The 60807-nt window shown below is 41.2% G+C and overlaps 3 protein-coding genes across 4 annotated transcripts; all 3 read left to right on the top strand.

Moving 5' to 3' along the window:
* Positions 1-1351: 1351 nt before the first annotated feature.
* Positions 1352-52512, top strand: iqgap2 (IQ motif containing GTPase activating protein 2). 2 transcript variants are annotated; one of them, XM_023797025.2, is made up of 38 exons: positions 1352-1678; positions 8739-8838; positions 25427-25583; positions 26542-26619; positions 28039-28115; positions 29910-29977; positions 31043-31156; positions 31370-31548; positions 31728-31815; positions 32332-32495; positions 32624-32711; positions 33402-33565; positions 34046-34206; positions 34638-34762; positions 35718-35881; positions 36509-36599; positions 36838-37005; positions 37255-37397; positions 37633-37803; positions 38479-38562; positions 38655-38726; positions 38850-38919; positions 39282-39490; positions 40043-40195; positions 40454-40617; positions 40961-41185; positions 41530-41670; positions 42172-42256; positions 43149-43381; positions 44951-45083; positions 45852-45954; positions 46539-46680; positions 48825-48912; positions 49286-49498; positions 49850-50010; positions 50372-50515; positions 51142-51250; positions 51690-52512. In XM_023797025.2, exons 1-38 carry the CDS (start codon positions 1633-1635, stop codon positions 51801-51803), a joined length of 4989 nt encoding a protein of 1662 aa, XP_023652793.2. In that variant the 5' UTR covers positions 1352-1632; the 3' UTR covers positions 51804-52512. The 2 variants fall into 2 exon arrangements, with proteins under 2 accessions (XP_023652793.2, XP_023652792.2); XM_023797024.2 differs by having other exon boundaries at positions 32621-32711.
* Positions 52513-52837: 325 nt separating this feature from the next.
* Positions 52838-55641, top strand: f2r (coagulation factor II (thrombin) receptor). The gene is made up of 2 exons (XM_023797026.2): positions 52838-53150; positions 53748-55641. The coding sequence occupies exons 1-2, from the start codon at positions 53075-53077 to the stop codon at positions 54902-54904; spliced, it is 1233 nt and encodes a 410-aa protein (XP_023652794.1). The 5' UTR covers positions 52838-53074; the 3' UTR covers positions 54905-55641.
* Positions 55642-56074: 433 nt separating this feature from the next.
* LOC111836077 (proteinase-activated receptor 2-like) lies at positions 56075-59343 on the top strand. Its single transcript, XM_023797027.2, has 2 exons — positions 56075-56456; positions 56792-59343. Exons 1-2 carry the CDS (start codon positions 56387-56389, stop codon positions 57886-57888), a joined length of 1167 nt encoding a protein of 388 aa, XP_023652795.1. The 5' UTR covers positions 56075-56386; the 3' UTR covers positions 57889-59343.
* The last annotated feature ends 1464 nt before the right edge of the window (positions 59344-60807 follow it).

The following is a 60807-nucleotide window of genomic DNA, read 5'->3' as shown; positions in this document are numbered from 1 at the left end:
GTGAACCGCTGATAAGCTCATGGGTGCCCAAGGCTCAGTGATGCACTTGGGGAGCGAAGGCTAGCACATCTGGTCTGATCCCACAGGAGAGTTACTGCAGAACAGTAGTGTTATTACAAACAAATTTATCATTCACCATATTTTAAAATGGCAGCAAAAGCTGCATTTATAAGTTTCACAAAGAGGGGTGCCATTATAGATTTTGGGCCCCATGAAGAGCATATCATATTGGGCCCCCAACTCAGACCAACTCAATTATGTTGAAAATTTTCATCCCAACTTCCAGCCCTTTTTGGGGCCCTGTTCACAAATGAACCAAAATCGGCATTTTGTATGCTTTCCACTTAACATGACCTACGTAGTTTTAAGACATATGTATTATAATGATATACCTTTAATTTCCATATTGCTTATCTTATAATACACATATATACTGTATGAATGTGTGTGTGTGTGTGTTTGTGGCATTAACGTCATTCATTCCCGGCAACTGAAATGTCACACCTTGCACACAACTACATAACCGCACCCTAGTGGAAAATCCAGTAAAAAAAATTCCACTGGGAGAGTGGAACAATTTTCAGTTTATTCCAAATCACATAAATAATCCAGAATCAGGTATGCTGCTTACCTGCTAACTTTTTATAATGAAACCTGCTCTGTCTAGAGTTCAGTTTCATCTCTCGCCATTCTTCACCCAGCCCACCTCCACCAGCTGGACGTCTGCATCCCCTCTGCTCTCCACCCTCCTCAAACAACTCTGACCTCCCTTAGCGGGAAATTTCCCCGGACAACCCGCCCAATGTGTCCATAACACAGTGAATGGATAGCAGATGCCATTTGCTGTCAGCCATACAGGGGTTCTGCTAATTATTTGAATCATAGCTGCTTTGCTCTATTTCTAACCCATCACCCTGAAAAGAAAAAGAAAAATTCCAACGCATTTTGCACTGATTAGATAGATAGATAGATAGATAGATAGATAGATAGATAGATAGACAGATAGATAGATAGATAGATAGATAGATAGATAGATAGATAGATAGATAGATAGATAGACAATCACAACCAAGAACTGCCCTGAGTGCTATAAAACAATGTTACATTAATTCAATCAAATAAACATTGAGAAATAGAAGTAGGCCTCCCACTCCCATTGCTAGAGTGAAACTGTCAAAGATCATTGTAAAACAATAGACCTGTGGGTGAGTGAGAGGTCCTTTTAAATGCACGTTCGAGGGTCCATTAATTATGGCGTCCGACCGCCAGGTGGAGCTGGGGCTGCTCACCTAAGCGCAGAAAGTAGTGAGTTTGTTAGAGAGAGAGAGAGAGAGAGAGAGAGAGAGAGAGAGAGAAGGGGGGGCGTGGGGGTAATGCAGCCTATTGACTTTGTCATGAGTGAGGCAAAGGTGAATAGTGGCGCAGGGGCTAGAAGGTAACCGTAGCGGCACTGTAGATTAGTTACGTGCTGAAACAGGATCTGAACATCCGTATTATAGGAGGCACGTTTCGGGAGGCTTCGCTTTGAAACGTGTTACCTGAGCATCAGCAGATCGCTGAAAGTTCGGCAGTTAAGCTCGCTAGCCGATCTCATACATTTCAAGCTTACAAAACTGGAGGATCTGAAGCAGGATGTACCATGAAGAAAGCACGAACATGCAGAGACCACGTTATGGATGTGAGTCATTTATTCCTATTTTCTTATAGCTATAAGTTTTCATTTTACCCCGTTCAGGTGAACTGCGACACTTGTGCACATGTGTATAAGTTTTTTTTTATAAAGTTCACTTTTTGTTTAAGACGTGTTTGCAGCATTTAAAATAGCTCAGACGAGTAATGTTTTATTCAGCAGGCCGGGTGCTGTATGAGGTTAATACGAGCACAGAGAGGCGGGACATTAGGGCTGAAATGCGTGTTTCATTAATGAAACGGGCCGCATTAGGAGCGCTGATCCCATCGGTTAATTTTATACCTTCAGGCGTGTCCGCACTAGTTCGTTTAAGGCGGTATTTTCTAGTCAGATTAGTTCACTTTGAAAGGGGTCCACTTGGTATAACTGTCCTTACAGGAAGCGACTTATTTGCCTTCAGGTAATTAGTTTACTAACGACATTTCATGTTCAGTCTTGCGAAGTCGTTACCGGGTTAAAGGAATAACGGACCAACGGGGGCAGTTAGGTGTTTAAACCGGGTCCGTTAGGGCGGACGGTGGTCTGTGGTTTTCGGCCGAATGTCACCGAGTCGCTGTAACGGCAGAAGCGGCTTCCGACGTCGGAGCTGATCGAGTCACGGCGCTTTCATTTGAAACACGAGAAGCGAAGCGCCTACATTCATAAAATTCATTATAAAGCTTTATTTATTAACAAGCAGTATTGACTCCGTAGAGCCCCAACATTGCATTTGCCTGATCGCAATCACCAGAACTATTGAACAACAGGTTGCAGTAAAGTATACTATCAAAGTATAAGTGTAGTAACACTTCTGACATCCTGTGTCAGTGTGGGCAGTGCTGATGCTGGCTTCATACAGTATAACAGCAGCGTCTTTAATATTATGGCTGTACCTGTTGTTAGGTACAGTAGCTACTTCCACATTGGAAGTCATGTTTGTGGGGCCTTTGGTTTTGCATGAGTTTTTTGGACAGCAGAATGAATCTGCGTTACTCAAGAACTGAGGAACTAAAACAATACCTCCATTATTTCTGACCCAAACCAATAGATCTTCTGGTGAGTAAAGCTGTCCAAAATCTCAGTTAAAATGAGCTGATAAGGTCCAGTAGAGCTTTACTGGAATGTTCTGCAGGAATTTCTACGTATTTCACTTCTGCTGCGGTGAACAGCTCAGTACACACCTGACAAGATCCTTTTTTTCCGATAAATGAATACAATCTAGAGTCCACCAGCCACCCATAGATGGGATTCATCCATTCATTTTTTTGTAACTGCTTGAGCCTATGGGCACAAGGCAGGGAACAACCCAGGATGGGGCATCAACCAATCCCAGGGCACGCTCACACACCATTCACTCACACCTATGGGCAATTTGGTAACTCCAATCAACCTCAGCATGTTTTTGGATGGTGGGGGGGGAAAAACAGGAGCACTCAGAGGAAACCCCACGACGACACGGGGAGAACATGCAAACTCCACACGCATGGAGCCACAGCGGAGACTTGAACCCTGGTCCCAAAGGTGCGAGGTGATAGTGCTAACCACTGTGCCGCTCTGATATGAATATTATGAATCAAATATTAACATCACAGTCAGGGGCGTCAGAAGCATTTTTAATGTGGGGGGGGGGACACACTGGCATAAAACTAATATTTTATGTTAAATGCGGGGGGGGGAGGGGTCCAATAATTATGTGATAATTAATCATATTAATTATAATAATTATAATTAATATGAATAATTATGAAATGTGAGGGGGTCACGACCCCCTCAGATTTAATGACAGCGACGCCCATGATCACAGTTATTATGAAGATTTTAGAAATTGCCAGGTAGCAAATGAGTGAAACTTTAGTGAAACTGTCTTTGTTTTCAGTTTCCAGTATTTGGGAGGAAGTCAGGTTTCAATTTTGCTGTAATATCAAATGCATAAAGATTCCATGACATTGTACATTTTAAGAAAAGTAGTTACTACTTATACCACTGAAACGTTTTAATAGCTAGTATGCTCTTATTTCAATGCAACTCTATAATGATTTTAAGTGTAGCTATATTATGCAATGATTAAGTCACAAGTACAAACTTCTCTTCCTTGCATTCAGTATTTCAGTTTTGGCTTTCCCCAGGAGTGTTCCTAAAGGACAAAGTCATTAATAAAAGCGAAGACTCACTGTTGTCAGGTTAATGATGATAACAGGGACTTTGGGGTACTGCTATCAAGCCTGTACTGACAAGCTGCAGTGCACACACTGAGTGCTGAGAAGGCAAGTTAAACTGCCTCTAATAACACAATTACTCAATTGTTTGGTTGAGTGTGCAGCCTGCCAGAATCAAGGATGAACCAAATGACATTATTTTTAGGGGGCGGGTTAGTGGAACTGATGTGCCTGCCAATGATTGGCGTATGAGTTCCTATAAGGGGGGGGGGGGGGGGTTCATCATCAAAGGATACCATGCTTTCTGTTTGACTCAAGGCAAATGAATATGGCCACAATTAACATATCTGCTGCTAGAGGTGGGGACATCATCAAAGAAGACATGTTAATCAATCTAGATTCTATTGGATGAGCTTAAAAGTGCTTCAGCATTCAGATATTAATACCATGGGGTCATTATAAGATAAGTAATAAACTGTTACTTTATCATGGTAGACCGTCCCATGGAATGCCATTACTTTGCTGGTAAAAGGCTTAGGATGCACATTACCATCCATGGTCATCCTCTTAATTAAGCCATACTCTCCATTAGAGAGTCCCCTAGTCATGTGATCACTCTTTCATTCATTTCACTTTCTATTTCATTCTTGCTAGTCAATCAACTAAAGTTTCTTTCAATTATATTCATTATGTCTTAAAGTAATTATGACAATGCTATTTTTTCTTTTTTTATCAGACATCTAATTTTTTTAGGTTTTATTCACCTGACATGTTTCGACGTTCAGTGGACAAAAAAGTTTCTTGTTGACCAATTTTCTTCAGAAAATTACAAAATGGGTAAGCTAACAGGTTGTATCATTATATTTGTCGTTTAAAAGGGGCATCGCTGTAATCAATATGGGTGATGTGTGGCTTAGTAAGTTAAGGGTCTGTGTCAGTATTCAGGAGGTTGTGGGTTTGAATCAAATGACCTGCAGAGTCAAATCATATTACCACTGGGTCCTTGAGCAAGGCTTACTTCAGCTGCTCCAGTGATGCGGGTTGACCCTGCTCTCTGTCTGAATGCTTGCTCCACTTTTATGTTGCTTTGCACAGAAACGAGTGTCAAATGTCAAGTGTACAGTGGAGTGAAATGGTACGGTAACAGAACTATTACGTTAGTATGGCTTTAATGAAGTGTTCCTTACGGAATAGTGAGGCAGACTGTTGACTTAGACAGCTGTGGTAGCTATGTGCTTATTCTTTTCAGTAAGGTACTATAAAGGCACAGTGTTAATGTAAAACAGTCAGTCTTTGGAGGTGTGTGAAGCTTCTTCTGTATGGGCAGGTTATGGAAGTACTGCTGATACTGTTGATGGCATTGATAAGGTTGATTGACTGTACAGTATGAGTTTCCATTAGTAAGTTTAAGCTTGTTTATCATGATCGGCACTAGATGTCAGGCTTAATTGTTACTGAGTACTTTAAGGTAGAGGACTTCTCATGCCTGTTGTTGACAGGTAGCTTTTTCAGTTTTCTGTCAGTCTGAGGCTCTCTAGCTGGAACTCATTTACTTAGATAAATTTTATCAGTATTACGTCCTCTCAGTTAAAAAAAAAAAAAAAGCAGTGACTGTGATCCACATTTTGAAAATGCCGGGCTTATGAATAAGCAGGCAAGTCATCCATCAGACCCCCGTGAAGTTTATCTTGTGACTTAAAATATGTTTGACAACAGTGGACAAAACTGAAAGGGCAAAAGTACTGTAAAATAAAGTGCAAAGGGTCCGGTCTTATACTGCTTGGTGTTTTCTTTTGAGAAGGAAAGTTTTTAAAGACTTTAAATGACTGTCAGTCCCTGGAAGCCTAGATAGGTTCAGCTCACAGAGCCAGCCACATATGTCATCACCTCCTTCCCCCCTGAAGAAGACAGTGTCTGCCAGGAAAAAGAATTGTATCACGGTATCATAGACACCTACTAGTCTCGTGCGGTCACATTCTGAGGTGAGCCTGTTGTAAAATACTCAGAAGTTCCTGCTGTGAATCAGTGATATAGGCTCCAGCCTTTGTTGTATACATTCCTCCCAGCTCCTGCACTGTGCAGTTCTTGTGTTCTTATGAACTACTATGTTGTGTATACAGTCTGTTGTAGTGTGTTTTGTCCATGCATTGCTTTAATTTGCTTTTCTCGATGTTCAGTAGTAACGCATGTATAATAAATGACTTTAAATGAATTTTTTTTATGTCAAGACATCCTTAAATGTGTCAGATCATGTAGTTTCATATATTTCTTTTGAGCTTCGATGTATATTGCAGAATTTATTACATTTACTCCAGTATACATTTAAAATCCATTTGCTTGCAAACTGAGAAAATGCAGAAGCTACGCTGCAGTCAATTGCGGTATCTCCTGCTGGCTCATTTATTTGAAATGCCAGATAGTTGTAGTTGCTCTTGGAGCTTTTGTGTTTGCTGTGTGCCATTGGTTGCTTTGAAGCATGGTTATTTACTGCACATTTTAAACAAGGAGAAACTATTCTAAAATGCAGTTGGAGCAAACTTAGAGATAAAGTCTATGAATAAACTGAAAACCACTGATGTCTTTGGTGATTGGTACTAGCAAACCAATCAAAGTACCGTACTCTACTACTGATACAGTATAAAGCTAGGTCTACTGATGCAATAAGTAGGGATGGCAGTAACTATAAAATTTATTCACATAAAATAGCCTTTTCCCGCAGGAGTTTAAACAGTATAAATGATCCGGCATATTTTATTTAACCATTTCAAAAATTGTCCAGTCGTGTTAATCATCACTGAATCAATACCATGCGTTTGCTTTTCTTTCTGGATCTCAGCCCCTCCACTGTTGGTCATACATTGAGTTTCCTGGTTTCTCTCGCAGTTGTTTTTGGAAGACCTGAGTCTGTTTGGACAGTTTAAACAAATTTCAGTAACACATCATAGCAGTATTCCTGCTGTGTCTAACAGAGATTGTCTGTTAGCCCTAATAATGTGACCTAGACTGTTGAAAGAATGATTGAAAAATCAGCAGCTGTACTTTTAAGCATATTACCTGTTTTATGTAAATACTAAAAAAGTCTCTACGTAAAAGCTTTTACTTACCTAGCTCGACATGTTTTGAAGTGAAGTTTTATTATTAAGTTTTGCTTACCATGTTTCAAAGAGAACATTGAGTCATGTAATAGTTTAATTAATAACATTAAACTATCTATTCAGTCAGATCATTAAATACCATTTTAAGCATTCTATGAAAGCTTTAACTGTATAATCTTTATTTTTCACATAGATATTAAAAAATTCCTTTTCAAGGTAGAACACCAAATTAATGGTTGGTTAACCAGTTTGTTCCCATACAATATGTATACAATTTATAAAAGTGTCATACATTGTTGCACCTGTTCAGAAAATCTCTATTTGTGTAGTGTGACTCACTACTCGTGTAAAATTTCATTTAATTGAAGTTGTCTTTAGGGAGGCGTTTTCTTCTAGGTGACATCAGTGCTGGGTTGATTCTGTATTCATAGTACAGTAAATGTGGTTTTCACTCTTAAGGGTTTGAGATGCCAAAGAGCTCAAAAGGAAGTGCAGGTGAAGCCCCGAAATCTGTTATGCTTGTCTGGCAGAAAGAAGCGGTTCTGTAGCTCCTGTGGTTTGTGAAGTTGATCTGGATAGGTTGCATCTTAATGTGTAATTACATGTCTCCTTGTTCTTGTGATTGTATTTAAATAAACACTTCATTTGTAATTGTGGACATGTGCATTTAGTCTTCGTTCAGGACCCGAACAGTTTTAAAAACTGCTTGTCTTTTATTCCCCAGGTTTGTTCTGCCAAGAAAATGCTCGTCACTCTAGGGTGTGTAACTCGTGGATTAAAAATTAACGTAATCTCTCTTCATGTGTACAAAGCACCTTGAAGGTCATTTTCTGTTTCTTCCAGGGCCTCCGGCCATGACAAAGCCGATCACCACCATGTCCAGCTAACAGGGAAATTGTTTTGTAAACTTTTGTCAGTGTAGGGAAGACAGCAATGCCAACTTTAGCTGCCCCCCCCCCCCCAAATAAATAAATAGATAGATAAATAATTGTACCTACCCTGCCATGATTTTGGGTGACACTTTATTCACTCTAATAATCTAATTCACTAATGTGAAACGACATTCTTGAAGCCATCCAAGACTGCCCATCCAAAATTAAAAGGAAATTGCTGATTTATGATGATTTATGTGACTCTTGGCAATTCTGGGAAGGAAGTTTAACTATGACTAACATATATACTTAACCATTTTAGTAGTCACATTGTCCCTTTTTGGTCTCAAACATAGGCAGATCTGAGCTGCTTGTATCAACTTTATACAGTATATAATCCTTTTGCCTTTTTGTATATAATAAAAATCAAAATAGTCTAATTATACAATCTGATTCGTATTTCATGGGAAAAATGTAATTTTATTTTTTATTATTCCATGCTGCATATGTGGCTCTCTCGTCCTCCAAAGAAAATGCAGATAACAGTCATTTACATCCTTTTTTTGGCACACAGACAAGGTCAAGGCAAATACTCTGGGGACGACAGCAACAGATCCAGTTCCCATTCATTATATCAGGACAAAGATGTACAAAATGCTTTACTGACCTGTTTGAATAGGGTGGATTCCATTGGTTTACTTATAGGTTATGTGATACTGTTATACGTTCTGTGAAATATAGTATATAGAGCCAGGTATAAGTAAAAGCTGCCTGATTAAATGTTACGCTTCGGAAACTGTTCAAGGAAAACGTCAGAAACATGTTTTTCTAAACCCCTTCTTGTGTTAACTCATTATGACCAGTATTCCGGCCAGAAAACCAACACAAATGGAAGTAAATATAAGTGATCTGAGAAGCATATTTCTTATTTTGCTCTGTCTTTCAGCCATTGTGGATGATGAGAGGCTCTCAGCAGAGGAGATGGACGAGAGGCGACGACAGAACATTGCATACGAGTACTTGTGTCACCTAGAGGAGGCCAAACAGTGAGTACATTGGATGATAAGGGTTACTGGGCCCTATGTTTCATGAGACAGGAGAGACATCGTTCCTGGTTTCTAGGAACGATCACATTGGATAACAGGGGTATTTAATGAAAGTATATATGAACTATAGTTGTTGGAAAAAAAGTTTTTCAAAATAATTAAGTTCAATTTCAGTTGTAAATAAATCTTCTACCCTCATGCCAGTGTCCAGACTCTGTCAGCCTAAATGAAATATAAGGGAAGATTTGTCTTATAAATTTGTTCAGTGATCTGATATTATATAAATGCTGCACAAGCAGCAGCATTTGCCAAGGTCCAATAACCTTTACAAGCAACCGCAGGAGCTTTTCACAAGGAAACATAGATTTATGAAAGGTACAGCCTGTTTTGGGCTATGAAGAAGCACCCAACGTCTCAGGCAGCTGTCGCTTAACTGTAGAATAGATGTGAGTCCTGTGACATGGAGTAAGAGCCTTTCCAGTCCTATCTGAGTTCATCCCTGCCTTCAATATGCAAATACTGTTTCAACACTCTTCATTAGCGATTAGTGTTATACATTTGGACTGCTATTCTATAATCAATAGCTTTATACAGTCGTCTCATTACCAGCCCCCAATACTCACTTCCGTCTGCGCCAGAAAGTATCAGGAAGTCACACCCTTTGATGTGTAAAAGTCGAATTCTTTAAAATGATAAGTCAAAACTGATTTCCGGTGCGTACTGCGCTCACACCTCTCTCAGTTGTTGTTTCATTGAAGTCTGTTGTGGTTTTAATGGTCAAATTTAAGCCTGATTTATACTTCTGTGTAGAATGTATGCCATTGGTACAGCGTAGCCACGTGCCAGTCACAGTCATTGTGGTCTGCGCCGGTACGACATGTCGCTCCCTTTCTGGGGAGGTGCGTGTCAGGCTACGGCATTTTGCGCAGAAATGTAAATCAGGCTTTAGTTTAGTTTAGTTTAGTTTAGTTAGAGGGGGCTGGGAGGAGTGTAATTATTCACACCAGTGTAAGATGGTGGAGGGAGGAATCTGTGATTGGCTGCTGTTAGTCTTGCCCCGTAATATTCTTCCTCCTCAGTGCTTTGCGGAGACTTTGTACTTGCAGAACAGAACAAACACAAGAGCGCGAGAGCACACACCTGCCTTGCTAGATATGCCAGCATTTTTCCTACCTTTCCCTGGCGCTGTGTCTTGTGACAAGAGTAAATTTCAAGTGTTTATAATACATGGTCCATTTCCTGTTTTTGTATAGTGAGTTACAGGAAAACCATTCATTGGTAAATGAAAACTGTGCGTTCTTCTGTGGTGTCACCTGTTTCTTTCCATCTTTTGAAAGAAAGCACTTGAGATTCAGTTTTGTAAATTATAGTTTGCCCTGCACAGCACAAGGGGAATTCACTAACCCTGGACTTAAATGATGAGAAATCTTAGATTGTTAAGGCTTTGGAAATTAATTGTGCTAAGGACTGATGTGACCGAGTGCTGGTCTGTACTTAGGAAAGAGTTTTACCCAGAACAACATGAAATCCAGAGGAACCTTAAGATTAATTATTTAAAGAGACTCTTATAATGTTCCTGGAACAATTTCAGGCACTGTTAAGAAACACTGTTAATGGGGTCTGATGAGAATCCTACTTCTTTTGGAACCTATTATAGAGAAGTAAGTCTTGTGTTGTGTTTGGAACAGATCAAAACCACTACAAGATTTCCTCCAGAAATCCTGGTGGTTGTTGACACAATGCTGTTAACAGACAGAGGAAGCCCCATGTTGGTGTAAACAATAGTACCCACACTAAAGGAAGTGACTTCTTCTGACCATTCTACAAAGCAGTAATTCCATTTCAGTGGTAGAGGAACATCTTGCCATCTGTATATACCAGCTGTCCATGTAGGCCTTAGTTTGGACATTCAGTTTCATGTAGTATCATTTTACACATGCTGTTAGGAGCTTCTGTGATTTTCGGGGTTGAACAATGGCAGGAAGGAGAGGTGCTGGGCTCCGAATGCTTACTGTCGCTGTGGTCTCTCTGGATTTTACTGCAGCATTGTCGAAACGGCAGGAAGCGGCACTTTTTTTGCAGATGTGCCCCCAGGATGCACCTCTCCCACTCCTCTTCAGTTGCAATATTCAGCTTGTTTCAAAGTTAAAAGATTTTAAATGTTACATTTTTTGTTTTTCATAATACACACATTTTGTAATAGAACAGATTCATGTGTAGCCAACAGGATTTATGTTCCCTAACAAGGGAAGTATAGAATGGCAATGTTTTTAGTGATTTTTGCCACCGTAAATTCTGGTAGACAAATGCAAATGTTCAATGCAATAAAGTAAATGGGATAAGGAACAGCCTTTAAATAGGTTTATTCCAGTCATAATTCTGCAATGACAGCCCGAACTGAAAATTTTATTTATGGATATCTGAAGGAAGAAAAATAATACAAAAACTGCTAGAACGTATAAGATGGTAATTGAAGATGATTTGCAATGTTTTTAATGTTAAACCACTTGCATTCTGGCATTTTAACAAACTTTATAATTGTAAAATTTCAGTTCTGCAGACTAGTCATGTTTCAATTAGTTTCAGTCTGGATTACTTATGTGTTTTTTATGTTTGTTTTTAAATTTTCTTCAATATGTGGGTGTCCTGGGCATTGTATGGTAACTTGTATATATGATTAATAATATACACAGTAATTATGATCTGGGTTTTTGCCTGTTGACCTGTAATAGGATAGTTTGGTGTGTTAACTTGCTTTGTGTTTTCCAGTATGCAAAATAAGTGATGCATTTCAATATTCATTCAAGATTCTTTAATTGTCATATACATAGTTATACAAAGTACAGCACAGTGAAATGCATCCTGAACCACTCTTTTGTAGACTGTGCAAATTAAAAACTCCAATTATGCTAAAGTTAAAGTGCAAAAAAAAAAGCTAAAATGAAAGCAGAGAAAGTATATGCAAAATGAACGGTAACATGGACGTAAAAAAAAGTGACCAGTGTAACAGTGTGGGTATGGTGAGGGGTACAATGCAGCACAGCTAGTTAGTACTGGGTAGCCTCCTCAAGTGTGGATGATGTGTGGCTCTGTTGGTTGGGTCAGCGTGCTTGTGATCAGAACGTAGCCAGTTCAAATCCCTGGGCTGGCAGAATCATTTCTTTGAGCAAGGCCCTTAACCCCTGGTTGTTCTATGAGCTGACTGACCCTGCTTTCCGAAGAATGCATGTTTTTTAGATAAAATCATCTACTAGACAAATGCATATGAAATGCTTCAAGGATATTACCTTCAGAGAAGCCCTCGTGCACACCACTGTCATACTGATCTGTTATTTTTGTGCTTTTGGCCTTTCCTGTTATCTTTAACAGGTCTGACCATTGTCCTCTGACCTCTCTCATGAACAGGGTGTTTTTGTTTGTTGCACCATTCTCTGTAAACTCTAGTATGTGCAAATTCCAGAGAAGTGCTTGATTCTGAGATGCTTGATCCATCACATCCTACACCAACAATGACACCCCATTCAAGATCATTGAGATCATGCATCCTAGTCATACCCATCCATCCATTTGTTGTAGCCGCTTGTGTTGTTCAGGGTCACAGGGGGGGTCCGGAGGCTACGGGCACAAAGCAGGGAGCAACGCAGAATGGGGCACCAACCCATTGCAGACGCACACCACCTGCAATACCATTATGAAGTATTTGTCCGACACAATTGAATCAAAAGGGATACTAACTGACAATTACCTGTGTTTTCCAGCTGAAGCCATTAAGAGCTTCATGGTAAAGCTTGAGCATGGCCGTAGTAGTGTCACAATGTAGGGCTGCTTTGCTGCACCAGGTCCTGGGTGACTTGCCATTATAGAAGAGACTTTGCATTCATCATGAATTCTACCAGAGGGCGTTGTGCTAAAAACTAAGGCTAAAGTACAGCAGAGTCTGGCTCACGGGACAATATTCACGCAATAACACAAAGGCAGGTTTATGCCAAAACAGTTGGAGAACATTTGGACTGGCATAATCAAAGTTGAAACCTAAACACCACTGGGATGTTTTGGAAGAACCTAAAACAGTCAAACAGTAAATGTTTGAATGTTATTCATTAAGGAGAGCCAACATTTCTCCACAGTGTAGTGCTAAAGGTGCTATAGGCATTTACTAGGCTTAACTCAGCATTACTTTCCACATGAGTGCAGTGTTTGTCATGTGAATAAATTACATCCCTCAATCTTTCTTCTTGTCCTGATCAGAATCGCAGGAGTGAATTACATAATAATGTTTTTTTCTCCTACATTTGCTCATTCTAGTGTTATCTAGTGATAAGCTCAGGCTGTTAGTCTGGAAAAAATCAGCGTGGAAAAAATACAAATATTTAGAATATCGGTAATGGGCCACTGGGTTTTGCAATACACAGATATGGGAACGGCTTGAATGAAGTGACACACTGAGATCATCTTTTATTTCTGTATCATAAACATTCAGAAAGTTGTATGAGTGCATTATCATTCTGAATCATTCTGTTTGTGTTTCTGTATTTTCAGTTAAAAGACCATATATTGAGAGCACAAAAGGAAAAAAAAATCTGTCCATCCGTCTTCAAACCACTTATCTAGTATGAGGTCAGAGGGGCGTAGAGCAGGGGGATACCCTGGATGGATGCCAGTTCATCGCAAGGCAGCCACACACACAGTCACACACTGCGGGCAGTTCACCCAGCTGCATGGTTTTAGGTTGGAAAGGATGGTTGCATTCTGTAACTAAAGTAACAAAATCAAAGGGCTTCCTAAAGCAGGGCTCTAGGTCCTTGATAGTTCAGCCAATGAACTAGATGATATTTTGCGTTATGGGTGGCCCAGTGATTCACTGGGTATCTCTGTTACCTGACACCCCCTGGGCTTGGGGTTCACACCTTCTGCTTCGCATGTCCTTCACATGTTGCATGTGTTTCATCTGAGTACTCCAGTTTTCTCCAACAGTACAAAGACATGCAATCAGGCAAACTCACATCACTAAATTGAGTATATGTGTAAGTGTGACCTGTGATGGACTGGCATCCCATCTAGGGTGTACCTGGACGTATGCCCTAAAGTTGCTTGACATATGGTTTCACCAACCCACACCCTCGTTCAGGCAGTTGGAAGATGGACAGAGGAAAGCTTTTAAGGTGAATATGTGTATTTGCAGTATTAGTCAATCTTACCAAAATGATACAGCTGACAAACACTGCATGCCTGTCTTATTTACTGAGCAAGGACACTGATTTCATCAGTGTAAGCTGTTTAGCCATGGAACCTGGCTATGCAAAGTAATATTAGCCCTAAGTTACTTTTTGATAACTTTGTAGCTTTGAAAATAAATCTTAATTCCCCATTTAGAGTTGATGTACATATCTTTTCAGCTTTTTGTGAAAAACGTAAAATATTTTAAATTGCATGTGCAACGTAATAAAGTCGAAAAGCTAAACAAGTTGTTTCTCTAAATTGATGTCACAGTAAAAGCCAGAAATCGTCACCTGGAGGAGATGTACTGTATCCTTTTATTTGAAAATGACATCATGCACACATGCAATGAGATGATTAAAATGAAATGGACTGTTTCAAATATGGAAGCATGGAAGCTACGGATGTACTGTATAAAAACACCCAGAACTCTTTGAATTCTAAAATTACCTTGATCAAAGTTAGAGATATAATCTTCAGTGCATGATTAGCCCTGTCAAAAATGAAGTAATTGGCTGTACTTGTACTCTTTTTTTTTTATTTTTATTTTTTTGCTTTTGGAGACGTTGCCATAACGACTACCGCTACTGAGAACTGTGACGCATTTTGAAAGTACACTAGCGCCACAAACGTGCGTGTTTATTTCTGTAACGGTCCAATGCGGTACCATTCGTTTAAAAATATATGCATGTAAAAGTCTTGCAATTCATATTGGGATTATTTTTTCTTAAAATTGGAATGAAGTGTATTTTGATTTGCTTTCATAAACTGCCATTGTGTACTGCATGACATTTGGCTTTACTGCAAGCTGTAGGTGTTTGAAATACTCCACAGAGCAAAATATCTTAAGATTAAATATACGCATTGTGATCATTTACAGACAATACTTAACATTTACTGAGCTAGACTATATCACAATGAAATGAGCCATTTAACAGTTAATTTACTGAAATTAAATGAAATGTCACATTGTGTTCTGAAACTTTTGCTGCCTTTACTAACCCTGGGGATGTTAGTTTCCTACAATCCTCTGCTCTCTTTCCAAAGAAAGGTGGAAAGCTAGCTAGCTAGCATTGTTTATGTATAAATGTAAAAGAAAGATGAGCTGATCGTAATTGCACATACATTAGCACATCAGAGAGCATGTTTATTCTTGTTATTGATTTAACCTGGGATCAATAAAGTTAATTTTAATCTTAATCTCAGCTGTGTGCTGAATCACCTTTACAAGGACTTTAGCATCGGTTGTGACTTCACATCAAGCTGATTCAATACATTTTAAGTTGGGTAAAATATGCAAATGTGTGAATATTACACTCCTTATCAACCTAGTTTACTTTTTTATGAAAAAATAGGTCAACTAGCATAATCCACAGCCTGAATGATTTCCCCGCCATTTTCTCTCTGTGGTACATGCCATGCCTGCTGTTAGCAGCCCCACCCCCACTGTTTGCGTCCTCCCCCATAGGGTGGGGGGGTGATGTTGGTGGTTGAAGAGGAAGGGTGGTAGTCATGTTTGTGGTTGCCGCCCCTGGATTTACTCCTTCCCCATGTGTAGCTGATGAGTCTCGCTGTACTACGCGTAATAATGACACTAACGCCAGGGTGTGTAGAGCAACATGTGCTTCTTGTTGCGTGCTACCCTGCCGGAAATGTTACCCTGAACTCAGCGATCATCTCCGTGATATAGCATAAACTCTTGCAGAAGTGCACAGAACCCTTCTTCAGCTTTAAATGATTTTCAAGATATAAAAGCTTTCATGTTACTTGTTTTTATGTGTTGATATATTGAGAAATTAAGAGCATTAACTATGAGGAAAAGGCATTTTAGCTGTAGTATGCTAGTTCAGGAATACATGGAGGTAACTGTAAATACCAATACAATATCTATTGTCAGTGTTTACAAACATTAATGAGTGTAATGCAGCGTTCCAGTCCAGCCCCCTTGTTTCGCTCTGTCCTGTGTTTTTGCACTTTTGAACTACAGTGAAACTCTTCCCTTGTCGCTTGCTGTTTGTAAGTCGCGGTGTGTTTCTGGCGGAGCTTTATCTCGTGCCACTGTATACTTGTATGCGGATGGTATGACGATAAAGCCCACTTAGCTTAACGAATCGAAACAGAGATTTTTCCTGTTAAGAAACTTCTAACTGAATTCTCAACCACCCATGAAACCTATCAGTGCTACATGGCTGGGGTTATGCCACTCAGGATGAGGAACAACAAAAAAAGTTTGAACTGAAGGTCAGCGTTGTGAAGAAATGATTAGTAAATTATTTTAAGCACGAGGGGAATTCCAAGTTTTGAAGGTAGTCAGTATTTCAGTTTGCAGTTTCAGTACCTGTATGTCCACTTCCATGTGGTGAACGTAATTGATAGGAAATGGAAATTGTACAGCTTAAATACCACAGTGGACAGGCATGGTTAGTTCAGGCTCTGGGGTACATGGGTCTTTAGGATAAACAATCGCAAAGTAAACAGAGACAACATGAGCTTAGGAAAATGTCCATATCTCTAGGGGAGAAAATGGTGGCCTGTAACAAAGTCCTGTTGTCCACTCGATAAGCAGCATGAATTGATTTGCATTCCTACCATTCCTTAAACAATTGCTGATATCAAGATACTTTAATACAAGGGATTTGACAATCCATTTATTGCCACACAAACGGGCTGGTGGAATTTGGATTCATTCCAGTGCAGTTCGTTCAATAGTAGGAGAGGCAAGAGGGTGCAAGGCACAAGATATTCACAGAACAACATATCAGCACAGAAGCCCAGTGACATTCACCAAAGTAACTCAAAGTAATAATATAGTTATGTATGTAATATATAGTCATGCTTATATTTCTGTGATATCTACTTTTCAGGTCATTACAGTTTGTCTATACTGTGTACATTCCCAGTCTTTAAACTCAGAACTACCTCTGTAACATTTGCTCTGTAGTAATGTGTGTTTCTGGACATTTTTCATAATTTAATCAAAACAGCGTTGCAGTGATAATGAATATGTTGTATTTTTGCTTATATATTTTTTTCAGTTATCTGATCTTTGCTTATACCGGAGCAGACCACTTAGAGTTACATGCTTTGGTAGTATTGGAACAGTGTGATAGTTTGCAAGTGTTAAGTATAATCTAATTTGACTGTAATAGCTCTGGAATGCTAATCGTTGACTCAGAGCCATTTGATAATTAGTTTTGTCGTGACACCTATAGGTAACACAGAAAATGTTTTGTCATCGTCAGTTGTCTGTCACCTTGTAAGTGTGTGTTTGTTAAACAGAAGGGGTTACTCAGAATTCATTACAGCCACAGCAGAGGTCTTAAGAAGCAGTGCTGTCTGTGGTTTAATTAGTGTATGCTAACCAATAAAGCAAATTAGCTGGAAGAACTGGAAGAAGGGACTGACCAAGGAGTTTGCTCAAATTACCGCATGCGTCAGTCTGCTGATGCGTGTTTAGTCTGCCATGAGTTTCTGCTGTGGGGTGTTTTTCCACTGCAGATTTTAATTAGATCATTGTTTTGGCTCTATCACTGACATATAGTTTGATGGAGCATCCCCAGCTGCTAAAGATACAATGCTTATGAGGACTCCTGTCCCACTGAGTCTCTGTGCTTCTGATGGTTCTAGCTTCTCGGTTTTAAACCATTTGAAATAACCTGAACAGTGAATTTGCAGCCCTTCTTTTTCTGTTTCCCTTTAAAATATCAGTCATCGCCACACGATGTTGCTCTCTCATTTTATTTATGACCACTGTGACTGCGGGAGACCTCATTGGTGGACTTCTCTTTTTTTCCACTCTTGTGGAAGCCAGGTATGTCTGCACATTCCCGGAGTGTCCTCTAAACCCTGCATTCCCCGTCAGTGAGCGCGTGTCCTGGGAAGTCCGACTACAGTCTGGGACTCTTTGGATTACTGGCCAAGTGATAAATCATTAACAAGTGATAAATCATTAACCTTTAAAATGCTTGTTAAAAGGCATAGCAGAAATACATAAATGGCACCTTCCATGTTTAGATTTTCCAGTCCTCCTCATCTATTGGCTGCTCAGAGATGGACGACCCCAGGTCCCTCTGAGGTTCTGTGACTCTGAGCTGCATAGCTTTGCAACGAAAGTCTTTTGTGGAAGGTTGTCCCACATACAGTGCTGTTTGATTTGAGAAAAGTTGTCTAGTTTTTGAAAGCATTTACTTTTGATTTAAATTTTTTTTTCCACTTTTTAATTCCATTTATTTTTGTTTTGCCAAACTTGATTAGAAAATGCTAAGGATAGTTATTGGAAGGAAAATAACATGTATCCATGCAACCATATATTTTTTTATGCTACTTCTCCTGCATGAGGTCTCTGTGAGTGTGGATCTCAGGATATTCCAGCCAACTGTAGAATACGAAGCCATACAAAGGGCCGTTTAGAAACATTAGTGTTTGCGGACTATGGGAAGAACCTGCATGCAAGTCGCACACACACACACACACACACACACACACACACACACACACACACACACACACACACGTAGGGTAAACATATCCTTATGGGGACTGCTCATTCATTTCAATGGGAAAAATGCTAACTCTAACTATGACAACCTTAACCCCTACCCTGCCCTAACCATAACCATAAGTAACCAAACAAAATACAAGAGTTTTTGCATTTTTAGTTTTTTCATAGCAGTCACCGATTTTTATAAAATAGAGTTTTCCCTTATGGGGACCAGGAAACCGGTCCCCATAAGGGGAAAAAAACAGATATTTATCAATGTTATGGGGACATTATGTCCCCATAAGGATAGGTAAACCCGCTCACGTACATACACATGCACACACACACACACACACACACACACAGCTGGATTCCATCCCAAAGGTGGAACCCACACCTCCTGTATGAGACCACAATGTTATCAAGTCATAAGATGCTTTTTTAACCATTTGTATAAGCGAAGTCACATAGGAATTTAACAGTTCTATCTATCCGGTCTTGCTCTACATGAAACGCGCACATGAACGAGTGTTTATTATAAACCACAAACAAATAAAGTGCAGGGGGACAGAACAGTGGGCAGGAGTTACCCCCACTCCTGTTCAGATAACAGACTTATATTAGCTGCTGTTTTCCAAGCATCATGTGACAAAGATCTGCTCCATCTCCACAGACCTTTGACATTCCAGAGACCGTTATTTCATTTGTACCGACAATGTGGGATGTCAGCTAATTGTAAGTGAATGCATTGCTTTTGTATATCCTTAAGGAGTTCATTAGGTAAAAACCTGTGCACTGAGTGAACAGGGGTTTTAGCAATACGGTGACCCGGAAGTGCAGAACAACAGACACAAAAACATTAAGAATGCACAAAAAAACAATTGAGTCATTCTCTCTGGCATCATGGGATTTTGATCTGTTGTCTGTCACTGGCCTTGTTGGTATAGACCCTGAATGTGCATGAAACTCACCCACCTAATTGCAAAATCCTTAATTAGTCTGAGCAGCAGCTCTTGATGTGTTGGTGAAATAGACTTAATATAAGTAAGATTGGTGGTAGCAACAAATAAATAAAATTGATAGCTGAAAAAACAGCTAAATTCCTTAACTTGATGTACAGCTCTGGAAAGACCACTTCATATTTTTCATGAATCTGCATTTTAAAATCCTGGTTTAATCGTGGTTCCGCTGGCAGAATGATACACTAAGCAGTAACCTGCTTTCAGGATCAACATTTCTAAGACTGCAGTACACAAGAACAATGTGAAGCAGGAGACACTGGGAATGACGAAAAACTAGCCAAGTAGAGGGCAGAAGCATCTTTCTGATGTCAGAGATAACTGTCATCTTATCTGGCAGTGCCTCATGAATCGTGGGATGACATCAAGTGAACTTCAAAAAGAACAAGAAACATTAAGTGCAGGTGTGAAGTGCACTGCTAGGACAGTTCATACTAGGCTCCTAGAAGCAGGACTGAAATCCCATAAAGCAAGAAGAAGCCCTTCATCACTGAGAAACAGAGAAGAGCCAGGTTGGAGTATATATTTTATGTATATTTTACACAGAAGCATACCCAAAAATTAAGAAATGAGTGAAATTAAAAATGTTGCTGCGGTCTTGTATTTTTTCCAGAGCTGTATACTGCCTCTGTGGCCTGGAGCAGTTACGGCTTGAAAAACACAAGAAAACCCAGAGAAAGAGAAAATGCACAAACACTGAGATATATTCTTTTATACTTGTATTCTTCATCCAGCCTTCTCCTATAGGCACTTATACTTTTCATGGTTGGGGGGGGGGGGGGTCTGGAGCTTATCCCAGAGGCTATGGGCGCAAGGCAGAGAACAACCCAGGATGGGGCATCAACCCATCGCAGGGCACACTCACACACCATTCACACCTATGGACAGTTTGATAATTCCAGTTAATCTCATCATATTTCTGGATTGTGGTACCCAGAAGAAACCCGTGTCGACACAGAGAGAACGTGCAAGCTCCACACACAGAGCCATGGTGGAGACTCACACGCTGCTCCAAGTGGTACTAGCGACAATGCTAACCACCGCGCCACCATGTTGCCCTCTGTATTTTTAATGTTTTTGCATTAATATTTTTTACATTTTATTGATTCGTTTTGGATTTTCAGAGCCACTGCCACTGTATGGCTGCCCCATCTGTTGGGATTTAAAGGGGAAAACCGTTAAGGATTGGATGGTCATTCAAGTCTTGAACATGCAGCATAGTTGATTTGTCCTTTGGACAAAATCATTGTCAAGTCTTTTATTTAAAACCAAAACATTGAGGTCAAGTGGCACTGGGGTTTATTATGTAAAGATAAAATTCACACAGGGTACTGCTACTCCCTAGAAACACCGGTGCAAATGGATTTCTACGGGCAGTAACTGCGGCTAGACCTTCTCTGCATGTTCTCTGCACGATCAGAGTCTTAGACTTCTTAGCTGTGCAGGTGCACTGGTCAGGGCAGGGAGTGCAAGTTTGCCCTCCAGAATTTCAAGTCTGCTTTTAGTTAATTGTTTGGCACATTTCAGCAGCATTTGATTTTGGTTGGTTATTAAATCAGATTGTCTTTTGGCTCTTCTCCACATGAAAAACCTATGTCTGAGTCACACTAAAGCTTCAGTGCTTATCCTCAAGTTATGATAAATGATGTATCATGCTCAATTTTGGACTTCCTGTAATGTGTGACATATTTCTGAACCACTCACACACTTTGCTCTCATCTCCTCGGTTTCAGGACGATTTTGGGCCTCTTCCTTCTGGATTAGGGGGCTGTCTCTATCATTTGATTGTTATACATATTTTTTTTCCACCACCAACATTTATGATTGCTGGATGCCTTTCTGCCGATGGCATTTACAATGACATCAAAGACAACATTCCAGAAATTGAGCTTGCCTGAGTATTTGATAGTCTGATCATCTTCAGATGGTGTTACTTTTTCCCCAGTTGTTGATGCATCACCTACATCACAGGTCACTAACAGGCAGACCGCGGTCCTGGTCCGGACCCAGAAGCTGTCCCATACAGACCCAGACCGATAGCCAAAACAGAAAGTTATAATGTAAAACCTGACGGGGAGCTTCTATTTCAACCGGCGCAGCTTTTGCAGGTAGCGGATTAGCAGTAGAACCGCCGTTTCCCACGCCGATGAACATCAAACGCCTTTAACCGCCAAGCAAGACGTAGTTTGGCTTATGCAGCCCTTTGTCTGCACTAATGTGCCATTACTGTTAATAGCAGCAGCGAAGCTGTATAAAGTGATGTTATTTGTTATATAAATCAACTCAGGTGAAACAAAAAATGTATGTTTTCAGGGTTGTCATGCAGGAAATCTTACAGCAAATTATAAACATAAAAATAGCTATGTAAAAAGTGTATTTACACAGTTAAATACAAAAGCAGACTGGCCGAAAATCCATCCCGTGACAATAAATATTGTCAAAAAGTTTTTGAATTGTACTGAATTAATTTGATTTGACAGTCAGGTATTGATTACATGCAATGTTGATAAAACTAATAGGCTACTTAAATATATATCACACTAAATAGTTAGACATTATGATCTTCCGGACCTTTGCTCCAAGAAATTTTCTCGAACTGGACCTCTTTAAATTTTTGTTGAATACCCCTGACCTACATGATTACCTCTTTTTTTTAAATTAACCTTCATACCTTGTTTTTTGGTGATTGTTTGCTTGACAAACATCTCTATGCAAATAAGTTTTATACAGCTTACAATTGAAAGTAATTTACTCAACCGGCAATGTAATGAAGCATGTCTGGCTAAATGCCTTACTCTTTATAGCCGTTAATTATTCTTATTTCTTTAACAGCTGCACCACCAGCTGCCTCATGGCGTTAGGAAAAAATAATGTTGTTTGTTAGCATAACTGCTCAAATTAGCCAAGCGCAGTAAGGCAGCCCTGCAAACCGCCCGCCCAGACACTGGCATTTGAAGAGCTGAACCAGTGTAGGTGCCACAACAATGCCCTGTTGTCCCAGCATGGTGAGGCTCACCACAGTGGCCTCTGAATCTGTCTGACCCCCACCCCCAATGAAAGGAGTGAATCTTTCTCAGGCTGGAACCCGAGCTGTTGTCCAGACGCAGAGGGCTGTCCTTTTTACGAGCCCAGGTATCTGACAGTATGCTCAGGTGCTGTGGTGTTTTTTCGCTTTCTTTATATGTATTATCATATTTTCAAATAATATATTTAATCAGCTTGCCATGTAATTTGTTGTCAAACTCCCAAATAGTACCTAAATACGACAGTTGCCCCCTGTTGTATGGTTGGCTTCCAAAAGTCATTGCCAATTTCAGAATATAATGAGTGGAAGATCTTATTTCTGCATGTTCTTCAGTCCAAACCAGTCCACAAAGCTCCCTCCAACCAAGCAGCCATGTTTACTGGAAGTCACACTACCAACCAAGCTTTCATTTCCTCAGTACGTCATGCATGAATCTCAGGTGGCTGTAGATCCGCAGCCCTCCGCCTTAGAATAGACAACATAAAAGAAACGTGGCAGTGAAATTTGCCACTTCTGTGGTCAAGTTACCAATTTATTAGTGTCTTCCATGCTTATGCAATTTCTTATGCTTTGCACAATCCATCAAATCACATATTGACAGATGCCTATCAAAATATTTCTTGCTTATGTTTTTTACTGCACTGCAATAGACAGTCAGAATAAAGGGAACCTAGAAATGGCTACATGAACATGGACGACTTTCATTTGCTATGTTTAATAATAGGTCTTCATGAGAAATATTCTGCTGTGTCAGTGAGTCTGAATTGTTTTCTGTGACACCTTGTAAGATAGTCAAGTGGCCATTTCCCTCTTTCCACACAGCACTTTCTGTAAAAACCTTTGATGAACTCTGATAAATTGGCTGAGTCACCAAATGGTGAATGTTTAGGTAGTAGCTGACACTTTGATGCCGTGCGTCACTGGTGGGATGTAGCGACACGTAGAAGCATGGCTGATATCTGTTAAAGGGAAATAAACTAGTGCAGTCGTGACTGCTTATGCTAGGCCTGTTGGTTAATACGTTACTCCACTGAAATTGACGTGCTTTGTTAATGTTTAGTGGACTGGACATATTTGTGCCAAGTTGTTGTGCAGTAGTTCACGTGGAAAGTCAGTATTAGCTATTGCTAAGACTGACTGAGAAGTGGTTGGATTGTGAATTCAGTTTTATTTTTATTGATTCGGCACCTGCTTTACATCACTTTTTTATTTGTTTATTTTTTTTCACCTAGCTGAATTGCTGAGCTGGGGGCTGGCTGGAGGGTAGGGGTATGATTGGTGTTGTTAGCTTATGGCATGGGGAAGCATTTCACTGTAATCAAATGGCTCTTAGACTGTCACTGTGTTGGTCAGCTTTCTCACCACTAGTGGTCAGCGTTCTCACCAGTAGTGGGCAGGATCGATGACCTCAATTAGCGATTAACCCAAGTGATTTGACAGCATGGAGTAATGATCCATGAGCTTCACATGACCTTCTTTGGCCCCCTAGTGCAGGGCTATTCAACTCAGGCCCTCAATTCCAATTTAATAATTACTGATTCTGATTGGTCAGAGGCTTCACACCTGGCTCACAGGTGAAGGAAGGCTGGAAAACCAGCAGGGCTCGGCCCTTGAGGACCGTGAGTTGAATAGCCCTACCCTAGTGGCTACATCTCATTAGTAGGATGAGGGAATTTCAAGCCGCTATGGCTTTCACTAGAAGTCAGCAGGGCAGGCTAACATCAAGGTTAGCCTGTCGTGTCGTTGCCTCTGGAGATCTCTGCAGAGGCACTGCGTTCTCACAGCGCTGTGTGTACGACCATTCCCATGGCAAAGGTTTTGCAAAGGCTGCTACAGTATGGCTGCGTTTGATGCTGGGAATGATGTCACAACCGAGTTAACCGTGTTCCAGTACAAGACGTCAGAAAGCCATTTAGCAATGCCAGTTCTAGCCAGGTTCACTGTTAGCCATTGTTAGCAATATGTGTTGTTGATAACGCATTACCATAGCAACAAGTCCATAGATAGTGGTTGGACAGTAGTATATTATTTCTGTTCTGCTGCCCCTCGACTATGGAACACCCTCCCGGACCATTTAAGGGCACCACAGACTATCGAAAATTTCAAAAAAGGACTTAAGACATTTCTTTTTAACAGAACTTATGGATGTTAATTAATATTACAGACTACATGTGTCTTATTTATTGATCTACAATACTTGCTTTTAATTGTTGTTTAAATAGGTGTCTATTTGCTTTTTTTAGGATGACTTATTTTGTGGCACTTTGAGATTTATTTTAAATGTAAAGTGCATTACAAATAAAATCTATTATTATTATTATTATTTACGACCAATTCAATTTGACACAAATAACACATAAATGCTAATAAACAGTATATAATTATATCTGTAGCTTTTGCTTTTGTTGATGAAGGGCGCAGCCGTCTTGAATTCTGAGGTCAGGGTTGCAGAGGTTCCTCTGACTTGCCAGTTCAAATGGAACACACTATGTCACCAGAGGTTGTTTAAGACTGAGAATAAGGAGAAGCGCACATAGATATCTTCATCACCTTCTGTTGCCTTTGGTGCAAGTCTGACTTGTTTTGAAATTTGAAACCACTTTGGGCATCTGTTATTTCATTGCAAATAAATCAGACATGAAACAGATCAGATATAGCGTTAATGAAGCTATTTCATCCAGATGGATGTTCCTTCCATCCCATGCAGTGGTCTCAGGACAACACGTGTCTGACTTCTCTGTAATGATAAACAGTATGAAGTCACTGTTTTGGTGCTCAGATCTGTTCTCAGTGAAAGGGGGGGGGGATTGGCAGCAGAATGTCCCCATTGTCTGTTTGTTACCTCAGGTGGATGGAGGCCTGCCTGGAAGAGGAGCTGCCTCCCACCACGGAGCTGGAGGAAGGGTTGCGCAATGGCGTCTATCTCAGCAAGCTGGCCAAGTTCTTTGCCCCCAAGAATGTATCCGAAAAGAAGATCTATGACAGGGACCAGTCACGTTACAAGGTACGAAGCCTGGATAGGGGGAAAAAAAACACATTATGACCTCATTCCTGACTTAAGTCATATTATTTCGTCAGTATGATTCTGTAATACCATGAGCTCACAAAAACATGATCCAGACAAAGTCCAAACAGCAGAAAGAGACCATGAAGAAAAAAGAAACAGAAATCAGTCTGGTTATCACACTGCAAATACAATTACGTTATTAACAGACTATAATATGCATCCTGGACATCCGAGTGCCCCAGCTGTAATAAAAGCTGCAATCAGTGTGTCTGAAGATAGTTTGGCATTAACTACATGTTTTGAAGGCCCCCTGTTCGGCTCAGATGCAGGGTTAATGGGAAGTGAAGTGCTACACATGGTTTCCTTGTAGCACGTCGCTGGGTTTGCCCTGACAGGGGCACACCGGCCAGCAGGAGTCTGGTGTGGGCTCCGTGGGCCAGTTCTAGTCAGGAAGCCGGGGCAATAATCTTCCTCTTCTCCTTCACTGATATCCCGCTTCCTGCAGACGGCTCCCTCTTCATGTTTTCCAGCTGCTGGAGCTGGGCTGACACAGCAGTCGCTAAATGAAGTCGTCGTCCGTCCCCCCCCCCCGCAAGCATTGACTTACGCACCCACACACCCCCTGAGAGCTGCCCTCTGCAACCGTACAATAAGCATTGCTATCATAATCGACATAATGTGGCTTATATTCAAAATAAGTCGGCAATTAGGTTTAGAGGTTAGCTGTTACTAATGCTGAAAGCAGTACAGAACTAACCAAAAGATGAACTAGTTGCTTGCCGGAAAACTGATACCACCGGTTTAGTAGTTGTGGGTTGCGAAGTCACTAAAGTTAGATTGGAGGTTCTTCTGTTGTTGTTGTTTGTTTTTGGCTTGCCGTCTGTTCTCCCCCTACTGGCCCATGTGAGTGTTGCGCGGCCTCCCAGTCAGGCGGGCTCTGTGTTTTTCCCCCCAGCGCACCGGCCTTCATTTCCGGCACACGGACAACACAGTGCAGTGGTTGAACGCCATGGAAACGGTGGGACTACCCAAGGTACGGACACCCGTGTGTCACGCTATACTACTGAATCTAAGCCCTGAGAGGCAGATAGCAGACAGGAGAACTGCAGTACAGAATCAGTTACGCATTTAGAATAGAGCAGTGATACTTTATCCATCCCCATGGGGAAAATGGGTAGTTTTCACCTGTCCTGTTTTGCTCTCCATGAGATACACTGACATGTAGGTGAGAGCTAATTTGTGGCGTCACAGCATCCCTGGGGCCACTGGGCTTGGGCCTTGCTCAAGGATGCAGTGATTTTAACTGGTAACCTGGTCATGAGCACAGAGTCCTACCCCTCCCAGATGTGTGTGTGAACTCCATTCTTTGTTTTCATTGTAAACTCACCTTTGCAAGTCTTGCCACAGCCGTTTCATCCATATGTGGGCACAGACTAGATTAGTTGGCATTAGCTGGCAGGCTCACAGTGGGAAAGGCCGATCTGGCCTGGGATTGTACTGGGAGAGAACAGCTGGGAAAGCGGCTGGGGGGGCTGGATAGCTATCAGGTTGGAAATGATAGTTTTACACTCTATGTCAATCCTCTTATCATAGTAGTTTTTATAATGGGTATTTAAAATGAACAGAATAGTACTGCTGTTACATATCTAACTAATGGCGCTTTTCCACTGGCATATAGGAACTGACCCGTACCCATCCCATACCGCAAGGAGAGAGTATAGTTACAGTTTCAGTTTTCCACTGCAGGAGGGTCGGCTCGGTAATGGCGTTGCTGGGTTTGGAGAGCAATAGTGATGTAAAACCGAAGAGGCAAATATTTACTGTTCACACTGTGTACATCATGATTTACTGTGTGTGCTAATTTCCTAATTTTCAAGCACATCTGTGAGAATCGCTGTTATATTACCATCAAACGCTAGTGGAATTAGCATTCACTTGCATTACCAATCCATTCCGTTCATCTGTTCTATAGTACTTTTTTAAGTAGGAGGTTGTAAATTTTCAAGTTCCAATTTTTTGGGAATGCATCGCGATGTGTGATACTACTAATAATGAATAATATATAGAATATATGCTTTTTCCTTTGGGTAACCCATACACAGAACACAAGTTTCTCTGTGCATTACGACCAGTTTGATGGTGGTGACGCAACCAGCTCGGTTTGGTCGCGCTCGGGTACAGCTTGCATACTTTACGATTGGAAACTGCCAGTTTGCGGTACGGCTCAGGCACGGCTCGGTTCTTGGTGGCAGTGGAAAAGCGCCATAATAGTTGAGGCCCCGCCCATGAAAGGAGAGCTGCTGACCTGCTGCTCTTTCTGGAAATATTTCTGTTTTTGCACAGAATGTGAAAAATAAAACGCAGTTACCTCATCCAGTGATGATGAGAACATGTCCAGCTGCAGTTTGATGGTTCATAACTGATTAATGACTGGTGGGTGTTTCCCTTGCAGATATTCTATCCTGAAACAACAGATGTGTATGACCGTAAAAACATGCCCAAGGTGATATACTGTATACATGCTTTAAGGTAAGAGAAGGATGACATGTTTGCATTCTCACTCTGCCCTCACCCGCTGATGGCTACATAGATTACAGGTGGCTGGTTTAGACCTACAGAATGTGGAGAGAATATCTGAAACGCCACGTGAAAGAACTTTAATTTTGAACTAAATCACAATTAGAAATTTGAGATAGACAGGTGAGTCGTATCAATTAAAATGTCAATTAGCCGTATGTGTCACATATAAAAGATGAAAAAAATATAAAATGTTGTTTGCTGTATCTGTTATTTTCTCGACCGTCTGTTATTATGAATCTTTATTAAATCCATTCAACATAATATAGTTGTGTACCTAAAGTATATATGTTAAAATCAATTAAGCAACTTCACTTTTTTCCCTAAGCCACCCGTTTTATTGTATGAGATTTCAAATATTTATGGTGCTGGATATTTCACTGTAGTATTTCAGCCTAAATTCTTTGATGACCTGAATTGCAGTCATTTATTTCAAGGGTGTTAACATTACTTGTGTCATCAGATAGAAGAACTTGTGGCAGCCCTTGAAATGGAAGCCATTCTTCCTTTTGCGTTTATTGTCACTTCCTGCCGAACGGCCCGTCTTCCTCTTGGTGTTTATCAGGCACAGAGCTGGGTTGCTTCACCTCCCTGGCTCGTGTAACTAGCTGAAAACATGCAGTCTGAATTTCATGGTTTCCGCTGTTACTGAAAATAGCGGAGGATCTGCAGACCAATGCGCGCTGCATATTGAAATGCAGACGTCTTCAGTGGGAAAAGATCCAGGTCCCCTGTGTGGTGACAAAGACGAAAGGACTCCACCGCCTGGTGGCTGTTTGAAAAGCGGACTCAGGCGCGTCACTAGAGCTGTAACCAAGCTTAACGCGCGGTTTGTGTTACACGTAGGTGTGCCGGAGGAAGCTCGGCCTGGCAGTAAGTGGGGGACAGTTTAAGTAGCTCATTTGTTAATTAACCCCATGGTGGCAATAATGTCCGTTATCTCCCACACTACATGGGAAGATAGCGGAGGGAAAACAGAAGCCCAAATGAAAAGAAAATGTTTTCACTGCAGTGGCATCTTAGATTTTGTGCCATGTGTGTCTGGGGGTTATTCCTCAGTGAAGTCAGGTTAGACAAAATACTCACTGACGCCCTTTGCAGTGGGAGTTTCGGCCACATCTGGCACAGATCCCTCTCTGTAGAGTAAGCAGTTACACAACTGGCCTCCAGCGAAGCCAGATCTGATGGCAAACTTCAGCACTATTGACCTGTTTTTGCTTCCATCCGCAGGGTTCAAAGGTATTATGCAGGCATCCTAGCCTATGTTTTGTCATGTATTCAAACCTTAAAAAATAACCTGCTGGCTTCTAAATAATTAATACGCATTTACAGAATACCAGCACGGGCATTAAATTTTAACGCAATTTACAGTCCTTCTGTCTCTAAAAGTGCATGGAAGCTACTTAGAATGGATAAACTTGTTTGTGTTTTAGACAGGGTGAGTAGTGCTTTCTGAACACTGCCCCCTTCTGGAAAGTTGTGCTACAAATACAAAAGAAGTCCTGTCATTTTTACCAGCCCTCTGTCTTTCACTTTATGGTCTTTAATTTAATCTTATTAATTCTCAGCTGTGTCTGGTGGTTTTTTTTATGATCAGCATTTGAAATGTGATCACTCATCTCATTTAACTTGATTTTAATTATGTTTTAATGAACTATAGCACATTTGCTGTAAAAAGAATTTGCTATATCAGTCGCAGTCTTTTACAGTATGATTATAAAACAAGCTGCTTTTTTGCCGTTTCAGTTTATATCTTCACAAACTGGGAATTGCTCCGCAGATCCAAAACCTTTTAGGCAAAGTAGACTTTACAGGTAAGAAGTCAACAAAAGAATGAGAAGATGTTCTGTTGTGGGATGGTGTGTGGACTTTCTGCTTGTGATTGGAAGGTTGCCAGTTTGAATCCTGGGGCTAGCAGACTGATGTTGCCGTTGGGCCCTTGGTCAAAGCCCATAACCCCAATTTCTTCAGGTGTGCTGGACTCTGGCTGCCCCTCACTGTGATCCCCAAGCTTCCTCTCAAGTGTAAATGTGTCTGTGACACATGGAGAGCGAGATGGGATAGGCAGAAACACAGTTTCCCCATGGGGATTAATAAAGTATCACTACTCCATTTTTTAATTCCAATTCACTATTGATATATACAGACACTGTAGCAGAAAGTTCTCTACAGAGAACGCCGTGTAGCAAAACATGTGCAGCCTTATTATTAAATACTGAGAGGGATTCATCACTAAGCAAGTGACATAATGACATGGTTGTTTAGAGAATGAACGGTAATCCAAGAGTGACGGACCCTCGGGGGACATTTTGCTTTTTTGTATTATAACAACACACTCCTCTTTGTTTATATAGTGTGTGTGTTTTTGTGTGCATGATTAATGATCTCAGTAGGCGGTAATAACAGCTAATTACCTGCTTTCTGGAAAGTAATTACTTGTTGTTGTTTCAAAAATGCACATTAATAGCTGATACCATGGTAGAGGCACAAAATTTGTGAGGGTACAACAGATGAATGGCCTCAGGTTTGGAGTTTATGCTTTAGAGGGTGTCCCCCGTGTTATATTTCATGATTTCCTGATTATATTAAGATTTTGTTGTTCACACTTCAAGTATTTATACTTCATTGTGGACTGTTGAGTATTGAATTTTTTGGACATGAATGCAGGCAATATATTTATTGTGCCACTGTTGCTTAAAAATCATTTCCAAACTAACATTTATGTAACTTTATCCTTATTATTTATGTGAACTTTTACAAAACCCTCGCCTAGCAACATTATTCATGGTGTGCTGCGGGTAGGTTATTATGGGGTTTGACTCATTAGGCATCACTGGAATCATTTAATCGCTTCTTGTGTAATTTCTTTATTGCCACAGAGGAGGAGATTAACAACATGCGCAGGGAACTGGAGAAGTACGGCCTTCACATGCCAGCCTTCAACAAGATCGGCGGCATTCTGGCCAATGAGCTTTCTGTGGACGAAGCTGCATGTAAACAAACCTCTCTTATTTACTGAGCATTTTTCCTGAAAGAGGCCTTACACTCCTTCATTATCATTTGACTGATTTTGGAGACATGGTTGCTTTTAATAATGTATGGAAAAAGTTGAACCCGGATGGCAGGTTTTGTTCTGTGTTCCTACCCAGACTGCTTCCGATTTGGCTTGAAGGGAATCCCTCTAATCCTGATTCCTGTCTCGTTAGGGCACGCCGCCGTCATCGCCATCAACGAGGCCATAGACAGGGGCCAGGCTGAGGCCACGTTCAAGGCTCTGATTAACCCCAACGCCAGGCTGCTGAACACGCAGGATGCGCTGTGTCAGGAATACCAGGACATACTGGGCCAGGCCAAGAGAAGCAAGGAGAAGCAGGCCTCAGGGACGGTAATGAAAGGCTTTGCTGCACAAATGGAGAAAGTTCTCCAGTCTCTTCATGCTCTTAGTCCTTCCTTGTGCTGTGTTTACTCCGCATGCTAATAGGGCTATATGTGTTTTGTATTTATGCAAAATTAGTTGGTCACTTTATTAACCTGAAAATAAAATAATTTTTGGTCCTTGTTTAGCGGTGTTCTGTGGCGACCGAGGAGAGAGATGTTTATGAAGAATTACTGATGCATTCGGAGATCCAGAGCAACATTAACCTAGTGAACAGTAAGTACTGCCGCAGAAAACTGGTACCCCCAGATTGTACAGTACCTCAATAAAACTCACAGACTCTTAGCTTGAGTTGAGTGTAGTCAGAGTACAGCACAGTGACTGCCACCTACTGCTCCGCCCAGATTCTACTCTTACACGCCAGAAGGGTGGTGTTCTGAGTAGCTTATAATTCTACAGTTTTGCACCAAGTGCTGTTTATTAAGTAAATTAAATATGTAACACTATTTAACAGCCTAGATCTTTGCCGCAATAGCTGACCCAGTTTCCATGTTATTTCCGCCCAGGCGTTCATTGGTTTGGTTAAATCTACCCTCGTGTGCAAGGACCCTAAGCTGCTTTAGCTGGAAAACCGCTGCACTGCTTCCCTCAGACTGAATTGTTCCGCTCTATAGTCAGTGCAGTTCGGCACAAGTTTGCAGTATTAAATAAAAGATAGAACAGTTTAGATTAGATTAGGATAGATGAACTCAGTTCAGTTCCTAATGGACTCTGTTGCCTTGCTCACCTCAGCTCAGGTTGCAGTGCGAAAAGTTAATGAGGCCATTGCTGCCAGGAACGAGGCGGCCGTACTAGCCAGTCTCAGGGCACCGGGACTGGGCCTGCTGGGAGTCGTGGATGCCAACTCCAACTGTTATCTGAAGCACTTTATCTCCTTCAGGGATCACAAGGTCCAGGTGAGCGGCAGCGAAAGCTCGAGGCAGCGTCGTACCCTTGCATGTGTCTGTCTGCCCCGTGCCCTCACCCTCGACGCTGGTCACGGTGTTTGTGTGTGAGGGTCGGTCTGCGTCTCTGTTTCCAGCAGGACTCTGGCATGCCGATACAGCTGACGAAGGAGGAGATCCAGCGGGTGGTGAGCTCCTGTAATGACGCTGCAGAGGCTGAGAAACAAAGTAAGATTCTCTTTTTCCTTTTATGATTTCTTTAGACACTGATTTGCACACCACAAATGGTAAAACAAGCACACGCATACACACGCACAGACACATGCACACACACAAACACACACACCTACAAATGTATGCACTTTATTCATTTGTCCAAATGGTCAGGGTTTCTACATTATGCTGGATGTTTGCTATTTGATGGTTTCTGGTGTATTTATGCTGTTCCCTCAAAGAACCATGTGTAATTTTTGCACTCTGCAAGATTCAGCTCTGCCTTTATTATTCATCATTCTGTACATCCCTTTGTACTTTCTGCTCATATAGAGAAAATGCATTGAAACTAAAAGGAAGAATAACAGAGGTACAGGGCAAGCTAGCAAGATGGCTAACAAGCTGTCATTTTTAGGATTTTTAGGATTTTGAACTTGAGAAACATAAGCAGGAGTGTGAATTGCTTGCTTGCTTTGACTGTAAGTCACAAGCTACTCTGAGTGCCTAACAGTGTTTGGTGACCGGGAAGAATATGTTCTTGTGTTTTATGCTGAATGCATTCTGTTTGGCTGCCCTATTTTTATATCAATATCAGTGACTTACATTAGTACCAGCAATCGATAGTAAAGATGTATCCAGTATTTGAGAAGCTGTTCTGTGGCCGAGGAGGAGTGACAGATGAGTGGCTGGTTTGTCGTCACACAGAACAAGCGGCTGTCGACGCCATCAACGCTGCGATCCGGCGGGGAAGTTCTGCCGACACCATGGAGGAGCTGCAGAAGCCCGAGGCCCAGATGCCCGTCGTGTACCCGTCCGCCGCCAGCCTGTACCAGTCCGAGCTCTTCGCCCTGCAGAGGCAGAACCCGCAGGTGCCCCTTCTTGCCGGTGTCCCCCCCCCCCCTTTTACATTCACCACCATGCTCATCCCCACTTTCTAAATCCCTCCCTCCCGTCCTCTGACTGCCCTTTTGCTGTCCCTCAGCTCAATCATTCTGTCATCCATACTCTTTCGCTTTTGTTCCTTTTCACTGGGTTAACGTTCATATGCCTTCTGCCTTTTTCAAGGCACTGTTGGATTAGCACAGTGGTTCTCAAACGTTTCGTCTGGAGACTCTCAAAAAAAATACTTGTCAAGTATCAACCCCTTTCGATAAAATACAATTCCAGATAAATATTACTAAAGACAGACAGACAGGTGGGTGGATGGATGATAACACTTTTATAAAATCATGTCATGCCCCCTCCCAATTATTTGGCTACTCCTTAGGGACCCTCGTCCCCTGGGCTAGCCCAGACACTGGTATGGAATGGGCCGCCCAAACTTCCCACCATTACTCCCATGTGTGCAGGTATACCTGGGCTACGACGAGTTGTCCGTTGCTGTGGAGATGTTGTCAGCGGTGGCCGTGCTGAACGAGGTCCTTGACGCCAAGGACCAGCAGGCCGTGATCCAGCAGCTAAGCGACTTACCTCTGAGCTTCAGCAAGCTGGACCACGACAACCTTCAGAGGTGAAGGATAAGGGCTCTCAAGTGTAGAGTAGTGGCCAAATGGAGTTTCATGAGGCACAACAATCCCTCCCTTAGGTGCAGAGAGAGTGGTGACTATTCTAGTTTTAAATTAATTTTTGCTTGAGTCCAAGACATTAAAGGTGCTTTTGTCATGCTTTTCCATTAGTCTTTTAAAAAGATTTTACATTAACTGAACAAATAGGATCTGAATTACCATGTGACACTGAGAAAGGTTGCACAGTAATAGGAGCAGACTATGATATATTGTGTTAATTTCTTAAGGTATTTACTGACCTGCCTCCAACTGAGCAGCAAAAAGCTCTTACGGCTTTGACGCATGGCACAGTCTGTGCCGCCAGCAGAGGGCGCTCTGTCACTGCTTTCTATATATATAAAAAAAAAGCTAACTTTGTTGGTTTTTCTGGCTTCAGGTACTCGGACCAGTTGATCACCATAAAGTCTGATGCTGCAGTGAAGGGCCAGGAATTTCTCACCTGGAATGACATGCAGGGCGGCATCGATATGGTCAACATGCAGGTTGAGGACGAGCACAAGCGTGAGTATGGCAACATTATTTGGACGGTGGTTTTCAAGAGCCTGCTGTTCCCTGAAAAGTGTGTATATGTCCTCATCACTTCCCTGCCGACATGTATGCTTCTAAGCGCTTATCCTGCTCAGGGTTGGGGTAGAGGGGTCACTGGAGCCTGTCACAGGCAGCACAGCACAGGCAGGGCAGGATCCACAACGACATTCCAGTTAATAGATGTTATGAGCTGAAGCTATTAGCTTCCACAGCTTCTGCCTTGGGCTGTTACTGTTGGTTTCACTTACAGTACTCACTGACGGTCTTGCCAAATGCACATGATTGACATTTAATAGCATGAAAGCTGATAGTTCATTTACAGAATATGACCTTGTGCCATTGTCACAGGTATTTGTTACCATACACAGAAATGAAATGCTACAGAACCATTGTTCTATATCATTCTTCTAGTCTAAATTATGAATGAATTTACACTAGCTGACAGTGTGTAGGACCCAGTATTTCCTACAGAAGTGCTATTTTTGAACTTGTGGCCTTCCCATTAGTTCTAAAGGGTCTGGCCATTCTCCTCTGACCCCTTTCAAGATGGTGCAGCTCACACAACAGCTGTTGAGTGGATTTTTTTTTATTGTACTGTAAACTCTAGACATTATAGTGTGTGAGAATTCTAAGAAGGTGGCTGTTTCTGAGATACTGGAACCAGCACGTCTTCCACCAACAGTGTCACCACTTTCAAAATCACTTAGGTTATGCATCTTAGTCATTCTAATGCTTAGCCGCAGGGTAATTCATCCTCTTGATTCTGTTTGTGTGCAGTATGTATTCCATCTCAGCCACATGACTCACTGTTTGGAAAATCGGGCTGTTTTTCTTTTTAACTAACAGGTGTTATGTGAGATAAGATTGGCTAGAATTCTTCTTTTTGCTGTCGGCAGGTTTGCTCGATTTTTCTTTTTCTCCTCTTTAGGAATCATTGCAATAACTCAGATCAATGAAGCCCTTGATGCTGGAGATCCAGAACAGACTCTGTCTGCACTACTGTTACCCACTGCTAAGCTGCATGGGGTCAATCCTTCCCTTTCCAAACACTATCATGATGTTCTTCAGCATGCCAAAGAACAAATATGCAAGGTAGGCTCTTACTGGGGCCAGATGTGTAGCTCTTCTGGTTACAGTGCTAGATCTGTCTTTGGAAGGTCATAGGTTTAATCCTGTGGACTAATCACACCATTTGGCTTTTGAACAAGACCTTTAACCCCAACTGCTCCAGGGATGCTGACCCACACTGTTCTCTGTCCCCAAAGTTGGGCGCAAAGGGTCTGTTCAGTACAAAATTAAGCTTAATAATATCTTCAGTAGGAATCTGAAAGTTTTTCCACAATTTGGTTGATTTATTGAGCATAAGCTAAATAACTAAAAACTAGCCAATAAATATAATTGTAAAATTATACTTAGGAGCTGAGGAGCTTTCTAACTCGAGTCTGTGAAGCTGGTTAGGTACTTTACCATAAATTGTTGTAAATCAGCATTGCTTATAAACACGTTACAGGAAGTTGTGTGTGTTTGAACAACACACTCACTACCTAGAGGAGTCATATGTTGCTAAATACTGAATAAGAGCGTCAGATAGCATGCGCTGTTTAATGCAATCCCACAGATCTTGCCGGAAATTAGGGTTAGGGTTGTTGTTATTGTCTCAGCCCACTAGCTTGTGTGGGCAGCAGACTGACTCATCCCTGTTACCACGTGTCCCTGCAGAGTTCCGGGGACGAGTCAGCCGTCCTGTGGCTGGACCAGATCCAGGATGGAATCGTGACTGCAAACAAGGATGAGGAGGAGGCCTTGAGACGTGGGTTGCTGGCTAAATATGGGGGAGATCATCTCAAAAGGGGAAACTAGCTCTTTCCATCTAGGAAAGATGGGTTAAAATCTTGCATGTCTGCTTCAAATGAACTTTGTTCTCTTTTTGCTGCACTCAGCCTCAGAGGCTTGGAGGCCTGACATGCTAAATGTGAGAGGTGTAGCCAGCAGCTGAGACTAGGCGTGAGAGATTGTCTCGTGACCTGCCTCTCGATTCTTTGCTGCAGTGGCAAAGGCAGTCGCAGCCATCAACCGGGAGGTAACCGAAGGCGATGCCCAGAGCTGTCTGCAAGCTCTTCAGTGTCCCGACGCGGGCCTGAGGGGGGTGCTGGTGGAGTGTTCAGGCACATACCATTCCAACCTTGCCCAGAGGCAGGCACTCAACACTACAGAAGGTGCCGTCTAACTTGAAGTCTAGCCTGTTTGTAGAAATGTTACAGTTGAGTGCAATCAAATCAAAAGCTTCTAGTAAGCAGATAAATTATTGTCATGTCATGTGTAGACAAGCTGTATTGTTTCTACGTGTATTGTATGTCAGACATGGAAAGTCATTAAAATTCTTTACACATGAATAATGTAATTGACGGTGTCATCACATACAAAACCCCACAATGGTGAAAGGAAGCTTTTGTTACCTTTCAAAGGCCCAGGCAGCAGTACATGGGTAAAACACAGGATCAAGGACATGTATGACTACTTCTACAACCTGCCTAGTGAGCAGGGGACGTGGGAGGAGCCTGAGGACTTTGTGCATGATGGCACTCAGATGACTCGGGAGGAGATCCAGGTGGGAAATTGCTGACCCTCATTTAGTTTCCCTAGTCTGTGGAACCAAGTGTGACAGTGTTAACCTTGTTGTTTTTGCTATATTCTGCCTTAACCTCCATCCCTTTGTACATCATTATATCATCATTGAGCCTTTTCATTACATCCAAGCTTCCTTATTTCTCAGTTATTTGATGGAGGCTTGGTGACCGATGTGTACCACCTCTCTGGTGCTATTTAATGTGACTGCTTCCCAGGGTGTTGTGGGAAGCGTGACTGCGGAGTACAACCGTGAGCAGCTGTGGCTGGCCCATGAGCCGGTGATCGTGCAGCTGCAGGCGCGGGTTCGAGGGTACCTGGTAAAGAAGGCTTACACCGAGAGGATGGAATACCTGAACCAGCAAGAAGCTAGTGTGATCCAGTTGCAGGTATATCTGTCACATTTGTTATCAATCTATGCTAAAGAATTATTAGGCCTCAACATGAACTGATTGGAAGATGCCCCCAATGTTATTTGTTGACCTCTCTCCACCATATCTGTCTCATGTAGTTTCCAAAGTCTCTTAGGTCAACCATGCTTGTCAAAGTGCAATGTAGATAGTAAACTTTCAGTTTGTTCTAACTGTGTACATGGAGAATTTGACCTCTACTCATCATAGAAATTAAAGCTTAATGCTAATTTCTTTGTGCAATAGACTGGCTATTGTATTACAGAAATATACCTCAATTTATCAATTGGGAAGAACATGAAGAAACCTGACCGGTGCCATATTTTTCTATAGAATTTAAGTTTTTTAATTTTTAATTTTTTTAAGTTTGTTTGATCCTCTTTCTGATCAGTATTGAGGTGATGTAATTAATTCTCACTGTGAATTCCTCTCCTACAGCAATATACCCACATGTGTTTATTTCTTTTCAAAAATGACTAAAGCGTTGATTGATCTTCTTACACCATGTTTTCCTTCTAAAAGGTTTACTGTCCTCATTAACGATGCAGTAAATTATTTTACAACATGTGGTCCTGACGCTCTGCAAGTTAGTCACTCAGTTGCATTTTACATTCAAAACTTTAACAAATTGATGGCTTCTTTGGATTTCAATAGGCCTCCTGGAAGGGATACAAACAACGGAAGTCATACAAGGACAGACTGCGGGTCCTTCAGGATAATGTAGCTGCTATTGTGAAGGTAAACAATATTTAAATACGGGAATGCAGGTGACCATAGAGACGCCATGTTTGGTCTTCATAGGTACTGAGACTGTGTTTTCTTCCCTTCAGATTCAGTCATGGGTGAAAATGTCGAAGGCTAAAAGTAAATATTCCCAGAGGCTAAAGTATTTCAAAGATCATGTAAGTGGTTCTATATCCAGCTATGAAATTTTCCTGTACATACACAGTCAGATTCATGGGATTTTCCTGGATGCTTTTGTTAACTTGCATGGCTTCCTTGTGTGTGTGTGTTTTTGTGCTCAGGAGAAGGAAATAGTGAAGATTCAAGCTTTTCTGAAGGCCAATAAAGCACGAGATAATTACCAGACACTGAGTAAGTGAGGCCCTCTGGCCGCCTGAGTGACAGCGTTAACATTCTGTGGCCTGACACTGGATCACACGCAAATGGTTCAAAGCCTGATTCAGGAAAGAGTTTTCAAAAATACAATTGACCTGTTTTTCAGTTGTATACGTTAAGCATTAAAAGGATTTATCTAGTACATTTTACAAAAAGGTCTGTACAGAAGGTCTGCATTGAAGCAGATGGTAAACAGGGGTATTAAATGCTGGTTACCTTAGAAACTGACTGGCGTTCAAAGACATAATTCTGAAGGATCCCTGTGGTCGATTTGTAATGCTTTAATTACAGCTTGTTGAAAGATGTGGGTGGGTGGATGTGTGTGTGTGTGTCTACAGCGGGAGCGGAGAACCCCCCCTTGTCTGTGGTGCGTAAGTTTGTTCACCTGCTGGAGCAGAGCCCCCTGGACCTTCAGGAGGAGCTGGACATGACGCAGCTGAGGGAGGAGGTAGTCACCAAGATCCGCTCCAACCAGCAAATGGAGAAGGACCTTAACCTGATGGACATCAAGATCGGTCTGCTGGTGAAGAACAGGATCACGCTGCAGGTACACGTGTTCCTCACTCTGCTTCTCTGTGGGTGTAGGGAATAAACAGAAGTGATCTGAGAGTGAGTGATGGCAGTAACTGGCATCCCATCCAGGGTGTACCCTGCCTGCCTCGTGCCCTTGCTCTCTGGGGTAGGTTTCAGGCCCTCCTGCAACCCTGGGCATGATAAACGATGGATGGATGGATGGATGATGGATGGATGGATGATGGATGGATGGACGGACTCAAACTCAGATCATGAGATGTTTTTGAAACAGGTTTTTAATTCACATGATGTCACATTCCAATAAAAAATATCAAGGTTTGGTGTCACTTTACAATAAGGCTACCCTTATAAAGGGATTATGAATGGTTTATAAACAGGTTATTAATTAGATTGTTGTAACACTTTGTAAATCATTATTAGGCAATTATAAACAAGTTATACAAAGGGTAGCCTTATTGTAAAGTGGTTCCCAAGGTTTTCATACTTGGGAATTGATAATGTGGATACATTTTGTCATGGTTGTATGAAACTCCTTACCCGCAATGATATGGTCGTGCTGTTACAGGATGTGGTGTCGCACAACAAAAAGCTGACCAATAAGAAAAACAAGCTAGGCAAAGATGAACTGACCATGGAAGGCAAGCAGGGCATCAAGGGCCTGAGCAAAGACAAGCGGAAGAAGCTGGAAACCTATCAGCACCTCTTCTACCTCCTCCAGGTGAGTTCCCATGTTCTCCACTGCAGACATACATCTGTTCCAGGTAGGCTGTCATCAGCACCACCATTAGAAAGACAACTTGTTCTTCAGTTAGCAAGCTATTCAAATGTCAGTGCCTGAGGTTTTTAGTGAAGAGAGACAGACGCTAGATCTATAAGCTGTGCTATGCATGGCTGGGTAGCCAACTCTGCCCCTCCAGAAGGAAGGAGTGATATGCCAAGCTGGCATTCTTAGATCGCTGCTTTGTTTTGCGCACAGACAAACCCTTCATACCTGGCTAAGCTGATCTTCCAGATGCCCCAGAACAAGTCCACCAAGTTCATGGACACGGTCATCTTCACACTGTATAACTATGCATCAAACCAGCGGGAGGAATATCTTCTGCTGAAGCTCTTCAAGACTGCACTTGAGGAGGAAATCAAGTGGGTTCCTACATAAGCTATTACAGGACTGAGATTTGTGTCACACACACTATAGTGTGTCTCTGCATGTGCAAACCTTACAGGCAGTTTCTAATGATTAACCATATGGTATGAAGAACCCACTAATATGGTTGTAAGCAAGGGTGTAACTTTGGGTTCAGCATTGGGGGAATTGAGGTCTCCACCCATTTAAAGGGGTCCAGGGGGTTGTATTGGCTGGTTTTGATTACTGGGGGGGTTTACAACCACCCCCCCATCCCACCATATAATTTACACCCATGGTTATAAGGTATTATAATGTTGACTGTCAAATGTATTGCGACCGGTGCCCCTATTTCTGTAGGTCGAAGGTAGACCAGTTACAGGACATAGTGACTGGAAACCCCACTGTCATCAAGATGGTGGTGAGCTTCAACCGCGGCGCTCGTGGTCAGAACGCGCTGAGGCAGCTGCTGGCTCCAGTGGTGAAGGAGATCATTGAAGACAAATCGCTGGGAATCAACACCAATCCTGTGGACATCTATAAGTCCTGGGTCAACCAGCTGGAAACAGCCACTGGAGAAGCCAGGTGACTCATGGATTGTAAGAAAACTGTAATGAAAGTGGAGTCATAAAATTTGCTCAAAAATGCTTAGAGCAGTGTTACAAATATTTTTATTTTTTGTGTTCATGTAATATTTTCCCTGCACCTTGATGTATCTATAGTACATACTATTCTACAAATCATTCTCAGAATCTCATACAGTATGTAGATGTCACTGTAGTCACAGTACTTAAGTTATTAGTTTGCGTTTTTGTTTAAAAGAAAAACTTTTGCCAGCATTTTTGATATGTACTAAGCAAAATTGTTTCATATAGAACAACTGTCTGCTTGCCTCTCTGTGTTTATGTGGCTTTGCTGGGTGGTTTCAGTAAACTCCCGTATGAGGTCACCCCAGACCAGGCATTGACGCATGAGGAGGTGAGGACTAAGCTGGAGGCCTCCAACCAGAGCCTACGTGTGGCCACTGATAAAGTGCTCAGCTCCATTGTGTCCTCACTGGATAACATCCCGTAAGCACTGCAGTGACTGACACTGGCAACATACTGAGTTGCGACAGCCCGTTGCATAAATACTGCTCACATACAGCAGGTGGTGCTGTGGCTGCAGCCATGGCTCTGTTTGTGTCTAGGTACACTAATCACAACAGACGACTTAAGATAGGCCTGAAATGCAAATGTAATGAAAGCAACATTTCAGGCATCCTTTTAAATAAATTCTAAAATATTTTTTAAATTAAAACTATGTATAGTGGATTGTAAGATGCTGCATATATTTTCAATAACTAAATTTGTATATTTATTTATATTGATAATACTGTTAATTCATTATGTACTTAGGAAAGGTTAATAGAGTGCAGTGCAATATGATTTTCTGGTGATACACGCATACTTAGAAAGTCCATCCCTTTTCTGTTTGTTTATGCCACATCAGTTCACAGTGTCCTTTTTGTTGACACCATGGTCAGAACATCCTCACTCACGCTTTCATATTGTGTTTGTGTGTGTGTGTAGTTACGGCATGAGATACATGGCCAAGGTTCTGAGTAGCTCACTGCATGAAAAGTTCCCAGATGCTACTGAAGATGAGCTTCTGAAGGTACCCCCCCCACTACACACACACACCTCTTTGGAATTCTGAAATTTATTATATAAATTAAAGTACCATGTGAATTTGAGCTTTCATTGGTCCATGCCATATTCCTCAGGGAGGGGTGGTGTGGTGGGTTGGAGATTTGAATCTCGCCCCCATCTTCCTCTCTGCACCCTGTAGTCCATAAAGGATGTATTTATACTAACTGGTGTCCCTAAATTGCCTGTTATATGAGTATGTGTCCTGCCAGGACTGGCATTCCATCCGCGGTGTCTCCTTATTTGTATTCAGGGATAGAGTCCAGGATCACAACATCCAGTGCTGGATAAGTAGTTAGAAGATTGCTGGATGGGTATTTCGCGGGTGGATGATGGTTTAAACTAGTGGCCTCCAAACTTTTTCACACTAAAAACTACATTTGCAAAGTCGATAATCTGGGGGGCTAAGGAGTCGCAGCAGTATATTTTGCCGACTGGCATGAGGGGGTCCCCCCTTCCCCTCACTAGATTTTTGCCCGAATCGGGGGGGGGGGGTTTGAAAGGATTGCCGACCAGTGGTTTAAATTCAGTCTGGCACGTTCTGATGTTGTGAAATAATGACTCACAGTGTCTACTGCTTTTCCTCATTGTCAGGCCGAACCAGAATGTGTTTGTTTTTTCACCTTTTGCATAAGGGACTGGTCCTGTTTCATAATGGGGAATATACATTTTATAAGTTTTTTATTTCCCATTTATCATTGTTTATATATATTATAATTTGTTAATTAATGCCATTTTACATTTGATTCTCTTTACAAGTTCCATAGGAGCAGCACACACATATCCAGCCAATATGGTTACCACTCAGCCTTATTGTTCTCCAGTACAGTACCGTTAAAATGGTCTCTGTGTTCCGACAGATCGTGGGGAACCTGCTGTACTACCGCTACATGAACCCAGCCATCGTGGCTCCAGACGGGTTCGACATCATCGATATGACGGCGGGGGGGCAGCTACACTCGGACCAGCGCAGGAACTTGGGCTCCGTGGCCAAAATGCTGCAGCACGCTGCTGCCAACAAGCTGTTTGAGGGAGAGAACATCAACATGACCTCCATGAACACCTACATCTCCCAGACATACCAGAATTTTAGGTGGGACCTCCCAGTTCAAACACAAAGCTTGTTAGGCTTAATCCAAATACAGTCGAAACACATATATTTGATTTGTGGTAGTAAAGGGTGGTTTGTCTGCGTGAGTGTACATTAAATTACATTATAGAAATTGTATAAAACAACTTTTTCAAAGCGTCTTTTCCCTCTGCTTGTGTTATTTATAGACAATTTAGAAAGCATTTGTCAAATTCTACCTCACTGCTTATCTCTAGCCTAGTGATGTAGGGATATGAGGTTTGAGTTCTTCATGACATGATGCGGGTATGTACGGTGTCGGATTCCCAGCAGTATATTTTTGGGAGGGGCAGTGCAGCACACAGCACATTCCTCTGCCTCTTGGTTAAACTGATCAGCTTGATCTCCGTCAGAAGCTACATTTCTCGTGCTGTATTTTACTGTGCTTCTTTCCTAAAAGATTTCCTGTGCAAATCACAGGATTACGGGCAAGATGGCCAGCACACTGCAGATCTCGGTCACATTCGTATTGGCTAAGGATTATGTCAACATGTGCAACTGATATACTGTATATGACTGTGGTGGGACCACAAGGACGTGTGGGTTAGGATGTGCCTTATGGTAACACCCATTCTTTACGGACTACATAACCTTCCCAAATTTCCACCCTTATAGTATAATGACACAGGAAACGGTTAATGGAAAACATGTGTTTAAGTTTCATTCTGTTTCAAACAAGAACTGGAAGAGCAATTGTCTGGAGAGCCCTTCTGAGAAATGTTTAAGGTCCTGGATGATTGTGCTGAAAAACTATTTGAAGGTTACTTTTTTGTTTACTTAGGGCAATAGTTTCAGCTGGTTATGTTTTTCTCAGTTCCATTTTGAACCCCACAAATGTCATTATTGGCTGCATTAAATATCTGAAAATACATAAAGTAAAATATGAGTCACACTAGTCTAAGAATTATTAACTGGGTGGAATTTTTGAATAATGTTTTGAATTAATAACAGTGTTTTTAATAGTATTTGTAAATTTAAAAATTCTGAACACTAATGAACTTTTTATGCTATGGACACTAAGTGTAAGAATATTCTGCCGCCCTTGCAGAATACCCTAAGTCAATTACATTTGATTGTGATTTGAAAATGTCAACATTATACTCTGGGCCATTTTCTTGCTTTGTAGGACTAGTTTCTTTGGTTGGGTGTATTTGGTATTGCGGTATCACCGGCAATTAAGCATGTGGCTCAGTGGGCTGAGCCTGTGTGCCTGTAATCAGAAGGTCACCGGTTTAAATCGAGCCTCAGTACATCTGTAGGTCCTTGAGCAAGGCCCTTAACCCCCAGCTCCCTGGGCCCGGCTACGGGTGGCTGCGCTTCGCGGACAACTTACTCTACAAAGAGCAAGTTGAGGGAGGCATAAAGACGATTTCCCCACGGGGATCAATCAAGTGTTTATTAGTATTATTATTATTATTATTATTATTAAGCCTAAGGCACTGAGTGATTGTAGTGTCAAATATTTTGACAATATTTCAAGTTTACAATGTAACCTGAATTGTCTCTTTTTGTGTGTTGATGTTCTCCCTGCAGGGCTTTCTTCCAGGCAGCGTGTGATGTGCCTGAGCCGGAGGAGAAGTTCAATGTGGATGAATACTCTGATATGGTAACTCTGAGCAAGCCTGTCATCTACATCTCCATAGAAGAGGTCATCAACACTCACTCGGTAAGACTGGGAATCTCGTTTAAGGCCCGGTGGGTATTATATGTTAAGGATACACGATGTTGTTCGGACTGTAATATAGAGGACATGGGGGTCTTGCAGGCTTATGATTTCATGTACGCAAATTTTATGTTTTCTACAGCCCTGTACAATGCAGGCCTGGGTAATGGAATACTCCTCATTTAGCGACTACCTTAGTTAGTGACCATTCGCAAATATGTAGGTAGTAAAAAATTCATTTTCCTACCAAGTTGCGCAGTTACAACCAAATTTTGTACGCCATGTCGGAGTAAGAGAGATCTTTGGAATAGAATATACAAAATGTGTTTTAAAATGGTCACATTGTGAAGAATAAAAGAAATAAAAGCAAAGTTGCCACGCCTGGGCTACAGTAGTTTTCACTTAGCGAGCATTTCGCATGACGACCTGGTTGTTGGAGCGGAACTTGGCCATTAAAGGAGGAGTGAGTGTAGTTGCTGCTTAGTTCTCTGTTAATTCTATAAAGAAAAAACCTTGTATTTAAAGTGCCAGGATATATCTGATATGCCTTCTTTGTACTGATGTAGCTGCTATGAGTTTGAAAAGGCTGACCTTCCCCCACTCTTTCACACTGTGCACACATGGAAAACGCGCTAATCAGGTTATCTGGTCAAAGGGAAGAAAATGCAGTAAAACAGGGATGGAAACCGGCTGCCAGGAAAGACTGGGGGCAACACTCAAGAGGTGGCTGAGTCAACCGGGCCTGCCTGGGCTCTGTCTTTCTGCCCCCAGTTGGTTTTGCAGCACCAGGATGCCATTTCTCCAGATCGCAACGACGTGCTGCACGAGCTGCTGGAGGACCTGGGAGACGTTCCAGATGTTGAATCTCTTCTGGGTAGAGCTCACCTTCACCCGCTCACCTACACCCGCTCACCTTCACCCGCTCACCTATACCCGCTCACCTACACCCGCTCACCTTCACCCGCTCACCTACAACCGCTAACCTTCACACGCTCACCTTCAACCGCTAACCTTCACCCGCTCACCTTCACCCGCTCACCTACACCCGCTCACCTACACCCGCTCACCTACACCCGCTCACCTACACCCGCTCACCTTCACCCGCTCACCTACAACCGCTAACCTTCACCCGCTCACCTTCACCCGCTCACCTACACCCGCTCACCTTCACCCAGTCACATTCTTCAGTCGTTTGTTGTTTTCTCTTACTTTTATTTAGCTGACATACTATGTGATTCTAGTCCTAAGGACCTGCATTGTATGCTGCTTTGTTCCAAAAAAAATATATATATATATATTACCTGGGCCTAATGGAGCTGTTAACTAAATACTGATCTGACTGTCTAATTAAAGGCTGAAAGCAATAAAGTCTGTCCTCCTCACATAGTTACATACTAATTGTGATGATGACCTTCATTGCTGTTGCTGAGCCATTGCTGTCGGCCTCTGTTTGTTCAGGAGAAGGAGCCATGGACCCCAATGACCCCAACAAGGAAAGCGTCCTCAGTCAGCTGGCCAAGACGGAAATCTCCCTAACCCTGACCAGCAAGTTCGAGTTGCTGGACGGAGACGATCAGGATATGAAGGGTCTGATGATCAAGTGAGCTCTTGTCCTTTACTTCCATTTACTGGCAGTCATACAGAACAAGTTACAGAAACAGCAGAAGAACTCTTGGTGCTCCAAGCATGTCGACTACTCCCTTTTTAACTATATGTATGCCTGCTTTCCTACGTACCTCAGTTTTTGAAGATACGTTTTCTGAAATCATCCACTGTTTGTTCGTATTTTGCATTTTTTTTTATTAATGGGGTAATTGGGAGATCATTATAAATGAACAAATACATATACAATATAAAATAATATAAAACAAAAATGTATGAAGAGTGTGATTTCTAGTTTTTGCTTTTTATATATAAGACTATCAGCATTCCCTAAATGCAGCATTAACATATAAAACTTTACTTTGTCTTTACTTGTTTTTCTGTCTAAACCACCTGGCGAAAAAGTTAAAAAAACATCAATAAGTGAGGAACCAAACGAATGAAAACTCAGAAAAGGCTTTAAGATCACAAATAAATGAAAACTTCAGCTGGTACCTGTAGTGGGAAAACATCTTTCAACTGTGCTTGACAGAGATTACAGTTATGACCAGTGTAGTAAAATTTATATTCTGTCAAGTAGCTGTGGCACTGAGCACAGATTTGGAGAACTGCCTGCGGGGTATATCTGTGTCTGTCACATGACTAGGCTGCCTGGCAGTTTCGCCTTCAACATGGCTTACACATGAGTCAAATTATAAACGCAACTGGACTGTTCTGGCTGACTGAGTCACCAGGTTTAACCCACACAGGTTACTGAAAGCCTTAAAATAAGTACTGCTATGCAATGTTTCTGCATAGCAATTCTCAATAATAGCATGAGATCATTGAAAGAATAGGAGAATTAAACAAATCCTGTTTTATCTGGTTTATCTGTTTCTGCTCTTAAAATAATTGCTCGTGTTTGAAAGGGAAGTATACAGTGGCAGTAAATAAGTTTTATGGGCAAGGAAGTGACATACAGATGTTTATAATTGTCCATAGTGGAAATACAAATCCATCTAGGCTATATTGGCATGAACAGATTTCAAAAGCTTTTGATTAACTGTAGCCGTTGCCATTTTTGGAGATTCTCTGAATTGGAAAAGTGCATCATTCTTGTCCACATTCCTAGGCTACAATTATTGTAGTGATATATTAACCAGAAAAGTTATAAGTAAGCTAGTCGTAAATGGTTGGAGGAGGGGACGAAAACTTCGACGTTACAATCTTTCCCCTCTTGAACCTAGTGTTTTGGCCTTTTTCTTTGTGTTTCAAGAAGATTAGTAAGTAAAAAAAAACATCTTGTCTGTGTTCTCAGAACCCAGCACACAAACAGGGAGTAAAGCAGGAAATAGGAAACTGTGACTCAACAATGGCAACATTCCACCAGGTTCCATGAAAGTCAGTTTCTCTGGTGCCTGATGTTGTCTGAATCTTCACACAGCCTGGTTTCCTCTTTGAAAATGCAGACCAAAGCGGAATTTTGAGCACTGTGGATATTTTTAATTTCACTGAAATGGGGGTCGAAAGTGATTAATTACTTGGATAATGTTTAGAAATAAGAATAACTTACTCTGTAATGTGGTTATATGGTTCAGTTAAATCCTTTATGTGCATTTTCACTCAATGTATTAATAAATACAACTTTCTGTTTGAATACATATGCCAGCCTGATTTAATATAGTGAGGAGTTCACATGAATTTGAATCGCAGTTTTTTGTTTTTTTGCAAAGACTTGGAATACTGGAAACAATTTTTTCTGCATCTGTGGTGATTCAAGATTATGGTGATTGAGTGATACATTCACACATGGAAGCACTTTTTTAAACTGATGAATACTAAGTATCTTTAACACCTCTTCACTAGCTGAATAATATCTTTCTTGGTCTGTATATAAATATGGTATTATATATTTTAAATAGCAGTGTAGTTGTGGAAAAACAGTAACAAAATCAAAGTAGTCACTGGCTTCCACAGATAATTGATTTATGATATTTGTTTATTTGTCATGTTCTGTCACTTGTATGTCACTCTAGAAAAAATGTATGTAAATGTATTTTTAGCCCAAAACTGTTACAGCACAATTCTTAATGTTGAATTTGAAATGGTTTTAGTTCCCTCTTGTTTTGAAGTTGTATTTTATAAACCATTCCTGTCCCACAGGACTAAGAAGCTGATCGTGGATGTAGTGCGGATTCAACCAGGAGACACGCTGGTGGAAATGCTGGAGACCCCTGCCTCATCGCTTCAGGTGTGCGCTTTCTCCACGTGTGCCTTCTCATTCTTCCTGCATTGAACTTTCTCCATAAAACTGACAGAGTGCTAGTAAAACTTTTCTGCAACACATACTCACAGTGGCTCAGTAAAGTTTTGATGTATTAATAGTATTAATGAAAAATTGAAGGAGATGCTATTGGCTGTGTACTGGCAATACAATATAATACTTGCTCTGTTATTTTAAATCCGGACACAGAGGAAAACTCGTTTTTTTCCTGTTATTTGCTATTAAGCCTGTATGGTTTTCTTTAAGCACTGCCAAGTTTGGCTGGTTATTTGTTTTGTCGTAGGATATTTGCGATGGCAAATAAGATCCATTCTGACATAAGTCTGTCTATGACCAACAGGAGTCTGAGCATGCAAAGGTCATCGAGAAGCGTGCGGTTCAGGATGCCCAGGTGCCAGATGGGATGAAAAGCAGTCCATCTATGCTGGAAGATAGGCAGCTCCCTCTGGAGCAGAAGAAGAGGAAGATTTTGAGGAATTTGCGCTCTTTGGAGCAAGCTGGCCTTGTGTCTTCTGAGAACAAGTACCAGGAAATTATCAACGATATATCTAAGGTAATAAGCCTCATAAATATTGAGTAGAGGTGGTAAGTTCAGATCCAGAAAGTACAAATCCAGGCCAAGGTTTTGTTTCAACCCACCAGTTTAGCATAAAAAGAGCCACAGTCAGAGAGTACTCAGCTGGTGGGTTGAAAGAAAACCTTGGTCTGGATTTGTACTTTCTGGACCTGAACTTTCCACTTGTTCAAAATGAAGAAATTTGAGGATAGGTCTAGGCGTATGCACTTGAATTGCTTGCACAGTGCATGTATTTAAGGGCAGCATTTCCCATACGTGTGTATAAGTGACTTGGCTTGTTCCAGGAGCAGGCTGAGAGGTCATTCCTTGTTTCTGTATGACTGACAGGACATCCGGTTCCAAAGACGGTACAGGCAACGGAGGAAAACAGAGCTGGCAAAGCTCCAGCAGACTCTCAGTGCGCTAAACTCCAAGACTGCTTTTTACCAGGACCAGATCAACTACTACGACACTTACATTAAGACCTGCCTCGACAATTTGAACCGGAAGTAAGTTGCCGTCGGGACAATGTCTTTCTGTAACTTATTGATAAGCATATATTGTGGGTAGACATTTTTTTCATCTGAAGTACCACCTCACAATTAAGTTTAAAAATAGAATTTTGTTTTGAAAATTTGTGACTTGGTGTAACAGAAAAATAACAACAACAATAAACATTTTTGGGGAGAAAAGATTTTTCCAGCTGCTCGACCCTTGCGGTACTTGGACTAAGGCGCATTAATACAAAAAGATGACATATTAATATATAAAAATATATATATACCTGTATATGTCATTCCTGAGTTTTTTCTCTTAAATTCAAACAGTATGATTATGCCTATCTCAGAGAATATAAATGTGCCTTTTCAGGAATTCCAGGAGGTCCATCAAATTGGAGAGAAAAGCAGAGGAGAGAAGCAGCCGGAAGTCCAAACAGCAGTCGCTGAAATACACTGCAGCCAGACTGCATGAGAAGGGAGTCATCCTCGAGATTGAGGGACTGCAGACAAATCAGTGAGTGCTACCGCCGATGCGACAGGCCTGTGACGTGCTGTCTCTGACTTTTGATCCTGGAAGGAAGCTAAGCTCAATTAGAGGGAGTGGAAATGCCAGCTGTCCAGCTGCTGTGGTCTTATTGGATGCACAGTTCGCTTCCTGTTTTGTCCCTTTTGTGTTCCAGTCAAAGCAGTGAAAGAACACAAATGGTTGGGAGACTTCTTGTAATGCTTATGTGACCTGTTTGTAAAAAATGTATTCAGTGAGACCCAGGGCAGAAAAGAAAGCAGAGAATGTTTCTGTTTAGTTATGATAAATTTTCCTAGTTTAAAATATGGTTTCCCAACTGTCTATGTATGTATTAAACTGTATAAGCAAATCTCACTTAAATGTCTTTTTATGTGACCAGATATTACTGAGACAGTTTGCTTAGTGTGGTATACCACCGATGTCCCTTTGTGACTATTTTAAGCATAAACTGAGGGCATGACTTCTGTCCATAGTGCTGCTAACAGGGGGAAACTGCTGTATTTTGACTTTATGTGCTTTACGGAAGATTTTTTTTTTTTTTTGTAATATTGCTTTGTATCTTGCTTAATTTCGTTTGTTTGTTTATTTATGTATTTATTTATTTATTTTGCCAGGTTTAAAAATGTAATGTTTGACATCTCAGCTAGCGAAGAAGTAGGAGAATTTGAAATAAAAGCCAAGTTCATGGGAGTGGAAATGGAAAAGGTGCAGGTCCATATTCAGGTAAAGCAGACACACAAAAAGACTGACACCTCTTAAAGCAGAAAACTCCACTGTGTAGACTGTGAAGACCAGGGCTGTGTCAAAATCCGTGGCCACCTCTATTGCCACCCCACATCAAAATAATAAAAATGAAATCTGCATTGTTTTATTTTCTAAGTGGAACCATAGAATAGATAAGGTGTGCGGTGACCAACCCCAAAAACATACCTGGCCTCTGGTGACCACCCCAGTTAAAATTTTCTGCTGAGGCCACTGATGAACATCTGAACACAACAAAATTATCAGTATTCGCAATAGAAAATTGTAACAATAACAAGACATCCATTTCCCCATTTAATATGAATGACTTTATTTATGATGCATAAAATGATTCTGATAACATAACTGGTAATGCTCGTCGTTGATTGGTGACAGGATGTTTCATTCCTCCCTATCTCAGGACCTTCTGCAGCTGCAGTACGAGGGGGTGGCTGTCATGAAAATGTTTGACAAGGCCAAAGTGAATGTCAACCTGCTCATTTTCCTGCTCAACAAGAAGTTCTATGGAAAATGATGCATTTTATCGGACACGGAGCACAATTCCTATTCCATCCTGGATTTTTAGGGCCCCCATTTTGGCTGTTGGGTGCTTCAGTTTCCAAATGCTGGCAAACTGAATAGAGTGTTTAAAATGGACAGTGCCTTAAGTTGATTTCAGGAAGAGAAACCTACTTTTCAGAATTAAGACTATTGTAGTTATTTTTAATGAACCCAGAATGTTGTGTGTTTGATCAATGTGAACTGTAGTTTGGACATTAGAATGAAAATCTAAATTTTAATACATAAAAATTGTATACCATTACATTGTCTGAGTAAGTGCTTTGATTATAAATGTTACAATTTCTGATTTATCACAGGGTGATTGTATATTAAATATTTTGAAATTATACAAATGTTTTATATTTAGACGCTATGTTACCAAATGCTTTGTTACCACTTCTGTTAAAGAAAGGAATTGTAAAATGCACTACTGCCTCATTATACTGGAAGTGATACAATATAACATTACTTTGGGACAGTTCAGGCTGTTGGGTAATGTATACTGCTGACTCGTGCCTTTTAACATTTAACCTTTGAGCACTGGGAAGCTTTGCTTTGCTTCTTTTTAAAAAATAGTTGGTATTTCCATGTTGTGTTTTTGTTTTACAAATATGCAGTGAGATTGTAATTTAAAATAATTTCAAAGTTTAAAACTGGATTAATAAATATGGAACATTATTGTATTTGCTTGCTTGCTTTCTGTTTTTAGGTCCCAGCCCTCAGTAGAAAATTAGTCAAGTGAGATAATTATCTTCACTGAGTGTCAGGTCGCCCGCTTTCCTGTTTGGATTAAGGCCATGCTTCGTGTTATTCAGGTTTACTTTCTGAACAATTGTTTTTAACTGCCTTGAAGCAGACCTTAAATATCTGGTATTTGTCATGTTACACATATGACACTTAAGGCCATAAAAATGAATACGAATAAATTCATGTTACGTTGTTTTATTAAATCTCCCAAAAAATCCTACGCTAAAAAACAATGTGCTACGTGGGAGTCAAAAAAGTGTGCATGACGTCAGTGAATGACCAGGCAGAGACTCCCCGGACCATCCCTGGCGTCCGGGAGATGCTGGGGGCTGCGGCTCGGGGGCGCGGAGACGCCAGCGCTGTCTGCCAATGGGACGCCGATTCACATTCAACTTCGCTTTTTCTTTACTTCTTTTATTTTAACAATATTACTTTATAAATCGAGCAAACACTTAAAGAATTTATAGAACGCAGTGCAGTTTTGCACCTTCGATTAAGATGCATTTCAAAGCAGCTGTCGTTTTTACTCTATTTACGTTGTGCAGCAGCTCAAACACATCGAATCACTTCAATGGTAAGTATTTTTAGTTAATTTCGCAGGAATTAACTAAGTACCGGGAATTACTGTAGCTAAACATTACTTTGTAAATGGATATCTCTTCATTAAAAAGGGAATAAATGCTCTTTCACGCTTTTAGTGTTTTGATTTGTGGCGAAGATGAACTTGCCGTTTAGAACAATTGTAGTCGGCAAAGGAAACTAAATTCGTTATTAGGCTACTGATATGAAAACAGTCTGCGCGGCTTTTTTGGCATTCTTAGGCACGGCGGTTACTAGTCTAAGGCTTAATGCGAGATGGCTGCACAGAAATGCCAATTTACTGAATTTAACATCATCGTGGCGTAACATACCTTTGTAACGGTTTTGTAGAAATAGGCTCCATATATATATATATATATATAGTCACACACACCATCTTTCCACCCAAATATATATGCACCACCAGTTATTAATTTGGCTTCCCCCAAAAACAGACCATTACATTAGTTGTGTCGCTACTGCCTTGTATTGACTGTTTAGGAATTTATACTCTAATTATGGTATAATTAAATAAAACAAATTCTATCCTGAATTTCAATTTTTACGATAAATTTTACTCCTGTGATTTCAGGTAAGATCGGCAGAGCTTTTCCTGGCTTCTTGAAAGCTCTGGATGAGCCCATTGATTACCTGGATGTGCAAGAAGAAAGCGGATCTGGGTTCAGCTCTGATCACCCAAAAGAACATAAACCTGCAGTTGTGAAGAAGGGCTACCATGTCACCCAAAAAGTAGCAGAGTTCCTCACCGGACCTGTGATGACTGTCTTCATCCCCTGGGTGTACATCCTTGTCTTCGTCGTCAGTATTCCCCTGAACCTGCTTGCCGTCTTCATGTTTGCATGCAGGGTACAGTCCAAGAAGCCAGCAGTGATCTTCATGCTGAACCTGGCAGTGGCTGACCTGCTGTTTGTGCTGCTGCTTCCCTTCAAGATGTCCTACCATTTCAATGGCAACAACTGGACTTACGGGCAAACCACGTGCAGCCTCATCACGGCCGCTTTCTATTGTAATATGTACTGCTCCATCCTGCTGATGATGTGCATTAGCGTAGACCGCTTCTTGGCGGTAGTGTACCCCATCGAATCTCTGGCCTGGCGCAGTCGACAGAATGCGATGGTGGTCTGCGGCGTTATGTGGTTATTGGCAATAGCTGGCGTGGTGCCCATTCTGCTGTCCAAGCAGACCACCCACCTCGAAGAGCTGGGCATCACCACCTGCCATGATGTGATGGATATCCAACAACTGCGGGGCTACTATCTCTACTTCTTCCCCATATTCTGCTCGATCTTCTTTTTTGTACCTCTTGCCTTCACTGTAGTCTGTTACGCGCGCATCATTCAGGCTCTTCACGCTACCAGCGACTCTGCCTCTATGCCCAAAAAGCGTCGGGCAGTGTTTATGGCAGCCGCCGTGTTAGTGGTCTTTGTGGTCTGCTTCACGCCCACAAATATCATCTTGATGGTGCACTATGTGCAGCTGGCCCGAAGCAGCCACAGCTCCTATGCAGCCTACCTCCTGGCCACATGCATCGGCAGCGTCAGTTGCTGCCTGGACCCTTTAATCTACTACTTCGGGTCATCGCAGTGCCGGAAACAAGTAGCCGCCATCCTGCCCCGCTCAGCCTTGAAGGAGTCAGACAAGGAGCTTCATGCCAGCAGCACCAGGTCCAGCAAGATGGCGACCTTCTGGCACAGTGAAGAAAAGCAGTACAAGAAGCTGGAAGCCTGATTGTGCCATCAGATGGACTTCTACTGTTTATGACGCTATGAGAAAAAATGACTGTGTTAAAAGCACTTTTTCATCAAATTAATGCTACACTTTATAGGTATTAAAAGTGTTAAGATCACAGGTCATAATCCAGTCTGAGTATACAAATAACACTCAGTTCCAAATATTAAAAATATTATGTGCAACAACATGTAGGTATTGTTTTAATAGAAAATGTTTTTTTAGTTAATAATATTTTGTTTTTTATATTAATTACCTTTGATATTATATGAAATATATGTTCTGGTTTGGATTGTGTGGCAGTACCATCTGCCAAAAGTCAACTGTCACATTTCTTATAAATTGTCATTGATGTCACTTTCATGTGGTTAGGATTTCCTTCATGCACCTAGTTACTGTATAACTGGTTACTAAGGGAAGGACATTTTTAACCTATCATAACAATGCAAGGACCTTCAAGGACCTTTGGTGTTAAATATATGTTCATTATTCTGGCAGTATATCTCCTGCAGTTTGAATGTTTATACTACAGTATTTTTATAATACGTATTCATAGTATTATGTGCCTGTGTTTAACGTGTAGTAGCCCTTGTCTTGGTGTTATACTGGAACACAAACAGTATTCATTGAAAAATGTACTATGTTTGTGCCTCTGTGTTCTTATATAATTAAGCCGTAATGTAATGTGACGTACAGTCTGTTACTCATTTATAAATTACAGGATTTATTTCACTAAATGGTTTTGCATTTTAACTTCATTTACTTCTCGGTGTGGTAACCATTTTCACTTTCACTGTTTTAACAGTTATCTCTAAGAAACGAAAATAGATGCCGTATGTGTATTCTCAAATCGATCAAGTGGAATGGATTCTTTCGCGAAGCAATAGAAACAGCGCTGGGTGAACTAATATTGTATGTTAAATGTTGGGGGGGGAGGGGTCCAAACGAATAATTATGAAATGTGAGGGGGACATGTTTAATGGCGGCGACGCTCATGATACTGTATAAGCACGACACTGAACTTTTCCTGTCTGCAGTCTTCCATACGTAATCGTTTACATAAACAACACTTCGGCCAAAACCTGAATCCCCACTTCTCCCTGAGTAAAATGTGGTAAATGTAATTCGTTTAATAATGGACTGTCAAAAGAGCCCGTGTTATTGGTGATGATTATTTATTCCAAACAATGAAAAAAAAACATTAATCAGAAGTAGCCATACCTCACCTATAACGTCACCGCACATATTCGGATCCCCTTTTAATTGGTTGAATCTACCAAACGTGGTGATAATTTATGCAGGTGTGGGCGTGTCGATACTCAGGTAGCTCTGTCTTTGCCTTATATGGTGAAGGTGGGATCGGTCACTGGGACGACACTGGCGTAGAGGAAACCAGGGAAGTAACTCACCTTTACCACTCATCAAGCAGTGCATCTGTATCGCCGGGCTACCGTTTGGTAAAGGCTTCTCACTCCGCTCGCCATGGTCTTCACTGGGCTACTGAAACTGGTCGTTTTTCTGTCTTTGGCGGCAGGAACGGCGGCCCAGATAGGTAAGACGAGACACATGGTTTGCGGAAGGACAGGTACTGGGTCTCTATGTCGGGCCGTGTTTGGAAAAGGGCATCTTATCCTCGCCTTAAGGAATGATAAATGCGTGCTATTACTAATATAGTTAATAACGTAGTTGCTTTTGTAGAGTTGTTTTTGTGTGCGCTACCTGCATACGACGGCCAGGTTGCGGAACCCTACGCGGAATGCGTGAGCGGGATTAGTATGCTTAAATACATGTTAAGTTTGATGTACTAATGCATTAAAACAAGTATATTTATTTAAATTGTGCCTATCTTCGAAGTGTTTATGCTTATGTGTGATAATCTCCATACAGGTTTGGCCAGTAAAGACAAAGCTCGGGGGGTTGTTGGACGTGAACAGAAAGGAATTATCACAGTGGATCCCTCAACAGCTGACATACTCAAAAGCAAGTTGACTACGGTCATCTTCCCAATAATTTACATCATTGTTTTTGCTGTTGGATTGCCCACAAACATGATGGCCCTTTGGGTATTTATCTTCCGAACAAAGAAGAAGCACCCCGCAGCTATTTATATGGCTAACCTGGCACTTTCGGACATCCTGTTTGTTGTTTGTATCCCATTGAAGATTGCATACCATTTTAAGGAGAACAACTGGACCTATGGAGAGGGACTCTGTAAGGTGTTGGTAGGCTTTTTCTATGGAAATATGTACTGTTCCATTCTTTTCATCACTTGCCTTAGTGTGCAGCGCTACTGGGTAATAGCCCACCCTTTATCTGAGCAGAGAAAAAACAATCAGATAGCCACAGGGGTTTGTATAGCCATATGGATCTTTATCTGGTTGAGTACAACACCACTGTACATGTACAAGCAGACGGCCCACATCAATAACCTGAATATCACTACCTGCCATGACGTTAACATTATCCACAATATTGAGGACCCATTTCCTGATGTTAAGCATGCATTCATTTACTTCATGTTTATGGGGGGCTTCGTGTTCCTCGTTCCAACCTTGATAAGCATAGTAGCATACGCCTGTCTCCTTAAAACCCTAGCAGGTTCCATGGGCGATAATTCTGTGGGAAAAAGCCGGAACAAAGCGGTGGTGTTGATTATTACCGTCCTTGTGACCTTCCTGATATGCTTCATCCCGAGTAACATCATGCTCCTCATCCACTACTACCTCCTGAAGGATGGCAACCTCAACAATGCGTATGGCTTCTATATCACCACACTTTGCCTGTCCAGCCTTAACAGTTGCCTGGATCCCTTCATTTATTACTTCGTTTCTGAGGACTTCCGGGACAATGTCAGGAACACGCTACTCTGCAGGAGCAATCGAACAGTGGACAGGATGAAAGTCTCCTTCAACTCCCTGAAGTATTCAAAGAAGACCAACACTTATACCTCTGACAACAGTAACACCCAGACAAGTAATTGCTAATCATTTGGGGATGGAGATAAACTTGATGACAGTATGTATACTACTTATCTAATGTAAAGTGTGTACTATGTTTGTACAGCGTGTGCAGCTCCGTGTAAAAGCAATCATTTATTTTTGAAGGGCAAATATTTTGCCTATTTTTATTTTTTAAACTGTGAAACTGGTGTGATACTTTGCTTTTTTGATACATTTTTATTCCTTAGTTTTTAAGTGTATAATGTCATTTCAATGAGAATTTTACTTTTTTTTTTTTTTAGTAATTTTAAACTTGACATCTAAATCTGCGCTAGTGATATGTAAATATTTGATATGCTGTACAGTATGTATTCTTTTTAACAATGCAAGTCAATCCTTTGACAATATATTAAGTAAAAATGGATTTAAATATTGTATACCCAACTATGCATTAATTATAAGCAATAAGCAAATATAAGCAATAATTTCTGTTGATGTAAGTTTTCAGTAGTTAAATTCTGTCCTGAACATCATCGTTTTTTTCTCCTCCATCACTTCTGTGTTACTGCCGTAACACTACAATAGGACCATTATCTAATTATGTAGATACACAAAAGCCACGGAGAATTTTGTCTACACTTTATGCCAGAAAATGCTCTTTTGGTATTTAGTACACACGTTTCATGTCCAAAGAATTATATTTATACATGCACTATATAGCCGAAACTGTACACACCAGCTTGCCCGACATCTCTCAGAAACTGAGGGTGTTAATATGAAGGTTGTTGGTACAGTGGCCTCTAATCTTTATGAAAGCTTTCCATTAGATGTAGGAACATTGCTGGTGGGATTTGCTGCCATTTGGGCTGGATATTGCTGCTGCGATCAAGTCCTTTGCTGTGAGTTTGTGTGGCCAAACGCTTAACTGAACCTGTTGTCGGGCTTTTCTGCTTCACAGTCATTTTACTTTTGGTTGACCCAGAGTGCGTTTTCCAAAAGCATAGTTGCTGACTACTTTAATTACCTTGACTACCTTACCTAACTTCCATAGTTGGAACCATCCAATGGATCCTGCTATATAAGCTGGTAATGGGAGTGTTTGGGAAACATGACCCAGGACAGCTCCAGCAAGGGAGAAATATGAAAAAGTGACTTGTTGGAAAGATGGTGTCCTAAGATGGTGCCTGATTGAAAGTCACTAACCTATTCTGTACAACTACCCATTCTGCTGCTAATGTTTGATGGAGTGTATTGCATGACTGTGTTCTTAATAATGCACCTTTGTCAGCAATGGGTGTGGATTAATTTGACAATTCTTCCAATTAATAGGAGTGTCCAGATACATTTAGCTATATAATATGTTTTACTTAATTCTTGAGCATGTTTTAATCTTTTATTCATTCTATTATTTAAAATAACGTGTCCCTTTCCAGCAGATGTCCATAATTATACTGACCACTGCTCATCATAAGTTTGTAAAATAAAAACTAATCATCAGTCGCTTGTTCACTCTTCACTGTGTTTGTGGATGAGTAACACGAACGGCCGGGAAGATCCAGAACATTTCCTGGGAGAAACAGTGCAATTGGCATGTCGTCCGTTGCAGCTTACGGGTTTGTGCAAACATTGTTGACAATTTATAGTCACCGGGTTACAGCCAAACAGCATTTTTGGACTTGAAGTCAATGCAAACAGAGTGGGGGCCTGGGCTTGTCATTCCGGAAACTCATTGCGCAACCTGATTGTAAATCCCTTTTTTCCAGTAAACATGGCCACATTTATTCTTACATCTTCATTATTTTCACATATCCATTATTTTGTATTACTTTCTTTGTGTGTGTTTTACATTATTAGTATTTCCTAGTTGTCAAATTGTAGGAGTTTGTGTCTGTGTGTGTGTCTATGTGTGTTTGTGTGTTGTGTATGCCCTGCGATGTATTGGTGCCCAGTCCTGGGTTATTCCCTGCTAGTAACTTGATCCCCGTGGCCCTGCATAGTTCAAGCAGGTATATAAAATGGATGGATGGATAGTTTTTCATTATTGCACTAATCGTAATTCAAGTTCACAGTAAAATATAATTGGCACAAATACAAAAAAATATATAAAAATAACTGTAAATATATCAATATGCTGCAGGACTGTGGCAGTTTAGTGTGCTGCACATGAGGATTGGGGTCAGTGCTACCCGGTACACTATACTGTCTGAATTAAAAATGGAATGGCACTCTTTATGAAGGACAAAAGCCCAACCAGTGTAAACCAGATCATTGGCCTTGGAAGCCTCTGCATGTAGTCCTGAGGGCATAACTGAGCACCATTCTTGGGACCACAAACATTTTTAAAGTGTATAGAGTTAAACTCAAAGCTTGGTGGTGTACATACTTTCTAAGCAGGTATCTCCAGGATAATTAATGTGTTCTGATAATGAATATACATTTAATTTGGAGTGTGGGAAAAAATGGAAAAAAATTCTGAGAACAGTGAAATTCTGTAGCAGTCTGGGTAACAAGCATAACTGGTCCGACTGGTTCTGTCGTCATGAGAAGCAAACAATGTGCTTGTTCAATGACGCTGATAAAATAAAGAGCGGAACAAAACCAGAATTAGTCAATCACGCTGATAAGTAACTAATCAATACATCTAAAACATTTAAAATTTAAAACAGTTTTTTTCAGGATAAAGTGCTGTAGCGGATAGTCAGTGTGTAGTCAGCCCATCCACAATTTCACTCTCCTTTTCTGGAAGTGCTTTATCTCCTATGAAGAAACAAGACACCTGCTGGTGTGATGTCGTATTTTGCTTGTACGCTACTTGTCTACCTTTATTAAACAAGGCATGTTTGTTCACATTTAGTCCTTCTGCCAGAACAATACTCGACCTTTCAGAGAGCATTGAGTCAATTTATACAGTGCCGGAGACCAGCCTCAATTATAGTTGGACATTTTGTTTTCTGCCTCAGAACC

Source organism: Paramormyrops kingsleyae, chromosome 2 (genome assembly GCF_048594095.1).
Source record: "Paramormyrops kingsleyae isolate MSU_618 chromosome 2, PKINGS_0.4, whole genome shotgun sequence".
Lineage (NCBI taxonomy): Eukaryota > Metazoa > Chordata > Actinopteri > Osteoglossiformes > Mormyridae > Paramormyrops > Paramormyrops kingsleyae.
Note: the sequence above shows the minus strand (reverse complement) of the source record. Positions and strands in the feature narration are given on the sequence as shown.

Excerpts from the sequence above, each read along its gene's own strand:
- LOC111836077 (XM_023797027.2), top strand. The coding sequence starts at position 56,387 with ATGGTCTTCACTGGGCTACTGAAACTGGTCGTTTTTCTGTCTTTGGCG. Across the intron at positions 56,457-56,791 it reads AGGAACGGCGGCCCAGATAG|GTTTGGCCAGTAAAGACAAA; the intron begins GTAAGACGAGAC and ends ATCTCCATACAG.
- f2r (XM_023797026.2), top strand. The coding sequence starts at position 53,075 with ATGCATTTCAAAGCAGCTGTCGTTTTTACTCTATTTACGTTGTGCAGC. Across the intron at positions 53,151-53,747 it reads CACATCGAATCACTTCAATG|GTAAGATCGGCAGAGCTTTT; the intron begins GTAAGTATTTTT and ends CTGTGATTTCAG.
- iqgap2 (XM_023797024.2), top strand. The coding sequence starts at position 1,633 with ATGTACCATGAAGAAAGCACGAACATGCAGAGACCACGTTATGGAT. Across the intron at positions 28,116-29,909 it reads TACTGTATACATGCTTTAAG|TTTATATCTTCACAAACTGG; the intron begins GTAAGAGAAGGA and ends TTGCCGTTTCAG. Across the intron at positions 50,516-51,141 it reads GAGGGACTGCAGACAAATCA|GTTTAAAAATGTAATGTTTG; the intron begins GTGAGTGCTACC and ends TTATTTTGCCAG.